Source organism: Cibotium barometz, chromosome 51 (assembly GCF_041138505.1).
Source record: "Cibotium barometz isolate CiBa-2024 chromosome 51, ASM4113850v1, whole genome shotgun sequence".
Classification (NCBI taxonomy): domain Eukaryota; kingdom Viridiplantae; phylum Streptophyta; class Polypodiopsida; order Cyatheales; family Cibotiaceae; genus Cibotium; species Cibotium barometz.
Window position 1 is genome coordinate 9,012,488 of NC_141096.1, and position 72,089 is coordinate 9,084,576.

General features: G+C 43.0%; 1 protein-coding gene and 3 pseudogenes across 2 annotated transcripts; 1 reads left to right on the top strand and 3 right to left on the bottom strand.

The window, feature by feature from the left end:
• The first annotated feature begins 1,785 nt into the window (after window positions 1-1,785).
• LOC147609297 (histone deacetylase complex subunit SAP18-like) lies at window positions 1,786-39,763 on the top strand. The gene is made up of 6 exons (XM_086787865.1): window positions 1,786-1,947; window positions 3,154-3,186; window positions 38,937-39,047; window positions 39,222-39,317; window positions 39,416-39,490; window positions 39,588-39,763. Exons 1-6 carry the CDS (start codon window positions 1,819-1,821, stop codon window positions 39,618-39,620), a joined length of 477 nt encoding a protein of 158 aa, XP_086643991.1. The 5' UTR covers window positions 1,786-1,818; the 3' UTR covers window positions 39,621-39,763.
• Window positions 34,591-35,651, bottom strand: LOC147609298 (uncharacterized; annotated as a pseudogene).
• Window positions 35,843-37,598, bottom strand: LOC147609299 (uncharacterized; annotated as a pseudogene).
• Window positions 39,764-57,064: 17,301 nt separating the features above from the next.
• Window positions 57,065-59,452, bottom strand: LOC147609300 (aldehyde oxidase GLOX pseudogene; annotated as a pseudogene). Its single transcript, XR_015264245.1, has one exon. The product of XR_015264245.1 is annotated as an aldehyde oxidase GLOX pseudogene (transcript).
• Window positions 59,453-72,089: the final 12,637 nt, after the last annotated feature.

Sequence of the window (72,089 nt, forward strand, 5' to 3'; positions counted from 1 at the left end):
GATTGGGTGAGTTGGATAGATTGAGTGATGTAAGGGATGAAGTCAAATGTGTGATGCAAGCAATGATGTCAAGCATTCACCATGTGGCTTGATGGAGAATGGGTAGACACGTTCGCCACGTTGGAAAAACACATAGCTCGAGTTCCACTAATTGTAGTATATACCTAGCATGGCCACTGAAACACTTCAAACTTTCAATTCATATGTGGACAACAGAGGCAGCTCCACACATATGGCTCGATGCCTCACATATATATATATATATATATATATATATATATATATATATATATATATATAGAGAGAGAGAGAGAGAGAGAGAGAGAGAGAGAGAGAGAGAGAGAGAGAGAGAGAACTGAGATAGAGTGGGCAGAGAGGTGAGGTGATAGTGAGAAAGAGAAGGAGAGAGATGAACTGAAGCTTGAGAGAGAGAGAGAGAGAGAGAGAGAGAGAGAGAGAGAGAGAGAGAGAGAGAGAGAGAGAGAGAGAGAGAGCTATGATAGATGTAAGCAGAGAGCCTTATTGGAATCCACATGAACACATAACTTCCATTTCAAAATGATGTGAATTTATATTCATGGGATATTCTAGAGTAGAAGATGGACATACCTCCCCGCCGCAGTAAGCTCTAGCGAAGTCCCCTTTAGCTGACCTACAAGGGTAAGGAAGTAACCCTTGTCGTTTAAACATGCACCAAAAATGAAACGTGAAACCTTAGAAATAATTATACAATACATGCATTTTAAGGACCTCCTAGGATGTTGTACCATTACAAGCTAGGCATGCTAAGGACTTCGCTTTCACACAAAACAAATGCTGGCAAAACTCACTATGATTGCTCATGAAGACCTTTGAAGCAACCCCCTCAACGGCTTGGGGATTGACCTTGCCTGTTCTATGTGCATCAATGCTTTACACACATGGAGGATGCTAGTCCTCACCACCAGTCGACTACTAGGACGCCAACATATGCCCATCATAGAGGTGTCAATTGGATGGCCTTATTTCATCTACGTCCATGGTCCTTTATATTATATTATACTATATATAAAGGTGAGAGAGAGAGAGAGAGAGAGAGAGAGAGAGAGGTTGTATGTGTGGGTGTGTTTGGGTCCAGAGAGAGAAAGGTAGAGGGAGGGAGGGAGGGAGAGAGAGAGAGATGCACCTGAGAGAGAAAGTTGAATGTCTCTTTATTGGAGAGAGAGAATTGTGTGGGCCGAGGCAGAGGGTGCATCTAGAGAGAGAGAGAGAGAGAGAGAGAGAGAGAGATGGGTAGCAAAAATGTAATTTTTGTTTATGTATGCAAAGTGTGCTACAACACCTTACATGTCAAATTCATTCAACGATTTTTTTGGAAACATAATTATAATTATGTTTATAAACTGTGTAGAAACATATACAGTAGTCTACAGATTTGATCCCATCTTTCCTCCTCCCGAACAAAAGATGAATGCTCCCAAGAAATGTGATACCTAGCTGCAAGCCAGCCACCAGAAGAGACTCAATAGTATACTCTATAGGAGTTTGTTCCTTCATGAACTCTTTCTTGGTCGAGATCTTTACATCAGGTCTCATTCCAACAATATTCTCTATCAAAGCCGTAAAGGTATGAACCGGTTCCTTCTCCTTGAGATACCATCTTTGTGTCTTAACCAATTTCAATATATGTCATTGGTGATGCTAGCTGTCTTTTTTTTTTTAATGGTGCGCTTAGGAGAGGAGTTGACATTAACAAGCCATAAGTCAACTAAAACTTCAACACGCCAAAGTACGTACGTCGATAAACTAGTGCCTCATTTTACAGGTGTTGCGTCAGCGATGTCTCATGCGGCGGCGGCAACAGCAGCAGCGGCCGATGTGCAGAACAGGACCCCAAGGGTGCCCATTCCTCTGCCGCGAGGCCCTCCGCCCCCGCCGCGTCCGTCCATAACCGTAGACAGAGAAAAGGTATAGATCTTTTGATCCTATTTGGTTTAAGTGTGTGTGCGCGCGCGCGCGCGCGCGTGTAGAGAGAGAGAGAGCCCTTGGCACTTCCTGTGCATGGAAGTGATGCTGCTTGCTAGTGTTTGGCTGTTTTGGTATGGGCCTAGACTAGTGGTGTCCATTACATGAATGATACCATCGGTCCTTACTTGAGTAGGTAACCATGGACTTGTATCAGATCTCTAGTAAGCACACACATAAGAGTGCTTGCTAAGTTTTGGATGTTCAGTTGCCTAAGAACGAGTTCTCCTGCTGTATTGTTCTACTACTTTCATACACTATGATGAAATTGACTAGTCCTGTCCTAGCCTTTCACATTATCAGTCATAAGCGTGTTGGAAGCAGACTAATTCTGATCATTCAGCCTGGGGGCCTCAATGGCCATCCAGACACTCCCAAATCTGGGATTTGCGTCTCATTTACCGATTTTCCTTTTCGCGCTTCCGAGTCATGGTCTCCATCACACCACTTCTGGCACTGTCCTGCATTTCCATAGGCTGTTTTTAGGCAACATGTGTCTTTTGACTCGTAGATTGGCTCCTGGCTAATGCTTCAAAGAGTACAATGCCTTTTATAGGCTTTTGGAGCCTTATCTTTTAACACACCCACACACGGGCTTGTGCCTTCGGGAGTTGCTAGACCCCTCATACGTGTGCACTGGAGCTTCAAGGAAAGCTGGGTATGCCTGGTCTATGTGAAGTTGGGTCAAATCGAGGCACATAATGCGGTTGATCTTCTGTTGTGAAAGATCAAAGAGGGGGGAATCTAGGCTATACTTGAAGGAAGGGAGGCGATCCATGTGAAAGCCATGTTTCGTAGTAAGCTCGTGGCCACACCCATGTGCGGCTTGTGTGCAGCCTGCAAGATCGAGGCGGATAAGGCGGTTGATTCCTTGTCGGGAGAGATCAAGAAATGGTGAATCAAGGGTGCACTTGAAGGGGAGAGGATGTCCATGTGAAGGTCATGTCTGTCGAACTCTATGGTGAGCATGTGAATACATGGAGAGAGAGAGAGAGAGATCATAGTTTGACATGTAAAGTAGTTTTGAGCTAATATTATAATTGGTTGATTAATGAACTAGAGTTACATTGAAAGCTCTTACATAAGATAATGTTTTTTTAAGGGCGTTTATTATAGTGGTTTTATTCATACGTTGTGTTTGTTTTGCAGACATGTACCTTATTGTTGCGTGTATTTACCAAGGTAAAACATCCATTTGAGGGTTTTTGACTTTGTCTTGAATCTTGTGATGTGCCATTAGGTGTGGTTTTGTATGCATGATAAAATTATTGCAAAGATGTATAAATAACAATCATTACTTTTAAATTAGGAGTTGAGGAATGCTTTTGCAACAAGCATAGCTTTAATTCTCATCTAATCATTTTGTATCAATGGCAGGATAATTTTTAAATTCCATAAGATAGTGCCTTAGGCTTTTCCAATAGTCTCCACTCATGATGAAATACAATCTAGTGAGGTTGTAGTACCTTCTCAAGCTCATCCACTTTTGGTGGATCTTCAAGAACAAGTTCCTTGGGTTTCGGCTTGTACCTGGACACTAATCCATGGATTAGGATCTAATCCAGCGGGGTTAGGGGGCCGGAGGATTAGGGATTAGCAGGCAGATTCTTGGCTAGGGTTCTTGGATTGATAAAGCAAGCTTATATAGCAAGTTAGCTATTTATGGTGTAGTTATCACTATATAAGACATAGTTGTGTAGATGCACCATTGAAGGGGTGGCTTGGACTAGGAAAGCAGACAGGCTCATACCATGCACATGGTGAGTATGTAGCGGAAAACATCTTAAATACACGACTGCGTGCCATTTCAGCCTGCAAATAACTAATGTTTGACACAGAATGCAAATATCGGGCATGTCGACGGCCTACGGTATGCACATGTGACGGATCATGTGCAACATGAGCAGGCCAAAGCATGTGTGCCATTGGAATACCCTTTGGAATTGGCATTTCCTCATCCCTTGCTCATTTGTCTATAGTGTGAAGTGTAAAATTTACAGAATGTTGAAGTCCACAAGATCGTTTCCTCACTAAGGAGAGGGAAACAACCGTGCTTTGATACAAATGTTGTAACTATTTGGCCCTCCTAGCTCTATTTCACATGATGGAACCCATGCCTGGACATTAGACAAGTGGAAGAAGACATGGGAACACGGATCATATAGTTTGCTCAAGAAAAAGCATCAGTTTTGGTCAAAAAGCAGGAAAAAACAAAAAGTTAAACTCGGTTGACCATGAGCCAGGGCACCACTGACAAGAAGAGTCTGAGCCGGATGAAAAAGCTAAAAGCCGCTTTTTCCAAAAGCAGCTCCAGGGCCAAAAAGGCAAGGCCGTAAAGTTTGAAAAGCAAAGCATAAAAGAACTTGGAAAAGCTGGTCAAAAGTTGAGCAATATTTTATTATTAAAAGAATAAAGAAGAAAGCATAGTGAAAAAGTAAAAGCAAAGCATGGTAGCTTTTTGGCAAAAAAGCAGGACCCCCTCCTTGGTTATAAAACTAGCATGAACCCCTCCCTTTTTGGATCATGGTCGTGGCCATCTTTATTGAAAGTGTGGAGTAGATCATCATCATCGTCAACTTCATCATCGTTGGGACCTAAGATTTCATCGCCACCTTACTAACTTCCATCTGCAAGCGCTGCTCCTTCCCTGGTTATTGCCTCTTGTGCGTTACCACATTCCGACCTTGCTGTGTTAGCTCGAAGACCATGAAGACTTGTGGATTACTAACTTCCACCTGATCCAACCGTCCATTGAAAAACACTGCAAACCTTTGATTATCCTCCGGGGATGAGCAAAACTCCGTTATCCAAACTCCAATTATTCTTCCCTACTTGCATTGCAGCTGTCCTCAGTTGCACGATGTTCATATAAAGTGCCCTTGTATAAAAGGAAAAGATCCAAGCAAAGCTCATCCAAGATACCCAAGATTTTGAACATTGTGAAACCACTGTGTGTCCACTGCAAAGGCTCACATTCCGACCTTGCTGTGTTAGCACGAAGACCATGAAGACTTGTGGATTACCAACTTCCACCTGATCGAGCACTCTCAGTCTGGCCAACCGTCCATGAAAAAACACTGCAAACCTTTGAGTATCCTCCGGGAGCGAGCAAAACTCCGTTATCCAAACTCCAACCATTAATGCATCAGCTAAGAACGGAGCACAAGAATTGCTTGCACCATCTCCAACGTACTTTTGCATAAGCATCCTGCAAATCACGTACATATTCATCTGTGGTTGCAAAGATTTCATCTTTTGTACGCAAAATGGGAGGCTAGACTACTCTGCCATACATAACCTCAAATGGAGCTTTGCCCGTAGAAGAGTGTATGGTATTGTTGTAGGCGAATTCTACCAATGGTAAAAACATCTCCCACATGCTCTTTTGCTCGGCGCAACATAGCATTTAAGAAAATCAAGTCTGGCTGAATTTGTGGCTTCACTTTATCCATCCGTCTCGGGGTGGAAAGTTGGCGAGAAGTTAAGTTTTGTGCCCATATTGTCGAAAAGAGTCCTCCAAAATAGGCTAGTAGTCTTGGGATCTCTGTCAGCCACAATAGACTTAGGCATTCCATGAAGCTTAAAGATCTGTGTGAGAAAAAGTTTAACCAGTGGTCTGGCTTAGTGGTCTTCTTCATTGGGATGAATTGAGCCTATTTGCTGAATCTGTCCACAATAGTCCATATGGCATCATTGCCATATTGTGAATGAGGCAAATCCATGATGAAATCCATGGCTATGCTTTCCCAAGGTTCATTTGGGACAGGTAAGTGCTGAAGTAACCCTGGGGTTTTTTGCTTGGTGAACGTTACTTTTTGGCAAGTTATACATTGACGTACACATGCCTCAATATCTTTGCACATAGTGGGCCAAAAGAAATACCTCAATATAAACTGAGTGGTGGGCAAAATTCCTCTATGCTCTACATAAGGTGGTGCTTGAGACTCATGCATAACTTTTTGCGTGAAGTTTTGGTAACACATTATCTGTTAGCATACATGAGGTATCCATCTTTACATATGTCACGATTGTGACTAACTCTCTTAATCTCTCCCTAATTACTCCTTAATCCCTCATTAACTGTAAAGACACCTGTGAAGGGTCACACCCTTGTCAGAATATGCAGCGGAAATGATATCCAAACTTGGGTAGACAAGAGCAAGTAGACTGCAGAAAATAATCAGCACAAGAAACACAGAGAGATGTGTGTAAACTCTTCTCTATACACAAGATCCCGGAGATAACTGAATGAGAAAGTGGAGGAGGATGGGGGGCAATATATACAAGCCCATGAGGGCAGTCGGCCAGCTCTAAAAGAGGCCCACGACTGGACAAAACCCACGACTGCTGAAAAATAGCAGTCGGCTAGCATCTGATGTCCCATGCCTGCACAGAACAAGTCGGCCAGCACTCAGACAGCCCACGACTGCTACAGATGCAGTCGGCCAGCTTCAGAGTGGTCCTGGCATCACCTGGCAGCCCTCCAGCCACTCGGAAAAAATGGGAAAAATAGGGAAAAAATATGGGGAGTGTGGAAAAATGATATACGGGCGGGCACACCCACAACAGAGGCCCTGGTGTATAAAACTGGACAGGAGATGACTTCTAACACCCCCTCTCAGCTCCTGGCTGTGTAACCAACCACTGGGAGCTGGGGTGCCGCCTGAGCAAATCCTGAGAGCAACTTCGTGAAGAGATCCACCGTACTGTCCTCCGTCGAACAGAACTCCAGCAAGATGTCATCAGCAACAATCTGTTCACGAACAAAGTGCCTCTGGATGACCATGGGTTCCTCCAGTGGAAGCCCAAACCTGCAATGTAACCTCCTCCTGCTCCGTAAAAGTGCTCCTGGGCCATAAGTAGATCCCCTCGTGTCCGAATCTCCTCCCCAAACCGAGTCACTCCATCCGTGGAGTCGGACTCCATCCAACAATCCCCCTCCTGCCTTTAGTTTCTCGCGGTCAGCGTCGGACATCTTCTCAGAAGACTTCTCCAATGAAGCCTTCCCCTTGCCCGAGTTACGGCCTTTCGACCGTTGGCCAGTAAAGGCCTCCGAACCTCCACCCTGAGGAGGGTTCGTGAAATGTTCCTCCTGGTCCAAGACCATTGGCACAAGCTCCTCCCAAGTAATGGTGCTGAGCCTGCCACTCGTGATCAACGAGGAATAGAAAGCGGAATACTGACCAGGCAAGTGGGAAAGTAACGTGATGGCCATATCTTCGGACGATATCTCTTTCCCAGCTTGAAGGACTTCCTGCTGAAGGGCCTGCAGCTTGTTAATGTGTTCCCGCATTGTCGAAGACTTTGCAGGATTCATAACCCGCATCTGCACTTCCAAGGATATCCGCTTCATGGGTGACACCCTGTTGTACAAAGAAGCCAAGTGCTCCCATATGCCTCTCGCCAGCGTCATGTGCTTCACATGGTTGATCACCTGTGGTGTGCAATTGAGGAATATAAACGACCGGACCCTGGCGTTGACACGGTCCCACATTTGTGCCTGTGCCTCTCGGTCCTTCCTCGTCGATAATAACTCCCCTTCCTCAGCTTCCGGCCTTGGCACCCCTTTGATAATAAAATCAACAAGATCATATGACTCCAGAACTGACTCCATCATGACCTTCCAGATGCCATAATTGGACCCGTCCAACTGCCGATCCACTGGGAACGTGGGGAGAGTCGGAATCTTCACGTGCTTCTCAGCCATCTCGATTAAATCTGCCATCTCGGAGAGTAACCTGAAAGGGTGGGTGGGTGGGAAAAATCTGAAAATCAGAATATATGCAAGTGGCTGTCCAGCCCCTCTGCCCGCCTTCCTCTTGCACCTTCACTTCCCGTTCAGCCCGAAACAGTCCACCGATCAGCAACCTGTTGCTCCCCCTCTTGCTCAGAAAAACGCCCAAGATCTGCTAGAGCCTAGGCTCTGATACCATGTCAGAATATGCAGCGGAAATGATATCCAAACTTGGGTAGACAAGAGCAAGTAGACTGCAGAAAATAATCAGCACAAGAAACACAGAGAGATGTGTGTAAACTCTTCTCTATACACAAGATCCCGGAGATAACTGAATGAGAAAGTGGAGGAGGATGGGGGGCAATATATACAAGCCCATGAGGGCAGTCGGCCAGCTCTAAAAAAGGCCCACGACTGGACAAAACCCACGACTGCTGAAAAATAGCAGTCGGCCAGCATCTGATGCCCCATGCCTGCACAGAACAAGTCGGCCAGCACTCAGACAGCCCACGACTGCTACAGATGCAGTCGGCCAGCTTCAGAGTGGTCCTGGCATCACCTGGCAGCCCTCCAGCCACTAGGAAAAAATGGGAAAAATAGGGAAAAAATATGGGGAGTGTGGAAAAATGATATACGGGCGGGCACACCCACAACAGAGGCCCTGGTGTATAAAATTGGACAGGAGATGACTTCTAACAACCCTTGCACACGGGTCACTATCAAAGGACATGCCTATTCATTAAAGACCCCCCTTCACAGGGATGTGCCTCTTCAATTGTACCTTTTCAGCCTCTATTTAAGAAAGGCCCCTGTCTCAATGCAATCATTCAGTCTTCTCTTGTAGCGTTTGACTTATGTTCATTAATCAAGTCTTTAATCATGTTAATTAAGCTATAAAAGCTTTACAGCGGTATCAGAGCAAACTTTTTTCCGCCTCGTGAAATGCCCAAACCCTAACCCTAACCCTAAATCAGCCAGCCAAAACCCTAAAATTGGGTGTAGCAGGTATTGAATGGAAGAGCAGGAGAGAATGCCCCATCAAATTCAGCCCCAAACTCCCAATTTTTGGTAATTAATGCCGGGCCAGCCATATGCAGAAAATTTTTGAACAGAGGCAAGACAACATGCAACCTGCAAATAAGGGAGCTTACCTCTTCATCCGGTACCCCTTCGTGGAAAGGCACCCCTCCTACCCCTCCATCGAGCAAAGACACCCATTTGTGGGTTCACTCCAGTCGGCTGCCCGTTCGAGAGTAAAACGGCGAGTATATGTTTTTTAATTTAAAAAAAAACATAACACAAACAAAAAAAACACACTCTAAGGGCTTAAGATGTAAACTGCCACGCATACAAATAATAAAAAACCCATATGTGAGCCACAACACAAACGGGCGCCACCTATTCATGCCTCCCTCTGCGTGCGCCAGCCTGCAGCCGCCTCCTCCTCGACGGCTCTAGCCCGCCTTAGCCCTTCACCTCGAGTGTGCATCTTGCTGTCTACACTCTCTGCTTGGACTAGCCGCTCCCCTTTGAAGACTCGCATGTTGGACAACAGCCTTCTCCTTGGTGCTTCTCCTATAGCAACATCATCATTTATGGCAACATTTTCCAAGTGTGATTTTTGTATCTTCTTGGGCATTAAAATCTCACATAATGTGGTGCATTAGAATATCGGAAACCCGTCATTTCATCCTTTTGCGTGCTCTCCACTCATTAGGGGCCAATATCACTTTTTACGGGTTTAAGAGCACCTCCCAGATCATGTGGACTCACATTACCCTCTTCTCCGACAGCTTATGGCAGAGAAAACCTATGAATCCAGTTATTTACAGGATACACCCTCACAGTCCATAGTGTCCTCTCCTACCCGTGTTTCTCCACCTGTCTCTGTCCCTGTTCCAGTGAGTGTGTCCCCCTCTTTACGGCCGACACATTACCGTGTTCAGATAGCCACACCGACTTCTCACCTCTGAGAGTTCGATGTGTGGGTGATCCGTGTTCGTACTTTTCCACAAGATCTGGATCATTACTGTTTTATACTCGGGCGTCATATGAAAGAATGGTTGTAAATCAGAAAAAACAGCAAATAGATCTTACAAAGAAACACACGTGCAAAAGAACTGAAGTAGAAAACTTGTTATCTGCTGAAGTAGAGCACGAGGGCTGCTCGTAGGTGCATACAACCAACAGCAATAGCTGAATAATGATGTGCTAATGATGCAAACCCAAGCCACCTATTTATAGGTTGGACAAGAGTTGGTCAGCCAGTATAAAAACAGTGGGTTGGCCGACTATGCAAAAAATACTAGAATAATGTCTAAAAAATAGACAAAAATAGCAGAAAAATATCTAAAATAAGATGAATGCATGGCCTCATAAATCTAGCCAGATATAGCATGAAATATACACATATATGCCCAATCTGGAGATGATAATGTCAACACCTTCTCTTCAGCGCCAAATGGGCGGACCAACTCCAGCACGCTGACGAAAGACCTCCAAAGAAGCTCGAGGGAGCGGTTTGGTGAAGAGGTCAGCAAGATTGTCCTGAGTGGAACAATACTCAAGTCGAAGAAGACCAAGCTCAATCCAATCCCGAACAAAATGATAGTGAACCTCAATGTGTTTGGAGCGGCCACGTATCACAGGATTCTGAGCTAAAGCAATGGCACTCTGAGAATCCGAGAAGATGACAACAGGGGAATCATCCGCACAACATAAATGCTCCAAAATTTGATGTATCCATAACGCCTCGGCTGTGGAGAGAAGATAGGATTTGTACTCAACCTCGGTAGAAGCCGCAGCAACAGTCCTCTGCATCTGAGATTTCCAAGAGACCAATCCTGTACCAAGCATGAAACAATATCCCGTAGTAGATCTCCGAGTATCAATGCAACCAGCCCAATCAGCATCCGTAAAGCCCACCAAAGAAGAACCACCAGAATAAGTGACGCCATAATCTAATGTGCCACGAAGATACCGAAGCACTCTCAAAGCTGCCTGCCAATGAGATCTCCGAGCTGCTGAAGAGAACTGGCTGAGTACGCTCATAGCATAAGAGAGATCCGGTCGGGTGTTGACAAGATAAAGCAAGGAGCCAACTAACTGCCGGTATTCTATGGAATCCACCAAAGGTGTATCATCCTCCTTAGACAATTTCGCACTGGGGTCCATAGGACGAGAGAGGAGAGCAATCTATCAAGCCATAAGTTGCAAGCAACTTCTTCACATACTTCTCCTGGGAAATGAAGATGCAATCATTTCTATGCCAAACCTCCAAAATAATGAAGTAAGCCAAGGTCCATCATCTCAAACGTGAGGGAAAGTTGAGACTGAACCTGAGTGACCAACTCAATCTGTGAACCTGCAAGAATGAGGTCATCAACATAAAGCACAATGATGCATATATCCCCATCAGAAAGAAGCACATAGAGGTTTGGATCTGCATATGACCTCTCAAAACCAAGAGATAACAAGAAAGCATCAATCTTTTGATACCAAGCACGAGGTGCTTGTTTGAGACCATAAAGAGCTTTCTTCAACAAGTAAACATGGTCCTCATGTCCTTGAATCACAAAACCAGGAGGCTGCTCCACATAAACTTCCTCCTCTAAATCACCGTTCAGAAAGGCAGATTTAACATCCATCTGGAACATAGGCCATCTGAAACGAGCAGCCAGAGCCAAAACAATACGAATGGAAGTAAACCTGGCTGTAGGAGCAAATGTCTCATCAAAGTCCTCGCCGGCCTTTTGAGCATATCCACGAGCAACAAGACGGGCCTTGTACTTATCCAAAGTACCATCTGCATGAAACTTGACTTTGAAGATCCATTTGACACTGATGACTCGTCGATGTAAAGGCCGTGGTACTAAATCCCATGTATGATTCCTCTCAATAGAGGACATCTCGGCTTCCATAGCCTGTCGCCATTGTGGTTGGGCAAGGGCCTCCTCCAGAGATTCGGGTTCATCAATCGTCTGCAAAGTACTCATAAGAGCATAATTCACTGTGGGAGTGGGAACCCGAGAAGATCTCCTCAGACCGGATGAAGAAGTAGAGACCCGATCATGCAACTGACTGTCATAAAGGCCAGAATCTCGAAGTAATTGCTAGACCCAACGGGGTGGACCAGACCTCCTCACAAATGTGGAAGAGGAAGTATCCGCAGCTGTAATGGACGCACCCGGGCAGCCGGGGATGAAGAAGGGATGTCCAAGCGTGTGGGAGATGATGTAGAGGTTGTCCGGATGACTGGCTGAGAAGTTCCGGAAGACGGTCCAGCACTCTGTATGGGGCTGGAAATAGCAGAAACAGGGGCTGAAACAGTAGCAACAGTGGGCTGAATCTTAAGTCTCCGGAGGCACAAGGGGTGATGAAGTGCCTGATGGGAGCAAAGAAAATTCACCGATATCGGGCGGAAATGGATCAGTATCCTCAGAAAACTGCATGGGTGAAGAGGAATCAAATCCAAAGAGGGTCTCATCAAAGCGAGCATCACGAGATATGATGATGTCCTCCAACGCAGGATCCCAAAAGTGGTATCCTTTCGACTTCGAACTATATCCCGTAAAGATCATCCTCTTCGACTTCGGGAAAGTGTAGTCCTCTTTTGACCTGGCACATGTACAACGCAACACAACCGAAAACTCGTAAGTGTGAGACGGAGGGCTTATGTCCAGAAAACGCCTCCTCTGGTGTCTTCCCATCGACCGCCTTTGTGAGAGAGCGATTGATGAGATAAATTGAGGTAGCCACAGTTTCACCCCAGAAAGAGGGAGGAAGACTTGTTAGATTGGTGCATGCGGAAGCCACACTCATACACACGTAGAGAGAGAAGTTGGCGCAGAGAGAGAGAGAAAAGTTGACGAACAGCTAACTTTAGCAATGAATAGTTGAATAATACAATGGGTGGGCATGGGTATATATACCCTCAAGTGAAATGGCCGACTCACTTAGATACGACTGAATCCACATGAGATACTATATTTTAACACCCTCTCTGTAGCTCATAGTGGGCATAGATGAAAAAACCAAGTCGATGCAGATGCAACCATGGACACCTCAGTACTGGCCGGATACCAAGTACACCTCGGAAAATGCACCAAACAACCTGTCTCCTCAAAGAATGCTATCTTGAGCTTCAGCTGCCACATAGAATAATGAATTGCAGGCGATTCCACATTCATGATCCCCCATTCGTTGAACTGAGAACACACACGTCCAAAAGATCTCTTGAACATTGAACTATCGACACATGACGCCCAAAATTCTCTGACAATGAACTAGGAACTCATCCCATCCATAGTCTGCTACCAATGAACTACGAATACATCACGTCCATAGATTTGTCAAGCTGTTCCATGCCAGATGCATGTGCCTTGAACTCCGACACACGGGTCCAAATCACCAGAACGGGAGCACAGACTGCCCCTCTCTGCCACTCACATGCCTCTCTCTGGCTGAAGCACGTGGTAGCATCCATCCACCAAGCTAGAATGCTGGAGTATGTGCCAGTGAAGTCCTCGCCACACCGGCAGACGCCGTAGCATCCCTCTTAGAATCACTGTCACTGTCATCCTCGTCAGCTTTGCCTTTGCCTTTGTCATTTGTCGAGCCTTGAGCTTTAGCTTTGGATTTGCAATCCCGAGCCAAATGCCCTCGCTTTCCGCACTTATAACAACGGCTCCTAGACTTCTTATTGGATTCCGATGCAGCATGTGCCGATTCTACATCCTTCGGAACCCGAATCTTGCCTTGGGAAATGAGCACTGCTTCCTCCTCAATGAGAAAAGAGCTGAGATCATCAAATTCCAGCTTTTCCTTCGTGACTTGTAAGCGTAATGTCCTCGAGACCATCTCGTACTCCTCAGGCAACTTTGTAAGAACCAAGGCAGCTAATTGGGTACTAGTTAATGCACTATTCATAGCCGATAACTGATCATGGATAACCTTTGCCTTCATTAGAAGTGACTGCATAGAGGTCCCGGTTTCAAACTTGATGGAAAACAACTGGCCGAGAAGGGTTACTGCTCGCATTGTTGAGTCTCGATCAAACATTCCTGCAAGCTTTGACCACATTTCCTTGGCAGTCTTTAAAGTCTGAATGGCAGGGGAAATTTCCTTGGTGAGAGATTCTGCAATCGCCGACATCGCCTTCGCATTGTGAGCATCCCAATCCACAAGAGATTTGAGAAACTCCTCCTCCTGAAGACGTGTGAACCGATTGCTATCCCTTCGGGGACGTTCCTCCGAGCCATCAACAATGTCCCATAAGCCTTTTCTGCTAAACCATAGCCTCATGATCAAATTCCAATGCGCATAGTTGTCGCCATTCAGTTTGTCGTCCTTGCTTGAACACGGGAGACCCATCTCATAAACTCCGTCGAAGATCTCAGTCGAACCAAACCTCCTCTCCGTAGCCGACACACTTCTCGTTCCTCCTCTTGTAACAGTCAAAATTTTTAACGCTGCACTTGATCGCTTGCTCCTACAAATTCCCTTTGTGCCTTGTTAAATAGAAGTGTGCCAGGCTGCAAGGCCGCATTGGACCAGCAGAGGCATGACAATGATCAACTGCACTTGTAGTGGGGGATTAGTGAGACACGTAGTGCTCCTCGCCCCTCGCCACATATGCTCGCACGGACGCTTTGCTCCTCACACTCATCCGGACCAGCGAGTGCCCACCATAAGCACCCACGTGTCACCCGAAGCCAGCTTCAAGCCTCCACCACCAGACGCCGTCGACCACGCCGCCGGCCAATGTGTTCACAGTGCTGCCCCACCCCTCCTCGCCTTGTCTGCAGCAAAGCCGAAGCACAGCACACACGAGCGGCTGTCTGCAAACAGCGAAGGAGAAGCACAGCCAGCAGCACACACCACCTTTCACGATCGCCGCCAATACAGCATGCAAGCCAACGCTGCTCTTGTTCTCAACTGCTCCTACCTGCGCTTGAGGATCATTGAGCCAGAAGCTCTGATACCATGTCAGATTGGTGCATGCGGAAGCCACACTCATACACACGTAGAGAGAGAAGTTGGCGCAGAGAGAGAGAGAAAAGTTGACGAACAGCTAACTTTAGCAATGAATAGTTGAATAATACAATGGGTGGGCATGGGTATATATACCCTCAAGTGAAATGGCCGACTCACTTAGATACGACTGAATCCACATGAGATACTATATTTTAACAGACTCGCATGATGCAAGAGGGATCGAGCCATCTCCTTCACTGTTCGGTTCTTCCGCTCCACTACTCCATTTTACTGAGAAGTATAAGGAACAGTCGTTTGCCACTGGATGCCTTTAGAAGTAAGAAACTCATCAAAAGGTACAAACTCACCACCATTGTCAGTTTGTAAGAATGAAACTTTGCTTTGAGATTGGTTCTCAACCATTGGAAGCCAAGACCTGAAATTGGCAAATGCATCAGATTTGCGTGCCAAGAAACACAACCCTACCTTCCGTGTGAAGTCATCCACCAAGAGCATATAATAACGGGCCCCGCCAAGGGACTCAACCTCCATAGGGCCAGCCAAGTGTGCATGGAGCAACTCAAGTCTCCGAGTAGCTATATGTGTAGCCTCTTTTGGAAAGGACTCCCTGTGATGTTTCCCCATCATGCAAGAGGAACAAATGTGTGGGAGAGCTCTCAACTCTGGAAGTCCACTAACAAGTTGCTTGGAATGAAGCTTTTGCAGAGCGGCAATAGGCACATGACCAAAACGTGAATGCCACAAAGAAGTATCTACAATAGAAACGAAGGCATGGGAGGGAGAGAAAAGCTGATGAAGATGAGATTCCAAGGAAGAAATCTGAGAAGAGAAGTCGGTGATCTTGTAGAGGCCTTCATCATGAACACCATTAGCCACAACCGTAAGAGTCTCCGATCAATCACCTCATCATCTAAATAAATGCCAAGTCCCTTCTGAGCAGCCATGTTCACTGAAAACAAATTCTTCGAAATACGTGGCACATGTAAAACATCATGTAAAGTTGCAGAGGAACCAAAAGAAATGTTACTAACTCCATGGACAGGTAAGGAGGAGTCATCCAATGCGTACAGAAGAAGAAAGTGGCTTGTAGTCCTCCATAATGTGGGAATGTTTGGTCATATGTGCCGAAGCGCCGCTATCACCAATCCACTCAATTTCTTCATGTGTGGCACTCACCTCTGCATCAGAAGTGATCTCTGTGACCACAAGGAAGGAATCCTATGAAGAAACGGGAGAATCTGTAACTACCATGTATGCCACTTTGGCATTGCCCTCCTATGGAACCTTGTCCTTGCCTTTGTCCTTGGAATCTTTGTCAGCATCTTTGGAGGTGTCCTTGGCTTTGTACTTGGCTTTGGCAGCTTTGGAATCATTACGCTTTGCAAAACACCGAGCCTCTGTATGGCCAGGCCTGCCACAATAGGCACACTCCTCCTCTTTGGAACCTTTGGATTCCTTAGAATCCTTACTTTTGCCCTTCTCGCTTTTGTTGTTGCTGCCTCCTTTGCCTCCTTTGAACTTGCCCTTACTTTGGGCAACAAAAGCAGAATTTGTCTTCCCTTTGCCTCTCAATAAACATTTGTCATGTAAGTAAGTCACAACTTCCTCAAAAGAGGGTAGAGGCTCACCGAAGTAGATGTGATCTTTGAAAGAGTCAAAGGATGATGGCAGCTTACCAAGCAGTTTATGGATCGGGTTGTTGATCGAGCTCCCATACTCCTCAAGCTGCCTCTTGATCCTTGTGAATTCCCCAATCTTATCAATGATATTGATGGTAATCTTCTCAAGATCCGCCTCCAACTTAGCAATCTTCACGGAAGATTCTCTCTCGAACCTCCTCTGAATCTCATTCGACATCTGACTGGCATCACTCCGGGAAGATATGAATTGTGCCTGGATAGATGGTGTCGTACAATGGATGATGATGAGACGGGCCCGTGCATCCATAACTCCACAAAACGCGGGATCCACCAAGTGAGGAGTGGTGACAGAGGGCCACACACTTGCTCCTTCAAGAAGCAATTGCGTATAAAACGACCAAGTATGGTAGTTGGTAGCAATCAGTTTCATGGAATCACTCACTTGAGGGGGTGAATAGGATGGCACATGGGAAGGGGTTGGGATGAGGGTTTGTGGGAGGGGGAGAAACAAGAGAAGTGGTGGTGGTGGGGAATATGGAAGGAAAAGAAGCAGGAATTTGGGAATAAGGTAGAGAGACAGGAAGCTGGGAAGAAGAAGCCTGTGAAGTTGGGGCTTGGAATCGGGGAGAAGAAAAGAGAATCCCCGAGAGAGAAGAATGACTATGACCAGAAGCCATATCCTTCGATAACGCAGCAGAATCCTCCTCTTCAACAAAGCTGATCAGAAAATCATCAAACTCCTCCTCGAAAGCTGAGTGCAGCCAAGAGAAAGGAAGGAGAAGAAGGGATGGGAGGGTGGGAAACCAAAAGGAGAGGTAAGAAATAACTCCCCTGGGTTAAAACCCTGTTGTAGCACCAAAATACAGGGCTGAGATCTGAAAATGCAGATCTCCAGCTGAAAACGCAGCACCTCTGTGGAAAACGCAGATCTCGGGCTGAAAACGCAGCACCTCTATGGAAAACGCAGCTCCTCAATGGAAAACGCAAGTCCACAGCAGAAAACGCAGCTCCTTTGTAGATGTAGATGCGGTGCATCTTTGCCTACAGCAGTAGATGTAGAAAACGCAGGTCCCTTTGCAACACTGGGCTCAGATACCATGAAAGAATGGCTGTAAATCAGAAAAAACAGCAAATAGATCTTGCAAAGAAACACACGTGCAAAAGAACTGCAGTAGAAAACTTGTTATCTGCTGAAGTAGAGCACGAGGGCTGCCGTAGGTGCATACAACCAACAGCAATAGCTGAATAATGATATGCTAATGATGCAAACCCAAGCCACCTATTTATAGGTTGGACAAGAGTTGGTTGGCCAGTATAAAAACAGTGGGCTGGCCGACTATGTAAAAAATACTAGAATAATGTCTAAAAAATAGACAAAAATAGCAAAAAAATATCTAAAATAAGATGAATGCATGGCCTCATAAATTTGACTAGATATAGCATGAAATATGCACATATATGCCCAATCTGGAGATGATAATGCCAAAATCATCCTTATCTGGGTGCTATCCTTCCTGAGTGCAGCATCATTTTTCATGAATATTGCACCTATTCTGAGAACATTTATCCATCTTCGTTCACAGTGCGTCCTTCTACACTAGATTATACACCTTTGACACCAGCAGCTGCCCCTACCCCTATACTTTCTTCTCCAGGAGCAGACTCTCGTGCGAGTCCAGTCCCAGAGGATTGTCCTCATTATATTGGATGGTCCATAGCCGCTTCACCAGCATGTAGTCTCTCCTCACTAGATTTAGAGATGCCGCACCCTCCAGCCAATGGTTCTTACTAGAGCCCAGCGGCATCATCAGCAGCAAAAACCCCTAGAGCCTTGTCACCCTGCAGTCTCTACATCAGCATCTTCTCTCATGGCGGAACCTGTCGACACACTAGCTCCTCCAAAATGGTAGCAAGCTTTGCAGCAACTTCAGCAGCAGTTCCAACAGCAACTCCAAGAGTCCATGGCATCCTTGGCTTCACAGATCCAGCAGCTCCACACGGACCACCACTCCCACACGAGTTTGTCAAAATATGCAGCGGAAATGATAACCAAACTTGGGTCCACAAGATCAAGTAGAGTGCAGAAGATAGATAGCACAAGAAACACTAAGAGATAGGCGTGTAAACTCTTCTCTATACATAAGATCCCGTACAAAACTGAAATAATAAAATGGTGAGGAGCATGGGGTCTATTTATATGTCCCATGAATGCAGTCGGCCAGTGCTTGAGGGCTCTTCATGACTGCATAAAGCAAGTCGGCTAGCAGAATATCTCCACGACTGTACAAAACAGGTCGGCCAGCATAAAAACCTCCACGACTACAGCATAGGCAGTCGGCCAGCCACCAGGAGCACATGAGGTGCAGTCGGCGAGCACCAGGGGCTCCTGCCAACATGTGGCATCCATCCACACCATGAAAAAATGGGAAAAAAATACGGGGAGTGAGGAAAAATGATAAAACACCTATACAAGGCGGGCACACCCACAACAGAGGCCTTGGTGTCTGATTAAGACAGGAGATGACTTCTAACACCCCCTCTCAGCTCCTGGCTGTGAAACCAACCACAGGGAGCTGGGGTGCCGCCTGAGCAAATCCTGAGATAGCGACTTCGTGAAGAGGTCCACCGTACTGTCCTCTGTTGAACAGAACTCTAGCAAGATGCCATTAGCAACGATCTGTTCACGAACAAAGTGCCTCTGGATGACCATGGGTTCCTCCAGTGGAAGCCCAAACCTGCAATGCAACCTCTGCATCCTCACCACCTCACAAGCAGCATCACAAGCAGCCCGGTACTCTGCCTGTGTCCTCGACAAGGCAAAAGATGACTCTCTCTTACTGCTCCGTAAAACTGCTCCTGGGCCTGAAGTAGATCTCCTCGTGTCCGAATTTCCTCCCCAAACTGAGTCACTCCAACCGTGGAGTCGGACTCCATCCAACAATCCCCCTCTTGTGTAAAAGAGTCCATGATCCTTCGCATGTCGTAGAAACAACAGGAATCGCAAACCATGAGCTCAACTGCCTCATCAGGAAGATCCCGTCCAATCTAGTGTCCATCAACCAGATCAATGAACCATTCTGCTTCTGAGTCAAAGAGGCATCACACTGCTCACAAGGATCAACACCTGTTACGGTGCAAAACCAAGTCTTGGAAACCTACTGAAGACCACGCAAGGCCTTCTGAAACCTGACAACCACCCCCTCTGAATCCGGAACCACAAAGCCTGGAGAAACCACCTCCTTTTGCAAGTAATCAACTGCCACCTGCTTGGCTTTCCGAAAGGTCCCCGTGGAAAGAATATCCTCATCTACAGGAGTTTCTTTGTCCCGAATACTACGAGACATCAGAGCATAAGTTACCTATTCAGTTTCCTCTGACTGACGAACACAAGAACTACCAACATCAGTACTGGAGAGTTCCTGCCAACTGCTGCCTTCTACTGGCAAGCTATCCACCATTTGGTTGCAGCGTATCCACACTTAAGTGGCCATTACCAGACTGCCACTCCTCACAAACCTAAGGACCTGGGAGAGAGAGTGCTGAAAGCTTGTAAACTCCATTCTCCACTTCGCCTTCCCAAACTACCTGGCCTATTGCTTTGTCCCAGAGAGCAACAAAGTGCTCATCAAACTCCACCCGTACGCCAGTCTTGCAAACCTAATGCACTGACAACAGATGAAAACCAAGTGACGGAACATACAACACCTGGGAGGAATGCTTCCCCCCTCTGCCATCGGGAACTATCTCCATCCTACCCTCACTGTGAACTGGGATAGTGGATGTATCCCCAGTAAAAATGTGATGAGAAAACCTGCAAAGATCCTGTAAACCGAAACGGGAAGGAGTCATGTGCCTGGAAGCACCACTATCTAGAATCCACTCCCGAGTATCCGTTGCGGAGAGTCTTCCAATCTCCTCCCTGCCTGAAGAAAATGAAACATCGGTGTCCACCACCTCCAGGTGCACAAAAGCCGGAGTCTTCATGATTGCTGCTGAGGAATCTTCACCCTTCTCGGTCTTCCGCTTGGGACGCTGCCTCCAATAGTGGCCTTTCTGGCCACAATCATTACAGGTCCTCTCTGCCTTTTGTTTCTCGCGGTTAGTAACGGACTTCTTCTCAGAAGACTTCTCCGACGAAGCCTTCCCTTTGCCCGTGTTACGGCCTTTCGACCGTTGGCCAGTTAAGGTCTCCAAACCTCCACCCTGAGGAGGGTTCGTGAATCGATCCTCCTGGTCCAGGACCATGGGCACGAGCTCCTCCCACGTGATAGTGCTGAGCATGCCACTGGTAATCAAAGACGAGTAAAATGCTGAGTACTGAGAGGGCAAGTGTGACAACAACGTTATGGCCATGTCCTTTGATGATATCTCCTTCCCAGCCTGAAGAACTTCCTGCTGAAGAGCCTGGAGCTTGTTAATATGCTCCCGCATCGTCGACGACTTCGCAGGGCTCATAACCCGCATTACTTCCAAGGAAATCCTCTTCATGGGCGATACCTTGTTGTAAAGAGAGGCTAAATGCTGCCATATACCTCTAGCTAGCGTCATATGCTTTACATGATTGATTACCTGCGGTGTGCAGTTGAGAAAGATAAACGAACGGACCCTGGTGTTGACACGATCCCACATCTGTGCCTGTGCCTCCCCGTCCTTCTTCATCGACAGTACCTCCCCTTCCTCTGCTTCCGGCCGTGGAACTCCGATGACGATGAAATCAGCAAGGTCATATGACTCCAATACAGACTCCATCAGAACCTTCCAGATGCCGTAATTGTTCCCGTCTAACTGACGGTCCATAGGGAACGTGGGGAGAGTCGGGATCTTCACGTGCTTCTCAGCTATTTCTAACAAATCTGCCATCGCGGGGATTAAATTGAAAAAGGGTGGGTGGGGAGATAGGCGTGTAAACTCTTCTCTATACACAAGATCCGGTACAAAACTGAAATAATAAAATGGTGAGGAGCATGGGGCCTATTTAAATGCCCCATGGATGCAGTCGGCTAGCGCTTGAGGGCTCTGCACGACTGCGTAAAGCAAGTCGGCTTAGCAGAATATCTCCACAACTGTACAAAACAGGTCGGCCAGCATAAAAACCTCCACGACTGCAGCATAGGCGGTCGGCCAGCCACCAAGAGCACATGAGGTGCAGTTGGCCAGCACCAGGGGCTCCTACCAACATGTGGCATCCATCCACACCATGAAAAAATGGGGAAAAAATACGGGGAGTGAGGAAAAATGATAAAACACCTATATAGGGTGGGCACACCCACAACAGAGGCCCTGGTGTCTGATTAAGACAGGAGATGACTTCTAACAGAGTTCAATACCAGCAGCAGATGCTTTAGCAACAGTACCAGCAGACGAAGATGTCACTCCTTCCGAGGTAGAAGGCGACGATCTTAAAACTCTGTATCGTCTTTTACAAGCCAGTAAAACAAAGAAATTGGAAATTAAACCCCCTGAATCTTATGGCGGTAAGCGCAATAAGTGCATCTTAGACCAATGGCTTTACAAACTGTGGTTATACTTTGAAACCCTGACTTTTTCTGATTCCAAAAAGGCGACTTTTGAGGTATCCCTCCTTAGAGACACTGCTTTATTGTGGTGGGAACGACGACAGCACGTTGGAAAATCAGTTACAACGTGGGAAAAATTCGAGTGGGTCCTCTGTAAGTAGTTCATACTTGCCAATACGGATTTCCAAGTCGGTACTCCCTTACGCCATTTGGACCAAAATGGTTCCTTGGCCTCTTATATCTCCCAATTCAGCAACTTGATACTGGAGATTGACTCCTTGTCCCCAACAACGGACGAACTCCATGCCTTCGTTGAAGGTCTTAACCCCACACTGTGTGCCGATGTTCAGAAATATAATCCTGTCGATCTTGCCGATGCCATACGTTACACCGAGCGCGTTGTAGACATTAATTCTCGAAATTCGGTCTCTCTCGGTTGAGCTAATGCCTTTCAGAAAGCCAATGGGTCTCGTATGAACCGAGATAGTGGAAGAGAATCTTCTGGCACTTCTACCTCCTGGCCTAATCCCCAATGGAATAATTCTCAACAACCTTGCCAACCAGAAGGATCGTCCTCTTTTTAGTCACGATGTCCTCAGTCCTTCCAACCACGCAATTCGGATCGTGGACGGGACCAAGGAGGTGACTAATCTTGCAATCCTCGTCCTTCCACTGTCCCTTGTGTACGGGATGAACAAAAGACATGATTGTGCGCAATTTGCAACAGACCTCATCGTTGGTTTGAGTGCCCCAAAAGACCAACCCATCAACAGAATTCTAATGCTGAACCCTCCACTTCCGAGGAGAAACCCCCATTTGCTGACAAAGGAAAGCGTGCGGTTAATCACCATGCTATTGCACATGCTTTGGTGATCACCTCTACCGCCACAACTCAATCTGCCTCTTCACCGTTACCCTAGCAGTCTACTCAGGTTTTGGTTCTTCAAGGTTCTATTTCCAATCACCCCATTCATGTGCTCATAGACAGTGGGTGTTCTCATAATTTTGTGGGCCACCTTAACCCAGAGATTGAAGATTTGGACTCCTCAAAGTGTTGTTATTTATGAAGTAGAGCTTGTCGATCGTTCCACATCCTTATGTAACACCGTTGCGAGACACCTCTCCTCTCGAATTCGGCACTATCGTGACAAATTGGATTTCTAAGTCATGTCTTTGGCACATTATGATATGATTCTTGGTCAAGAATGGTTGTACCAATATGATCCCCTCATCAGTTTTCCAGAACCATTCCATACAATTTGCTCAAAATGATAAGCTTGTGGCACTCGAAGGCATCAGAGACCAACCCTCTACACCGACCCTTTCAGCTCTTCAAGCAAAATGGTGGGTCCGCAAGAGTGGTTGTTCCTCAGCACTTTTAATGGTCTATTCGGCCAAAGATCCTCCCGAACTCTCTTGATCTCTCCCCAATTACTCCCCAATCTCTCTTAATCTCTCCCCAATTACTCCTTAATCTCTCATTAACCGTAAAGACACGTGTGAAGGGTCACACCCTTGCACATGGGTTACTATCAAAGGACATGGCTATTCATTAAAGACACCCCTTCACAGGGATGTGCCTCTTCAATTGTACCTTTTCGGCCTCTATTTAAGAAAGGCCCCTATCTCAATGCAATCATTCAGTCTTTTCTTGCAGCGTTTGTCTTATGTTCATTAATCAAGTCTTTAATCATGTTAATTAAGCTATAAAAGCTTTACAACATACATATGGCTGTCCTGGACTGCCAATCAGTCCATAAAGATGTAAAATCATCATCCGTAGCATAAGCATTACACATCATAGTCAAGTGTCACAAAATTCCTTGCAGCTTGTATTTTTCTACTGTTCATGTGTGGCATGTGGAGCCTGACATGACATACATGTATGGCGTGTGGAGCCTGACATGGTGTGTCTGTGTGGCATATGGAGCCTAACATGACAGTACATGTATGGCTGGTGTAGCTTGACATGATAGTACATGTATGGCTTGTGGGACCTGACATGGTGTACATGTATGGCTCATGGAGCCTGACATGATGTAATTCCTTGGGACCAGCTATCTTGGAGATCTTCTGTATTTATGTTCTGGGAAGGTTTCGGAAGGATCATGAGCCCTGGACATTTTATCGGATACAACTGAGGAGATGGGGGTTTCTTCCAGTTTAGTTGCACTCATGTGTATGCATGACCTTGATTTTATCTTTGGATGACTTGTATTGTTTGCTTGGACAATGCTTGAGATTTCTGCTTGCGTTGTCCATGGGGCTGGGGATGCCTGGGCACCCTGTGGACATGTATGTGCACACCTGTTTGGGACTGACAGGTGGTCTACATGTGTTTTGTAGGGTTCCCAAAAACCCAATTTACAGCTTTATAGTTTCACATACTAATAATTATGGGTGTAGGTTCACACACATTTATAAGTGGTCGGACAACTTATAAGATATTCACACTGGGCAGGACTATTTTAAAACATGTGGTAGCCGTAAGGTGGGCACCGGACTTGATTTGAACCAACTGATAGTAGGTACCCCCTTCTGGACCAGAAAAGCACACGATTAAGCTATTTTTAGCTGGGAGGCTCTATTACTGGGGAGAACTCCAGATTTATGGTAGGCGCCTGCTTTTCTAGGTGTGTGGGAGCTGGTCGAGCAATTTTGCAGCTGGTGGCAGCCTTTTCCCACCTTCCATTGCGACGGAAATCATCCAGGTGTATGGGAGAAGTTGGTCGACTACTCTTGGGAGCTTTTCTTGCTGCTGGCCGGCTGTTTACAGCTCTTAAAAGCTGCTGGTCAGGGCACTAAACAGGAGATAAAGTTGGTCGATTGGTGGGAGAGTGATCCTTTGCTGATCGGAGACCTTCTGGTATGTGTGCTGCTGCCAGTCGACTGTTGCTAACAGCCCTACAAGGCTGGTGGATTAGTTCTATGAGCCAGACAGAAGGAAGATGAAGATGCAGAGCTGTCCTGGGCAGATGTGGGAGTGCTATGGGCTGTCCATGGTTGTCCTACATATGCTCTATGTTGGGAATGCTCTCTTGTGCTAAGGATCATCAACAAATTCTGCATGTGTTTCAGTTTTGCTTTCATATTGTAGTGGAAGAGACAGGTGCTAGCCAATGGAGAATCCTTGGGCACCCATGAAGTTGTATTTTGGAAGCCAACTCCTTTTTGGTAATCTAACCATAAAGGGGGGAGGTCAGCCCATCTTCTGACCCCTAGTGTGGTGTACTATGCAGATTTGTCATCTTGTTTTATCTGGCATGCTTATATGTATTTTCAAATTTCATGATTGATAAGATTTTCCGTGTACAGTTGCCCTTCCATTTAAGTCAAGTCCTCATGTGACGTGATTGAAATAGCAATTACATGTGGCTTTCGGGAGAGCTCATTGGCAACTACATTCTTCTTTCTAGGGGTATGAATAATGTGGAAATCAAACATGGAAAGAAAGTTGGCCATCCGCATATGCTTTTCAGAAAGCTTTGTTTGAGTAAGAAAGAATCTCAAACTTTGATGATATGTCACATTAAAGACACTAAGTACAGATAGCTTTACAAGTTACAACCACACTCACCCACACTCAACTTAATGAGTATAAAAGATTTGGAGAACTTGACAACACAATGGGTCCAAAACACCATCCGGCGGCGCCCCCTCCCCCCCTCCTTATAAATAAAACTTTATTACAGGGAGTATTTACAGATACATGTAGACGGTGCTCTTGCACCGGATTTCCAAGTACCAAAAATGAAAACAAAATAAAACAAATCCTCCGCCCAAGCCCAAGGCAAAGGGTGCTTCCAGCTTTACACCAAGCTAGTGTGGATCTCGCAAGAGGAGCCCAGTCTCACATAGTCAACTATGTGGATCTCACAAGCTCTCCTAGTACACTAGACTGGATGCATTTAGAGAGTCTTGGTCACTTGGTCTTCAATCCCAAATAGAAACATTTGTTGCAACATCACTTTCAAGTTTCAATGCGCATACCTTTGATACTCCTTCAAGGCACTTGTATCAAGGAAAGAATTCAAGGAAGAGCTTCAGGAGGTCCCACACCTATGTTACAGAGGGGTTCACGAATCACTTGTGTGTAAGAAGATGTTGAAAAATGGCCGCTCTTCCCTGTATGCATACCCTATGTGTGAGAAAGGAATTGAAAACGTTGGCGTGCTGTATCACCCCGTATGCAGCCTTGGTGTAATGGTAGGGTGGATGAAGATAGTAATCTACTATACCATAATGTATGCAGCCTTGTGTCAGAATGCCCTATATGCTGTAAACTGCCCAATGGGGAAGAAAGAAGATTTTGACAAGCTGTCCCTGTTAGCATATTCATCCCCAGATTTTGCCCATGTATGGTGTCCCCTTTTGATCCCTTTTATGGCCCTTGGTTGTGGGCTGGCCACCCCTATTTTTCCCCATTTTTCCTGGTATTTTTCCTAGGTCAAGTGATGTACTTCCAGTTGGCTAGCTCCTGTTTGTCCAGTTGGCCACCTCTTTTGTTCTAGTCGGCTAGCCCTCATAACCTATATATAGGTGGGCTAGCCTCTTCACTTTTCATAGTCTTGGTCATCTTTTGTATCCCTCACTTATAAGACCTTTTATGTCTCTTGCTCGGGATTTCTTTCATTGCAGTATATTCAGCTTTGTTGCTACATATCTCTCTCTCTCTTGCACATCTCAGATTAGCACTCTAGTGCTTATCTTGCTTCCGCTCTGTGCACTCTTTCATGGGATCATCGCTCTAGGTTCAGAGTCTACTGTGCTGCCCCAGTTTCTGCCCTGTTTTCAGCACCTTCTTTTCTGCATTTTTTTTCAGTTCTGCCGCTGGTCGGTCTGCCTCTTCCAGGCACTTCACCATTGCAGTTTGTGGTCAATATTCATTGTTTTTTGACCCCTGGGACTCCTATGCAATTGTTGGCTTGCTCTGTTTTCAGAGCAGCAGTACTGTATGTGCTGCGTTTCCTCTTCTACAGGTGTTTTGCAGAAGTTGGTTTGCTGATTTGTGGCTTTGTGGCATCTGGTACCTTTGGAGGACACTTCGTCTTCTGAGATTGTGCGTTTTTTTCTTCTGAGATTGAGCCCGAGCGTTAGTGATGGCTGCCCCGACTACTCTTCATATGTTCTTTGAGTCTGCTAAGTTGGATGGCTCCAACTATACTTTATGGAAGGTGAAGGTGAAATCGGCCTTATGTGTAGTGGATCTGTGGGACTGGCTTGTTACAGCTGCCAATGCCACCCCTCCCACCCTTTCTACCGTTGGTGTGACTCAGGCACAGATTGATGTTTGGCAAGCAAATGATCGTCGTGTTTTCTCCTTTCTGATGTTGAATTGTCAAGATTTTGTTCTCTCTCATGTGTGTACAACATATGCTGCACATGACCTTTCAGTCCCCCCTCCTCTATGTGCACAATCTTGGAAGGCATAGAGAGGGAGCGATTGCTGGTACAGTCTGGAGAGAAGGAAAGAAACATTACCCTGATTCAGTCTTGTGAAAGAGAAAGAGAGAGACTACCCCTCGTTCAGTCCTGTTAGAGAAAGAGAGACGAAGCTCTTCATCAGTCCTGCATGATAGAGAGAGAGAGACCAAGGTCTTCATGAATCCCATGAGAGAGAAAATTCTGTTTTCAGCCCTGTGGAAAGAGAGGGAGTCACCTTCGCTTCAGTCCACCGGGGTGAGAGAAGAGGGTGGTTCTTCTCGCTTCAATCTTCTTGTGTGAGAGAGAGCATCGAACACTTCAATCTACTTGCGTGCGGGGGGGAGAGAGAGAGAGAGAGAGAGAGAGAGAGAGAGAGAGAGAGAGAGCATCGAATGCTTCTGGCCGCTTCAGCTTGTCGGTGAGCATGAGGAAGTCCAGCAGAGAGCAAGCCCGATTCCAACGCCAGCCAGCTATCCTCCTTTCCCCCACGTCGACCACCTTGCGAAATCCAAGTGAAGGCTCTAATAATCACCTACATGGCCATTGTTTTAATGTGTCCAAAATTCCCATGTAAATGATGTTGGGTTTTCTAATAATTGAAATACTCCCTTAGATAGAACTAATGGGTTTGGGTGCCCATTGGGGTGTCCTGGTGTTCACACCCATTTTTTATGTGGGTGTGAACACTCCACCTTATAAAATATAACTAAGCCTTAGATATGGTTTTTGAGCCCTTCGATGGCTAGTTTTGGTGCCTGTAAAAAGCCAATCGCAAGTCAACAAGCAAAGGCATCCACATAGTCTCGTAGCCAGTAGTTCTGGGCGTCCCCAGAGCATGAGACCGGACATAAGCAAGCATGCAGGACACGAAAATAAGTCATGCATCTAATAAATCTTTATCTTCGCACATACACAAAATGAAGTGCGTATGCAAATATACATTGGAAGTCCCCCGTTCTCAAGTCATCTATCTCACTCAGGGGTCTAGTCATACTAGATAATCCCGAGCACCAGTGTTCCTAGTCATACTGGTCACACCTCCCGGCCTACTAGTCACACTAGCACTGCCAGACGTGCTACTGATCATATCAACAAAGCTCTCATCCCTCTGGAAATATCAGTCCATGTCATAGGATTAGTGATCATATCATCAAAGCCCAAATACTGGACATCCCGAGGGTGATTCACCAATCAAATTGGTGTCCAAATGCATAGAAAGATCTAGTCAGAATCTATCCTTTGTATTTATTTAAGGATACCTTGTTGTTCAGGGAGCCAAATGGTAACACACCGAGGCTCCCCCACTTGCCTTGTCCTTATCATCCTTGGCCTTGGAGTGGCTACCATTGTCTTTGCCTTTTTGGTGCCCTTGTTGTTGAGTCCCATACTGGGAACTCTTTCGCATCTCGAGGGTTGTAGCAAGACAAACCACATTTGAAAGATCACAGGGCCGATGTGCATGATTGTCTATCTGCAAAGAGGGTTTCAAACCATTCCCAAATCGCTCAACTTGCTCCAACCGTCGGATGGTCCTTGGGAGCACAAGCAAAAGCTTCCAAAAATGAGTGAGTCGGTTATCGATTCGCCATGTTTTTGCATAAAATGCTCCCACTGTTTCACGCTGGTAATCTACGGAAATAAATTGCTTCAAGACCACCTTGCGGCAGTCAACCCAGCAAGTCACGGAGTGGTGCCTAAGGTGGCCTTCCCACCACAAGAGAGCGGCACCTATCAAAAGCCATTCGCACCGAATGGAGCTTAAAAATATCTTAACCACCTGTTGCTGCCAACGTGGGGTAGCCATCTTGCGGGTCCAATTGGTGACAACTTCTCCGTCCATCTTCCCGTTAAACTTGGGAGGCTTCAGGAGCTTCAATAATTGAGCTCGCTCATGAAGGAAGAACTTGGCAAAGTGGTATTCTTTCGACATCGAGCCAGTGAAGGCGAGCGGGAACTATCCAGAGAATCTGATGGAGAGGGACTCTGCGAAGGAGACTGTCGATGATGCGAATGCGGTCTTTGCTGCTAGCTACGCGAAGGTGTAGAATGATGATTGCCGGATTGGGAGCGAAGCTCATCCAGCACATCCTTTCATGCATCCTCTAGATAGTTTTGCCACTTCGTTCTCAGAATTGTCCAGCACTCGCTCCGAAGCACGTGCCCTTGTAGATTCCAGATATGGAACACTAGGTGCTCGAGGTGCTGACTCCATCCTATCAAGACGGGCATATATAGCCTCCATTTTAGCCGCCCATGCGTCCATGGATGCCTTCATACTGGAAAGCAAATCAGTGAGTTGTGAATCCATGACAAATACCAAGTGATCAAGGATAGGGTGAGGGATTTCAGCCTTGCATGATGAGGTAAGGGTTTGTTTGGGCAAGGAACCACAATATACCCCAATTCAACATGGGTGCCAGAAAAGAAAAGAAATTTGCAGGTTCCCTAGGCTCTGATACTAATTGTAGAACACTTGTGCCTGTGTGCTAGGGTTTCCCAAAGATAGAAAGTGTGCGGTGGAATCACACATACAACATAGAGAACAGTCTTGAACTACTACTCTGCATTATGTAGAAGAAAGAAGTAATACAACTAAAATTCAAGTACAAGATGTGGCTGAGAATGAAGATGTCAAATTACAGCCCTGTGACCTACTCGACACTCTTGGCTAGCACTTCGCCTATAGAGAAATGCTTTGTGAAGTCCAAAACTGGAAAAAAAGCAGATGAATATGATGATTTGGCTACCCACATATATATGCTCCAATGCTCCTACTCGGCTAGTAGTATTGCTATCGGCTAGTTGTACCCATCTGCCACATCATCAATGCCATGTCACCATTGCTACACCATCGCTGCCATGTGGGAGTGCCACGTGTCGTCTGCGTTGTCTGACCCTACCGGTCGGCTGCGATCTAATGTCTGGATCTGCCCTGCATACTTGTACGTGTGTCACAGGAAAGCTGGTTTCTGTAGAGAACTGGCACCGGAGATGTAACATGCGGAATCTTACAGACATGATTATACTTTGATAATGAATATTCAGCACCTTGGTTCCTGACGATTGCACAATGTAGCGGCGGAGATACGAGAGAGAGAAAGACAGAAAGAAAGAAAGCTGTATTAACGTCTACTAGAGGCCGATTGGGTCCAAAATACCCTCTGAAGTGCCCCCACCAAGAATGGTGTATTTGCTTTATTGAATGATGCGAAAAAGAGTGACTTCTCGGAGATCTTCCTTGGCTGTAAACCTGCAGCGTGAAGACGACCTGGTTCTGACCTTCAAGTTCACCTTTGCTTGGGAATTCCCTTGGCTGTCCTGGCCCTTGAATCCCTTCAGCACTTTGTGAATATTGAGATGATTGAATGACTAACTAGCCCATGATTTTATACTTTTCCTAGGTGGACTACAGCAGGGGTCAGCCTGTTTTTAATCACTCTGCGACCTGTTTTTCATGCCATAAATTGGGCGCCTTTTATATGGTGTTGGCCACCGCCTTGAATCTACTGTCCAGGCTGTTGTGTGCTGGCCGTCTGCTGAACTAGCTCTCCATGGCCTGCCTGCCTAGCTTTGAAGCCTCAAGGGCTGGTTGACTGGCTGCTTGACTGCCTGACTGCCTAGGGGCTGACTGCCTAGGGGCTGGCCGACTGGCTGTGCAGACCCTTCTAAGGGCTGGCCCACCAGGCTAAAGCCCCTTGGCTGGGTGCCATGCTGCCCAAGCTTGGTAGGGCTGGCTGACAGGCTGCCCATGCCCCGTAAGGGCAGGTAGCCCAAGTGTGGGTACCACCCTACACTCTATGCAGCAACTACATGCTCCTTCAGGTGCCTTGGATCTGGCTACAAGCTTAACCATGCTTGGAACACCTGTTATCATTCTAGAGGGTGACTCACAATCAGGATTGGCACTGCTTCATGTGCGGGGCTTCTACACCTGACCAAGACCATGTACGGGACTTGTACACTTGAGACCTTGGATGCTTCGAGTGCTGACTCATCCCGGACTGAGGCCCACAAGGGACAAGTTTCCACTTCAGGTCCTGTATAGATATGTCCAGGTGGCATCCAAGTGTGGGATGCACGTGACATCCCCTTCTACTTAACTTGACGGAAGTTGCAAAGCCTCCAAATAGTTTGTCAATAATGCCTGATAATCTTCGAAGAAGTTGTTGTCAAGCCACATTGCTTTCATGTGTCCCTCAATCTTGAAACTTTGTGAGGAACTCTCTTTCTTTTCGGTTGGAGCCGTGCTTGAAATGATATAAGAGGATCTATTCTGGAACCATAACCTCAGCTTCGACCACTATGTCTGGTTCTTGTTCATTGTGGACATCGGAGAGAGGAGGTCCAAGATAAGGCTTCAGCCAACTGACATGGAACACATCATGCATGGTCCGACTGGGAGGTAGCTTCAGCGTCATAGACACCTCATTGATCTTCTTTAAAATGGGAAAGGGTTTGAAGCTCTGAAACAATAACTTTGGGCATCGCTTGTCCACCTGTTTCAACCTTTGCTTCATTATTTGTAGATATACCTAATCTTCTTCCGAGAAGATCACATCTCTTCTGTCCTTGTTGGCATGTCGAGTGTAGGCCTCTTGCGCTTTAGCCAACTTGTCTTTTACAGACTCCAAAATCTCCTGGTAAGACTCCGTCAACTTGTTAGCTTTTGGCATTGAGGACGACGTCTTGGTCAAAAAAGACAAGAACTATCTTCCAAATGCTGCCTCATATGGAGTCCTGCCAATAGTTGAAGAAAAAGAGTCATTCAACACAACTAGAACCAAAGGCAAAAATTGTTCCCACTTATCTTGTTGGTCGTGAACATAACACTTCAGTACGTCAAATGCCAATTGATTGTAAATCTCCGTCTGGCCGTCCATTTGTGGGTGGAATGTACAGTTGACGAATTGGTCCCACTGGTAGGTAGCAACTCCATAATTGGAATTGACGTGGGCCAAATGAGTCCACCATGAGATGGCTTCCCCTTCGATGTAGCAACTAGCTAACACCACCTTCTCTATGTCAGACTTCCTACCAGCAACAAAGTATGCTTCAAACTGCTGAATCCAAGAATACAGAGTTGTGGGATCGAGTTTACGGTTTTACTTATTACTAAAATTCACCATCTCATGAAGGTGAGTCGAAAAAGTTGCGGGCACTGTCCTTGCGTCGAGAGCTGCAATCTCCCGTACTTGCAAATCATGTAAGCTGTGTTAACTCTACAAGGAAGATAGCCAAAGCATGGATTTGTGTTGATGATTGGCGGAGGAGGGGGGGGGGGTGTCGACGTTTCTTGAAGAGATATCCTTTTCTCCAAGGCTTGTACAGAAGCCGTACATGCCCGCATCTATTCCCCTTGTTGCGCTGTGATGCGCATAAATTCTTGGAGCATGGTGCTGGTGTCCCCACTAAGGATTTTACTTCCGGAAGCAGTTGTTGTTGAAGAAATGGTTTGGTGTTCTCTCTTATCGTCAGAATTCGCCATATTGGGAGTGATCAAGTTTTTCCTGGAGTGCAACAATGCCATCCACTGTGTGTGGGAGACGTTTCCGATCGCTTCTGGAGGTTAGAGACCAACCGCTCTTCAAGGGACAGCTGTCACACCGGAATGGGAGTGCAATGGTGTCTAAAAGCCAACCACAAGCAATTTTTTTTAATTTTCTTTTTTTTCTTGGCTGAATCTCTTTACCAAAAGGTAAAGCTGTGATACCGCTGTAACATGCAGAAGCTTACAGATAGGATTATACTTATTCAGCACCTTGGCTCCTGACGATTGCACAATATAGTTGAGATAAGAGTGCAAGAGAGAGGAAGAAGCAGAAGAAGGTTAACGTCTTGCAAAAGACTCAATGGGTCTATGGATAAGCTCTGATACCGTTGTAACATGCAGAAGCTTACAGATAGGATTATACTTATTCAGCACCTTGGCTCCTGACGATTGCACAATATAGTTGAGATAAGAGTGCAAGAGAGAGGAAGAAGCAGAAGAAGGTTAACGTCTTGCAAAAGACTCAATGGGTCTATGAGACAAAAGGTGAACAATGTGTCCATGGAACTTGAGAGAGAGAAGAGAGACAATAAAGACAAGTTACACCCGATTGGGTCTCAAATACCCTTTGAAGGGCCCCCACCAAGGATGGTGTATTTGCTCACCTTTGCTTGGGAATTCCCTTGGCTGTCCTAGCCCTTGAATCCCTTCAGCACTTTGTGAATATTGAGATGACTGAATGACTAACTAGCCCTTGTGTGCTGGCCGCCTACTGGACTAGCCCTCCATGGTCTGGCCGCCTAACTGTGAAGCCACAAGGGCTGGCTGACTGGCTGCCTAGGGCCCGGGCACTCTTTTAAATTGGACCCCTTGGTGTTTAATGAAATGAGAGCCCATAAAATTAACCTTACATTAAAATAACGGTAAGGTTTAGCCAATACTTGTCACATGTTCACATGCCACAAACTATGTGAGAAGATAGGGCACTAGCGCGGCCTCTGCCCGTGAATTGGACATGCATAGTAGGCAGTTACACGAAAACAGTTTCAAGCATGCAAAGATGTCTGCATGTGCAAGTCACTCAACTACCTCGGAGTATATACTGTGGCGAGGATAATGATGGTGATGGTGTTGATGAGGAGGAGGATAGTCTAGGCAGCCTAACCTGCTCCCTCCCTCTCTCTCCCTCTCCTTATGTAACTGCATATATATATATATATATATATATATATATATATATATATATATATATATATATATATAGAGAGAGAGAGAGAGAGAGAGAGAGAGAGAGAGAGATTGTATTAACGTCTCTCTCAGGCCAAAGAGAACTGGCCTATGAGACAAAACCATGTACAATGTATGTGGTATCTCTGAGTATCAGATGGTGCTCAGTGCACAATACAACAACTGGAAGAAAACTGAAAGAAAACGGCTATTGTGAGGTTGGGATGTATGTACATATATAAGGATGGAGCACTATATGCCAGGGTGATACAACGATGCTCAATGCATGCATGCTCCTAGTCAGCTCCATCCTGTGGTGAGGGGGGGCGTAATATGTCATACATGTCAGCGCCAGTTGTAATGATATGCAAGATGGCCGCCAGATCAATGAGTCCCGGCTGTCCTCTCTCTTGTAGTCGCCGCTGGTCTCGTGCCCGAATGTCCCTGATCATATGTCGATGTCTGTGGGAAGGTCGGTATTTGGGCTCTCGTGGACGCCGCAATGCTCGAATCTCCTCTGCTCTCCTCAAAGTGACCCCGCGGCCCATCACTGTGGGATCTGGCATGGTTGTCCGCTGGAAGAAATCGGTCAGTTGAGTCTGTCGGATCTGGGCTCTCCTCTCTCTTGACTGTAGTAACTGCTCTTTGTGTCGGTATATCTCTAGTAAGAAGCGCCCAAGTACTCGTTGGTCTGATATCTGCAGGATGGATTAAGATGTGTCTGCTCCTCTGAAGAGAGTAGGGTAGGTGGCTCTGATCCCATCATAATATGGACATCTGCATACAAAGTGTGACTCGCTCTCCACATCCTCTCTACATAATCTGCATAATCTCTCCTCCTGCGGGATGCGGGCTGCTCGTCCAGCCTCAATCTCCAGGGGGTGTGATGAAACTCGGAGCTGTCCAATCACTACTCTCAGAGCATGTGGAAGATATAGATCCATGTAGTGCGGTCTCTGAATGAAACCATCATAAGTCAGCATCAAGAAATGATCTCTGTAGTATGCCATCTTCGTACGGAGAGGCTGTGATGGTGTCACCCATGTGCGCATGATATGTCTCTGAATCAGTTCCTGCCTGATGACTCTATTCCTCTCAGTGTGTGAGAGGGAGAGGTGTGGGGCATGTAGATCATACTGGGTAGGTGGTAATCGGTCTATATCATACCCAAAACTCCGGAGCCACTGGACTACCTGTGTATACCATGAGCGACTGTCCCCTGACTCTGCAAGCTGCTTGGATGCCTCATAAGCAATGCGCGGGAGTCGGTCCACCGGCATGTCACTGAGGCTGTGCAAGAAACATACTGTTTGAAAGAGTGCCTCCACTAGCATCGGTGGTGCAGCAAACTCTGCTCTCACAATGTCATGGGGAATGGATGGCTTGCTACGAACCATCCGGGATAGCAGTATGACCTGTGGGCGCTCTATCTGGCTCCATGTGGAGTCTGCCAAGCCTGGTGTCCAAACTGGGGCTGTGTACATCAGGGATGGGGTGACTAAAGTGTCAAAAAGCCACCCTTTTGTACGGGGCTCCTGGAAATGTGCCTGATGGCTCTGTCTCTCTAGCATAGCCAAGGTTGCATAGGCTCGGGTGAGTCGATCATGGGCTGCCTACGTCATAGAGAATCGCCCGGCTCTGCTGGTGAATGTAATCCCCAAATATACATAAGATGTAGAGACCTCTACTTGGCTGCCCTCAAACATAAAAACAGATCTCCTCCTTATTGCTGGCGATGTATGGAAGATCATAACCTTGGTTTTCCCAAGGTTCATTGTGAGGCCTCTATCACTACAGAAAAGCTCTAGAACCCCTAGATGTTGCTGTAGTCCCTCTTGTGTCTCTGAAATCAGGATAATGTCATCAGCATATAGCATAATATGTACCTGTGTGTCCGAGATCTGCCCGCCGACTCCACCTCCTCGCTGAATATAGTCTGCTACCTCGTCGATGTATAGCCCGAAGAGGGTGGGAGATAGTGGGCATCCTTGCTTCACACCAATGGTGCTAGCAAAGTCTGTAGACATACCTCCTGGGCATCTGACCCTGGCTGCCACACGCTCATAAAGAGCATAAATTCCCCACATCATCTCTGTAGGTACTCCCAGTGTCATGAGTCTCTGAAAGAGCCGCTCTCGAGGAACTGTATCGAACGCTTTGCGGAAATCGACAAAGCAGCAATGTAGGCGCCTGCCCCAGCTCCTGGCCTGCTCAATCAGTATCCTGAGAGTGAAGACATGGTCAATGGTGGAGAAGCCTCGCCGAAAACTTGCCTGTCCAGGGGCTCGGAGACTGTGGACCTCTGCATAGTGACTAAGCTCTACCTCCAATATTGCCCCATATAATTTGGCCAATGTATGACCAACCATGATAGTCCTGCAGTTGGCTGGATCCATATGGTCCCCACCCTTATGTAAAGGCACTACAGTATGCATAGTCCATGTCTCAGGCAAACCCTCTACGAGAGCTCTATTAAAGAGCCAGGCAATGAAAGGTGACCGAGTCTCTGCTGCATATATAAGGTGCTCTCCCTGGAGGCCTATGTGATCCGCAGCTCTCCCATGCTGTAATCTCCATATAGCTCTAGTGACCATCTCGCTGGTGAAGAAAGTAGGGGCTGTGGGGCGCTGCTCTGATGGCTGAGGGATAGGTGGCTGGGATGGCATCTGGTATAGTCTCTCCGCGTAAGCATGCCATGTAGCAGGGTCCTCTATCGGTGTGGGTGGGGAAGGCTCCTTGAGCTGGTGCCAGTCCACATCTGCATCCCGGCTCATCAGCAAGTGGTGGATGTCCCAATATTGTGCCTCCTCATATGCCCGTCTCTTACGTCTAGTAAGGGCGGACATCTGTCGTCCAGCCTGGCATAGTGTAATCTGGCCCAACTCTCTCTGTACTCTCAGCTGTCTGCGTAACTGGCGGCACTCATCATTATACCAGCGGTTCTGGGGCATAGTCCTAGAATGGGTGCTCTCCATGCCATGTGTAGTGTGGGGGAAGCTCTCCATGGCTGCTGAACGCAGTACTGACGTAAGTCCATCCGTGAGTGCCGATAGAGGTGCTGATGGATCTAGATGTAGTATACCCTCATAGACATGGTTTGTGTATATATCCTCCAACTCTTTAGTGAAATGGATGATGGTGCGAGGTGGTCATGAGGGTGGTTCTAATGGTGTGTGGCTGGTCGCTAGTGATAGCACAAGATGTGAGTGGTCTGCTCCAATAGGGCATGGGGGGATAGCAAAGTCCTGAACAAGATCCATGCCTCCTATGGACTCCATGACGTAATCGACTGTGCTGCCTCCACCTGCTCCTCCCTTCCGGAAGCATTAAGCCCTCCAGAGTCCGACCAGCGCGTCATACCATTATAGATAAGGAGCTGGTGTGCTGCACCCTAGGCCAGTAGGTGTGAGCCATAACTTGTGTTGTCAGCACCTCGGTCAGATGATACTCTCCCCAACCCGACTGCATCCATATCAAGAGCATCTAGTAGTATTGGATCTGCAAAGTCAAAAATCTCACACTGCCGGCGGGCATTGAAGTCCCCCATAAGGAAGACTTCACCCTGCTGTGAGAAATGAATGATGTCCTCAGATAAGATCGAATAGGGTGACTGCTCCGTCAAGGAACTCTCCTCCAGCATCATCTGTGTCCTCCTCAGCCTCTCTGAGTCCTCCTCTGTCTGGCAGGTGCGTATGTGGACCCCTTGGGTGGAAAATAGCATAATGTGAAGAAAGCCGCCCTCGTATTTGAGAGCTGTATCCGTATCCACATGTATCTACCCTCCTCATCCACCTGCTCCACCTTCACCAAGTGCTGTAAGCCACTCCTCACAAGTACTGCTACTCCTCCAGACCCCCTGGAAGTACCCTGTCGTCTAGTCCTACTGTATAGTCCTACTGTATGCAGACTCCCATTCATAGCCCTGTACTTGTCCCTTGGAGAGAGAGAGAGAGAGAGAGAGAGAGAGAGAGAGAGAAAAAGCGTCTACTAAAGACCCAATGGACCTATGAGACCAAAGTGATACAATAATGTCCATGGTATATCTCATCATGGAATGGAAAATAAAACAGAAACAAAACATAAACATAGCTATCTTCGGGTGATACAAAACTGTCCATGGAAACTCATCATGGAATACTAGGAACATAGAAACATGAGAGAGAGAGAGAGAGAGAGAGAGAGAGAAATATTAAGTGTACCCAATGGGCCGATGAGACCAAAGTGATACAATAATGTCCATGGCATATCTCATCATGGAATGGAAAATAAAATAGAAACAAAAACATATCTCTCTCACTGGGGTGATACAAAACTGTTCATGGAAACTCATCATGGAATTCTAGGAACATAGAAACATGAGAGGAGCATCAGCCCCCACTAGATGGTATACCACTCTCCAAAATATCAAGCATGGGGCTAATGACTATGGCCGAGAGGTCTTCCTCAGCTATGTCACGTGGAAAGGTAGCTCGATGGTGGTGGAGCATGTCTTGGATCTAGAGCTGATGAGGGGATTGTGGCCGGCGTTTGGGGGGCGGGGGCGTTGGGCATGCTGAAATGCGGCGGCCTGGTCCAAGGTAACTCCTCTCGGGGCGAGGTGGGTCCGGAGCAGCCCAAGGTGGGTCCACAAGATCCATTGTATGCGTGTCCACCTCCTCGTGGGTCCGGAAGAAACTGGTGATGGTTGGCTGGTGAGGGAGGGGTTGGGGTGGCTGGGGCCGAAGCTCTCTCAAGAAAGTGTCCCTATGTTCGCGGAGCTCAAGCAAGAAGAGCTCTAGGCAACACTGGTCCAATTGAGAGAGAGAGAGAGAGAGAGAGAGAGAGAGAGAGAGAGGATTTGTGTAGAAGCAATTGATTGTATGCCTGTTTTTTCAATGTTCTTAGTTGGTGTAATCAAATATTGGCAGACTGGTGGACACCATACTGTTGATGATTTTGCTGTTAGGGGAAAGGAACCCAAAGATGAAGTGCAAATCTATACCTGGCGGGATGCAACCCTGAGAGAGTTAACTGATTTGGTAAGGTGTTCTAATAGAACTTAGCTCAGTTGTTTGGAATGATATAGGAAGTTACGAAGGGAGAAAGTGCCCCTTTGTGGTTATTTAAGGGACTTTGTTTGGTCATGAGAGCACTGCTTGGAGATATCTTACTCTACTGTTTTTTCTTGTTGTTTTGTCCCCCTTTTTGTCCAGGTGAAAGAGTTTGCTCCAGCAGCACGAAGGAAGGAAGCAAGGCTATCTTTTGCATTTGTTTACCCCGATCGCCGTGGCCATAGTGTTATTCGTAATGTAAATTAGTGCCCCCGAGTCCATGTATTTTGGTCTAAAGATTCAGCTTTTTTAAGGCAGCAAGCAGATTGTATTCTCATTGAAGGTTGTCATTCCAGGTGGGGATGACACATGCTAGTGGTGGAAGGCGAGGTGGTGATGAAAGCCGAACTCTTGTGGAGCTTAGCTTTCAGGTAAGTTGGGGTGTTTTTTTTGGGGGCTAAAGGAAGGGATGGTGACTCTGTGTAAAAGTAGCAGAATTACTTACTGTGTAATGCTTGATCGGTGCAGACAGGAGACTTTCTAGACGTGGCTATTTATTAGCCAGCAATACGACTAACTTGATGTTTGCCTTCTGCTAGACAATGCATTTGAGCATTATGATACCACATACATAGTTGCAAGATGGCTAGCTTTTGGAGGTGGAAATGCTGTGCTTCCAGCTTCTCTTACGTTATGCAGGATTAGGGACTTGACCGATCTATGACCTGTATTTGCTGTCAAATATCTGGCATGGGCTGACAACCTTTATTTTCCTGCCACCGGGCGCGCGGGGGGGGGGGGGGGGGGGGGGGGGGGGGGGTGCGGTGGGGTTTGGTTGGTGTTGGTGTTGGTGTTGGGGTTGGGGTTGTGGTGCTGCTGTTCATGGACAGGCAAATTGAGCCTGTCAGTCGAAGGCTCGCCCCGGGTCTGAGGACTATTTGTTCAGAGGCCCTTATTTACTGCATGCAAAATGGGTTAACAGTTACAGAAATACAGGAGTGTACTTATGTACAAGCAAAGTATTTATTTATGGTAACAAACTTCTGCAGCAAGGTAGAGATTTAGTTGTGTTAATCTGTGAATGCAGCAGGTAGGTTCATTTTGGTGTGTGGCTGTTTGAGAATTAAATTATGGGAGAGTGGTCTTTGCATTTGGAGGTGTCATTAAAATGTTTTGTCTAGATTATGCTACAGTTGGCAATTGAGCCTGTCAGTTGATGGCCCGACCGCCCGTGGTCTGAGGACTATTTGTTCATAGGCCCTTATTAACTTCATGCAGAATGGGTTAACAAACTTTTGCAGAAAGGTAGAGATTTAGTTGTTTAATGTATGAATGCAGCAGGTAGGATCATTATGGTGTGTGGCTGTTTGAGAGAAATGAATTTTGGGAGTGGTTTTTGCATTTTGAGGTGTCATTTTAAAAGTTGTCTAGATTATGCTACGGTTGGCATGGCTTTGTGATTGGAGTGCGAAGTATATTAATGTCTGAAGAAAGGCAAAATGACCTATGAGACTAAATACATAACATGAGGATGATGCTAAATTTGTCGTTACAAAAGATAATATCCTACTAATCACTTGTAGATCTTCAATGCTAAGCATTATATGGGTTTGGCTTGTTGACTATCCAACAAGTTACCATAATGGATTGCCAATTTCAAAAATCTAAAAGATATAATTCTTGGTTATCTTTTCCTTAATAGCTTTGAAAGCTTTTGACATTATAACACAAAATATAATGCAAAATGACTTCTTCTTTGGTGTAATCAAGACAACCAAATCAGCTTAGTTGCTTTATTCCAAATTCATGACTTTGCTAGTTGGGATGCTTCCCCAAATTCTCAACGGAATAGCTCTAGAAATGGCTCTCGAGAAAGGGGAAAAACAATGTTTGCACCATTTTGTAAAACCATAGGCTTCCTTCCAACAAAGTATTTTCATATCTAGACCCAACTCAATTGAACTACAAAATGCATGGAATAAAATGAGACATCACATAAGCCCCTCCAAAATGCTTCCTACTCATAACAAAAGGATGAAAAGAAAATTTATCCCACAACTCCCATGTAGTATCTTGTCTGGAATACAAATCCCATTTGACTAAGACTTCTCTATTGATTCTATATTCAAGTTGTCTTGATTTTCTATTCAAAATCACCTCTAGCTTCACTTGCACGATTCCATCCTTGTGTAACCTAACATGCATATGTAGAATGTGGTCAATGTTAGCAACATATCTTTAAAAAGCTTCCATAAAACACATGGCGAACTTTAATATTTTTAGGTAGTTTAAGAAAGCAAGCTAATCTTCCATATCCAATGGGCCAGCATATTAGAAAGAAAGTCTTTTATCTCTCCCTAATCTTAAATTGCTACTTTTGTGCTTGACAATCTTTTATCTCTCCCTAATCTAAAATTGCTACGGTAAGGTATCTCATATCACCTTCTTGAGATTCTTTAATTGTGTTGTCTGTGATAGCTCTTTTGTATGTCCTATGCTTTCAATCAAAAAACTTTACGAGGCACACAATAGTCTTGCCCATAAACTGTTGTGAAAGGAGACATCTTGACAGAAGCGAGCCAAGAACTATTGTAAGAAAACTTGACTATGTAGACATGGAAGATCACATCCGACTTAAGTGCTTTGAGAATTGGAGCTAATGCAAGTGCTCTTTTGAGTTTATCATTCATAACATTAAACGTGTAAAGGTTAAAGCACCGATGGTCATATAATAGAGCTAAAATTATTCTAAAAGGATTAGGAGTTAGTAATAGAGGATGTGCAATATCAATGTATATGAAAATGAATCTTTGATAGCAACCCTCGGTTGAATAAATTCGAGGCATGGAAGTTCTAGTAGGTCTATGTGTTTTGGTTTGTGCCCATGTGGGTAGGTGCCTTTTATGTATATGCATGCATGTGTGTGTGGAGGGTGTGCATGTACAAGTGTGTGTGTTTGTTGTATATGTAATTATTGGGTGTGCATGTGCATGCATGTGTCTATGTTTAGAGCATGTGCATGTGTGGTGGTGTGTATGTGTAAGCATATGGATGGCATGTATGTGCGAGTGTGTGTTTGTTGTGTGTAGTTAATAGGTGTGTGCATGTGCATCGAGAGAGCATGTAGATGTGTGGGTTTTTATGTTTAGAGCATGAACTAGTGTGGTTGTTTATGTTTAGAGTAGATGTGCGGGTTTTTATGTTTAGAGCATGAACTAGTGTGGTTGTTTGTGTTTTGAGTGCATGTGTAGGTGTGTGGAGGGTGTGCATGTGTGGGTGTGTGTGTTTGTGTGTGAGAGTTCTGCAGCAAGAGTAAGCATTTTATTTTGGTTTTTGTGCACATGCACATGTGTGTGAGTTTTGGTTTGTTTTCCCATGTGGGTAGGTGTGTTTTATGTGTGTGGCTTTTATGATATTTTGGTTTATTTTCCCATGTGGGTAGGTGTGTTTTATGTGTGTGGCTTTTATGATATTTTGGTTTATCTGCCCATGTGGGTACATGTGTTTTATGTGTGCACGTGTGGGTATTTTGGTTTTTCTTTTTACATGAGGTAGGAGGAGTGTTGTGAGTGTTAGGGATTACCTAAGGTGATGCTATGTAATTTAAACACAAGACCTAGAAGGTTGATCAGTAAACCATCACATGGGAAAGCTTGAGTGTCATAGTTCTTCTTTAGCAACTTACTACATAATCAATGTCACTAGTTTGTCTTTTCCAACTAACTACATAATTAGTGGCCATACTCCATCCCCTTCTGAGGATGATGCACTCTTTCATTATATCTATGGTGGGTCACATAAAACTTGCAAGACATTCGTTTAATTCTAATGAAAAACTCTGCCGCCACAAAACAATAAACGGTTATAGATTTGGGGTTGTGAATTACAATGAGTGTAGTTATAAATGGGGGGCAGGTGGCATAATGAGATCCATATATTCCAAGATAGAATGTTGTGACTAGCCCTCGTGTCAACCAAGGCTGGCTTTTTTTCTCAAGATGAGTAGGTTCCACTCTTGGTTCTATTTTAAACGCCTCTAGCTTAAACATGGATGTTATTTCCTACCATCCATGGTCTTTAGAAGAGTGGAACCTTATCCTGTGCTTCTCTAGAAGAGTATTCATGGTCGCCATAATGTGAATCTAATCCTTGGAGTCATTAGGCTATTGAGAGGGTTTCATATTCCAAGTCCTTACCTTCACCATCCAACATCTTGTTATAAGCTCTATATACATCAATTAAAATGGTGTGAGCTTCTATGTTACATGCTCTATATAACTATTCCCACTTGAGTGCCCAAAAGTCCTAAGTTAATCTATTCCCACTTGAGTGCCCAAAAGTCCTAAGTTAACTATTTCACACTTGGGTGCCCAAAACTACTAAGTTAACTATTTCAGCTTAGGTGTGGCGGCCAGTCTTCTAATAAACAGTACAACTTTTATATTGTCTTTTCATGACACTTATTCCTTACTCTTATGATGGTAGAGAGTGTCCACTTAAATCGAAAATGGATAATAATCCATAAATATGTATGTATGTTCATCATTGAGTTCATTATGTTCAAGAACTCTTGTAAGACATCCTCCATCCAGAGTCTATCTAGATCGCCATCAAATCTCCTTACTAGGAGCACATGGGTAAGTGGACGCCATCGGTTTGTAATCAAGTTTGCACAAGCAGTAATATTGTCTACTCTCCACTTCTTTCTGTAATTCAGTGCTATATAATGTGTTGATAATGCTTTTTCTATTGTGTATTCTTCCATGGTATATCAAAGCATAGGCTCTTAAGAAAAGCTTGTTTTGGTAGTTTGTTATTTGAAGGTAGATCTAGTGAAGACATGGCCCAACCTACAACTAACGCAGTCGCTCATGCCTGCTCTTCACCTTCCTGCTGATGGGAATTCGAAATGGGACACATTACACTCTCTAGAAGTTCAAGATTAGTTCTATTCTTGAATCATATGAGTTGTGGGAAAAAAATTTAACATGAGTTATAAAGCTGAGTCATCCTACTCCGAATCCAATAGATCCACTACATACGCTCTCCAAATTTAATGGTGCGGGCACGATGAGAGTATAAAGACACTTGGATCAAAGAAATTGAGGATATATCGTTTATTTTCAAAGGTAGTATACTTATTTTCAAAGGTAGGATACTTATTTTCAAAGGTAGTATACTTATTTTCAAAGGTAGGATACTTATTTTCAAAGGTAGTACATTTATTTTCAATTTTCATTTATTTTAAAAGCCCCAAAGTTGGATATCTTACCCTCATGAATAAGTTAAAAAGTTCCAAGAGGATATATCATTTATTTTCAAAGGTAGTACACTTATGTATTTCTTGGATGTTTTTCAAAAACTTTGAAAAATGATTCATGCTCAACACAAAAGGCAGGATAAAAAGTGCTTCATGAATGTAAACAAAGGATCAAATTGAAAACACAATGCTAATTTTGGAGAGTGTGGAGATCGACCCAAGGTGGTATGCAATAGCAAATAAGGAATCAAAGTAGTGGTTTCCAATGAAGAAACCAGGCAGCAAATTTGTCTCCACATAACCATAATCCAAATGCAAAGGTTTCTAAACTTACCTCATTCTAGAAATCCAAACAGAAGCCAAAAATTAAAGCTAAAGCCTTTATTCTAGAAAACCCAACCATAGAGGAGTATGACAAAGAAGAAGGTATACCTAGCCCTTCTATGTGTGTTTTTGCTGCAATTCAATTTGGGAAGGCACATACTTAAGCCAGTATAATTAGGATTGAAGGAATTATTTAGGGTCAAACTTTTACATTTTCATAAATTTCTAGTAGTAATTACTACTTTATACCTCCTAAAGTTTTTGAAACCTTAAATGTTGGTAAAGATCTAGATATCCTATAGCTCGATGTCCGGTGGTAAGAAGAATTTCACACTAAGGGTGTAGTTAAGTCCCTAGATTCCAAATTTGGTGATGTCCAATCCATAGCAACTTCCAAGGTTTTAACAAGTATGTCACCATTCCTCTAGGAATGGATTGCATGTCTAAAAGAGAGTTGTGATAGGCCATGAGGCTAGGAGTGTAGCTCTCCAAGAAGAGAAATGTAAGGAAAAATATGTTGAGCTAATGTTAAGCGTTTCTTTGCCAGAGACCAAATTACATGTTTGGCATGAGTAATATCCAATGATAGAATCCACATGGATCTTAAACACCCCAAATAACCTATTTGAGATAAGTGATATCGAGTGATAGAATCCACATGGATCCCAAAAAGGTAAGGGAAATCTTGAGTGGCCAACCCCCCAAATTGTAGAAAAAGGTATGAGAGGCTTTTTTAGATTGGCTCAGTATGAGAGAAGACACATTAATACTTCTTGAAAATAGCAAGCCCTTTGACCAGTTTGTTTGATGGAGTCCAAATTTACTTTGAATGAGAAATGTCAAAAGCTTTCAAAGCTATTAAGGAAAAGATAGCCAAGAATTGTATCTTAAAGATTTTTTAAATTGGTAATCCATTATGGTAACTTGTAGTGCCATTGGCAATCAAATTTGATGTGTATTATTTAACGATGGGAGGGTTATAGGCTAAAACTTTCAAGAATCTTGTTTTGAAGTACCTAAATCATGCTTTAGAGCTAGCTAGGGTAGTTCATGCTCTAACACACAGCAGCATGCACTTCCTACTCGAGGAACAAGATTTTTGAGATAACAACCAACCACCCATTTAGCCAAGATCATTGTTCACTCATTTAGATTGGAGATGAGGGATGAGATCAAGAATACTCTGAGATTTCATCCTTTTTTTTATGATTGTTATTAAACATTTGGTTGAGAATAAAGATGACCTACTTGCTAAACAATATAAGATTATCGATGATAATTATACTCTCAACATAGACTTTTGTGCCATATGCTTCAAAGTTCAAGGACTCTCAAATATTGTCATGATGTTCCATATTCATGTCATGTACATTTTAACAAAATCTACAAAACATGGTTTGAAGAGGGATGCCATCAAGCATGTAAGTAAATGCTAGCATTCTAGAGGGTAATAGCCCAGTAGGGTGGGATTCATGGGGGAATTGGAACCAATACACATACCTTATAGGAAGTGGGAGTCAATATCTATGGACTTTCTTATGGAGACACCCACTTTGAAAGGAGACTATGACACCATCTTTGTGCTGGTTGATCGGCTAGGCTCACTTCATTCTAATGAAGAAAATGAATGGAGCCCTTAATGTTGATAAAGTTTTTGTTGACAAAATATGTAGGCTTCAAACTTAAGATCAGTATGGCCTTTTACCCACAAACAGATGGTGAGATTAAAAGGATGAATAGAGTGCCTCTAGACATGACAAAATGTAGTTGAATGAGAAGCAAACCAATTGGACTGAATTTTTGTATCAATTTTGCTAGTAGACAACTCAATGATGTTGAGTAGAACTATACCACCATAGAAAGGGAAGGGCTAGGAACGGTTTATGTGGTGAAACGAAGCTTTGTTTGGCAAAAAAACCTATGTTCTTTGTTTATCACACCAAACTCTTATTTATCTACTCACAACAACAACAATAAAGCTTACACCACTGGGCATATCACTTTTTGTTGGTAAATAAATTTGTGTTCTTTGTTAATCACTAAGCTCTTCTTTATCTACTCAGTAAACTTTACACCATTAGGCATATCATGAGGTGACTCCTTATCCTTATGAAAATTAATTTTACTATTACAATAACAAAAGGGACTACTCATGTGCATGTATATCACTTGTTAAGGGACTACTCATGTGCATGTATATCACTTGTTAAGGGTTACTAATGGAGAACCTCCATTGATGATAAGCTTCCAGATGCTCCTCTTTTCTAAGTTGACTTAGTTTGAGAATAATAGATCCTCGACATAGTGGAATATTTGACAAATGATATACCCAAATATTCTATAAAACCTAAGGATAATTTTTAAAACTTATTTGGCTAGCTACTCTGTTTTAACTAATCTGAGGACAACTTTATAAGTAAGGAAATGGTGGTCCTTTGCAGATGTCTTGGAGTCGAAATACATGATCAAAGTACATGGTAGTGCTTGAAGAAACACATAATGACATTGCATAAGGGAATTTTAAAGAAAAACAACTACATCCAAAACATTTCTTCAAGGGTTGTGGCCTACTTTATTTGGTGACAGCTAAATATGTTAAAATATGTGATAATGCCATTGATACCATCAGTTCAATCTCACTCATGGCTTAATTACATGCCTCTTACTAGCATTGTGTCGCTGGGCTTTATAATTTGTTGGTCTAATTAGTCCAGAAGTAAGGTGTACTCATGCAAGGTATAGGATAGTAGTAAGAACTTGCTATTGTATGAAAAGGGAAAAAGAAAAAGCCAATGTCAAAGTTGATGCATGAAACATAGCCAAATTTGCACATGAATATATTATCATTTTGCTGATAATTTACTAGAAAAATGAACATATCTAGTAAAAGTTTGGATCTAGGAAAAGTGGAACACTTCCTAGTTCTAAATTCTAGGAAAACACTTGCTATATATAGTAAATAAACTAGCACAATAGATAACTATATTTAGTAAACTATCTAGTAAAAAAGTTACTATATAGAAAATTTCATAAAAGAATTCATTATATAGTAATTGATATAGGAAAAATTTCCTATACAGTGATATAGTAAAACTTTCTTATATAGTAATCTATGTAGTAAAACATTGCAATAGGGTAACTAATGATCAACAAATTACTATAGAGTAATATATATAGTAAAATATGCTACATAGCATATCAGTATGTAAAAATTCACAACACAATAATGGTTTTATTTTTGTGTGTTTCATTTTAAATAATATAATTGGACCAAATTACATGATGGATTCTAGCTGTGTGCATGATAATAGGATAAACAAACACAAATGAAAAACAGTATCAAAATGAAAGACAAGTTAGAATAAAGGTGACTCCAAGAAACCACAAAAGTATAAGCAAAGGATCACCCATACTTGGAGAAGCTGCTCCTCAGATAAGTTAAGCATTACTGTAAGAAGCTTTGAAAGACAAAAACCTTGGCAAAGACACATAGCCCAATGTTGTTTCCAACCATGCCAAGCCACTTTGGGAACATGAGTTAGAATCTCCTCTTGTACTACTTAGGTGCTTGTGATACCCAAGCTATTTGTTACCCTTCAAGTTTACGTATTTGATCATTGTCTTGAAAGGAGTACGATAATGTGGAAATGGTTCAATAAAAGAAAAAAGTGCAAAGGTACATACAATGATGAAGACTATAAACAAAGAATAGGGAGAGAGAGAAAAAAATGTATATATGTATTTATAAAAAAAATATTCACAGTTGTATCTTATATTTGAGCTGCAATACTCCTTGTGCCATCGATAATACCATTCATACTTTTAGTTACCTATTGTGTGCCATGTCACACCTCATAAATTCCCTATAATACTTTAGATAGCCTCAACTGCACTTGCCTGTATCACATCATACATGTCATACAATACTTTAAATATCTTCATCTGTACCTACTGTATACTCTACAACACCCTCATCTATACTTTAAACATAGTATAGTGTGTGTGTATCATGTGCATATAAAAAAAACTAGTACTCAACCTGCACGTTGCTGTAGTATGTAAAAGACATCAAGAAGCAAAACGCAGGAATGGAAGCCGGAATATAAAGGGTCAAATTAGGAATGGAAGCCAAAATACAAAGGGTCAAATCAAAGGGATTTTTTCCTCTTATTTTTTAGAAATCTAAGATTTCTTTTTTCTCTCCTCTCCTTGTGCCTTGGTTGTCCATGGTTAATGTGTAATAGATGTAGGCATGCTAGATGTTTTCATTTTATAAAACAATATGTGTACATAATAGAATTGTGTACATTTGCATTTATAAAAAAGATGTATTTCAAGCTTTGAAATAAAGGAAAAAGACTAACCTATGTAGGGCACATAGTCCATAGAGGAAGCAACATAGCAAGACAACATACAACATTGAGAGAAAACAATATATCAACTTAGCACAAAATTGAGAGAAAAATTTAGAAAATTGAGACCATAAGGGGCTAGAGTCACCTAGATGACAGTTATTGAAATTCATGTTCTCTTTTTTCTTCCTAAACTTATACATTCAGATAGCTTATCAAGTAGGCTATCAAGCTCCCAAGCAATCCATAAAATATGTTGAAGATCACTCCAGAAATCATGCCCAGCCTGCAAGTCATATATTTTTACTAAACAAAAGGAAAAAATATATACAAAGCTGCATACCCTCCTGTAAACTTTACATTAAGCCATGCAAGGATTACGTATATCATCCAAAAGACTTTACAAACCTAAAAGAGCTCATACTACATATTATCACATATGCTTATGACTAGTTGTACATTCAACATCATCATATTTTAAACTATGTAAAGATTCAATATGTATGTAGGGCCATAACTAGATGCTCGAATGCTAATAAACAACATGAAATATGTATCACAAATAATTTATACCATAACAACCTAGCTACATGCACTATTGTTTTTGCTACATGAGGTTATCAAGGTAACAAGAGAGCGGCAATTTATTAAGTATAAGGTAGTTTTGAGGGTTGATTCTTAGATAACCCATACTCACTAGTTGAAGTCAGCAAAGTAGCATGCGTACATATTGCAGAGAAGTCTTATGCCCCTTAAAAAGGTAAAAAATAATGAGTTGCCAACCCTAGCAAGTAGCATGCATACATATTGCAGGGAAGTTCTATGCCCCTCAAAAGGTAAAAAAATGAGTTGCCCTAGATTTTGCTGTGTGGCACTTGTATATTATGATTAATTTTAACAAAAGAGGAAGTATTGTCATTATAAGTGCAAATAAACAACTCATATAACTTGTAGTGTAATAGGGTTAGTGCATGAATACTAGATGGATAGAAACAAATGGGAGAGATGAAGTAAAATATATGAGATTACAAAAGTACACGTGTTGAGGATGAGGCCATTGGGTGGACCTTGTTGTTGTAGAGCTTGAGGCACACTACAAAGAGGTAATGTCACCAAGCACATACAAGTGATTAACATGATTCTTGATGTTGGATGCAATACTAAACTCATCGCCTAGCATCTTCATTGTGACACATGCCTAGTAGGCCACAAGTGCCATACCATCAAAAGGACTACACCTCCTCCTACAAAGTCTATCTACACCATACCCTCCATAGTTGGAGTCTATATCTAAGGCCACCTCATGGATATGTAGGAAATATTTGCATTTAATTCTTGGCCAAGTTTATGGCTCCTATGCTACCACAAGCTTTCAACCTGCAAATAGAAGTGATGAAATTTGGGAAGACACTTGTTCACCAAAATGAACATTCACATTGCATGAGAGGGAAGGAGAGAAGAGAAGATGCAAGGGTCGGCGGTCCGGGAGCATGCACTTAGTCAACCCTATGACATTGAGCATTAGTTCCTCAATGTGAAGCCGCTAGGGGCTCACTCCACCATCACTTGTGCCACCCAAGTGGGGATTCCATGTGCTAGGTAGAGAGAAAGGAGGGAAGGAGCTATAGAAAGCTCAACTTCTACTTCAATGCCTTCATGTGTGCAAGGAGGGTGAGAAAGCGATAGAGAAGAAGGGAATGGAGATGAGATAAAGAGCATCACCTACAAGCACACACACACAATCAAGCAAGTAAGCATGCATAAATACACAAGCTCACCACCATCACCACACAAGAGAGCAAGAGAGAAGAAGAAGAAGACTCAATTGTGATAATGTGACTGTATCCTTTCATATTTCTTCAAGTCACTTGTATACAAGAGCTCATTTTTTACAATGGCCAGCCACCCATTTGATAATTGGGGGCCCAAAACTAGTTATCTAGCTCTATGTACACCTAGGCTTTCTAACTCATGGCCAACATTACACATGTCATTTAAGCTCATGCATCCCATATCTTTTTACATGAATCGCTTAGCATGGTTTTCCATAAAAATGTGTTACATGAAGTGCAACTGTGCTTTTGATAAAAAATAGTAGGAGTAATGTTAACCATTGTGGTTAACATATCCCCCTCCCTAATTTAGATTTCGTTCTCAGAATTGACAATGTAGCTCAATGGCAGTAGTAGACGGAGTAGGTGTGGACAAAATCGTACCACGATTTTGGGTATTGGGAGGAGCGGTGGAGAGCTTTGTAGCCGCGTTGAACACTGTCTCCATCATGTCTTTGAAGGTTTGGAGTCACCTGGTTGGCATCCACTGCATGTACTCATAATACGCAAAGAATTACTTGAGGGTGGGGTTCTTGTTGATGTTGAAGCAAGGCCTTGGTTGCCTTCATCGTATAGTGATGCCATGTTCCAAATTTTTTAAAAATTTTGGATTATGGTCCAATTAAGGTTTCTATGGACCAATAAGATTAATCCAAATGTAGGGAGGAGATAAATTGAAGAATAAAAGAAAAACCCCCAAAAATGAGTAAATGCTCACATAAGATGAAGAGTTGACTGAGTACAAGGTTTATTAGTTAAAAATTAAGAGATATTTAGAGAAAATGATGCATTTTTGACACCTTAGTGTGGGGATCTCCCCTCATGAAGGAGGCACCTATTTCACATGTGTGGATGAGTTTTAAACTCAAAAATAATGAGATATTTTCATCTCTCCTCTCTCATGTTTTAACTAGATCCAAAAAGTAAGCTAAACTGACCCAAAAATGGTCAAAAATTGACCAAACTGATCTGGAAAATTCTAGAATCAGTTTGCTTGGTTAGAGGCTCACTTTTTCCTATAAATAGAAGCCTCCCCCTTTGTAAAAGATTAATAGTGTTTATGCACTGTTCCTACCCAGAGCCATTTACATTGAATTTTCTTGATAATTCAATTATTTTTGGCTTAATCCTCTCCAAAGTAATTGGTGGCCACTCTTGCTTCAAACAAGAGTAGAATCCTCAATCCCTCAAGTCAAAGGAAAGCTTACAACTCCATGTAAGCTAAATTTTCTTACTTTTTAATTTTAAATCTATGGTTTTCTTGATTTTCTTATTTTATAGTTGATTAAAGTAAATTCTAATACTATGCCTTTATGAAAAGACCACCCCCTTCTCTTCTTTACATTCCAGCCCTTCTTTATCCTAGAATGATTAACAAAAAGATTAATTAAACTTTTCTTATTGTTTACTCTCTTGGAAATTAAAAATTGAGTAGATTAGAGTCCTATACATCTAGATTGGGTTAATTTAAGTTGAAATTAGAATGATAAAAATGAGAAATGGTCAGCCATACAAAGGAGGTTATGGCAAAATTTTCCAAAATTTTGTGGAAAAGAAAGTTTGTTTTTATGTTATTCCAAAAGAGTAATTCCCACCGTTTGTGCATTCTAAAAGAAATATTCAAATTACTCCATGTACATATTCACCTATGAATATGCATGGATATCACTGATATTAATTATTAAAATTGATTTCTATGCATAGAAAGATGTATAATGAAAAAAAAATTATTTCAAAAGTGTTATTTTCATTAAATTTGATTTTATGCATAGAAAGATGCATAAAGGATTTATTTTTATTTCAAAAGTGTTATTCTCATTAAAATTGATTTCTATGCATAGAAAGATGTATAATGGAAATTTTTTTTATTTCAAAAGTGTTATTTTCATTAAAGTTGATTTTATGCATAGAAAGATGCATAAAGGATTTATTTTTATTTCACGTGTTATTCTCATTAAAATTGATTTTATGCATAGGATTTATTTTTACTTCAAAAGTGTTATTCTCATTAAATTTGATTTTATGCATAGAAAGATGTATAAGGGATTTATTTTTACTTCAAAAGTGTTATTCTCATTAAAATTGATTTTATGCATAGAAAGATGCATAAAGGATTTATTTTTATTTCAAAAGTGTTATTCTCATTAAATTTGATTTATGCATAGAAAGATGCAAAGGATTTCTTTTTATTTCAAAAGTGTTATTCTCATTAGTTGATTTTTATGCATAAAAGGATTTTTACAAAAGTGTTATTCCCACTGAAGTTGATTTTTATGCATAAATAGATGCGTAAAGAATCTTTATATCAAAATTAGAATTCTCTTAAATTCGATATTTAAATTCTATGGAATAGATGTGATGTGAATCAGATAGATGTGAATAAATGGATGGATGGATGTGATGTGATAGAGGTGATGAGATGTGAGGTGAATAGAGGTGATGAGATGTGATGTGAATCAGATAGATTTGAATGAATGGATGGATGGATGTGATGTGAATAGAGGTGATGAGATGTGAGGTGAATAGAGGTGGTGTGAATCAGATTAGATGTGAATGAATGGATGGATGGATGTGATGTGAATAGAGGTGATGAGATGTGAGGTGAATAGAGGTGATGAGATGTGATGTGAATCAGATTAGATGTGAATGAATGGATGGATGGATGTGATGTGATGTGAATCAGATTAGATGTGAATGGATGGATGGATGGATGTGATGTGAATAGAGGTGATGAGATGTGAGGTGAATAGAGGTGATGAGATGTGATGTGAATCAGATTAGATGTGAATGGATGGATGGATGGATGTGATGTGAATAGAGGTGATAAGATGTGAGATGTAAATCAGATAGATTTGAATGGATGGATGTGATGTGAATAGAGGTGATGAGATGTGAGGTGAATAGATGTGATGAGATGTGATGTGAATCAGATTAGATGTGAATGAATGGATGGATGGATGTGATGTGAATAGAGGTGATGAGATGTGAGGTGAATAGAGGTGATGAGATGTGTGATGTGAATCAGATTAGATGTGAATGAATGGATGGATGGATGTGATGTGAATAGAGGTGATGAGATGTGAGGTGAATAGAGGTGATGAGATGTGATGTGAATGAATGGATGGATGGATGTGATGTGAATAGAGATGATGAGATGTGAGATGAATAGAGGTGATGAGATGTGATCTGAATCAGATAGATTTGAATGAATGGATGGATGGATGTGATGTGAATAGAGGTGATGAGATGTGAGGTGAATATATGTGATGTGAATTAGATTAGATGTGAATGAATGGATGGATGGATGTGATGTGAATAGAGGTGATGAGATGTGAGGTGAATAGAGGTGGTGTGAATCAGATTAGATGTGAATGAATGGATGGATGGATGTGATGTGAATAGAGGTGATGAGATGTAATGTGAATCAGATTAGATGTGAATGAATGGATGGATGGATGTGATGTGAATAGAGGTGATGAGATATGAGGTGAATAGATGTGATGAGATATGATGTGAATCAAGATGTAAATGAATGATATGGGATGTGAGTGGATGTATGTGAAAGAATGGATGTGAATGGATGGGTCGTCGAAGATACCCACACGTGTGTCGTGGAAGATATTGGAACAAGGATTCTTGAGTGGTTTTCTAGACTATGAAGGTCTTGATCCAAACACCAAAAGGAAAAAGTAAAATTCACATAAACTAGCTAGTAGAGGTATGTTGCCAATCAATAACTTTCATCTGAACTAAAGGATATATGATTTTATTCTTGGTTTTTGGGTTTGTTTTATGTTTGGTTTTGTAAAAATCCTCAATGAGGGCTTTATCGTCATGAGAGATTGTCCATTTGCCTTCATTGTGATCTTGGCTAATTCTAAATTCATCTTAGTGTTAAATTCCTTAAAAATCCAAGTCTATGTGTCTTTAAGTTTGCTTGACTTCTTCACGACCTATATCTCATTAGACTTGATGCAATGAGTTACTATTGCATGATTACCTTATCATGAAACATAGGCTTGTAAATCCCATTCAATCATTGGCATGGCTTCATGTATCTACTCAACTAAGTATCTCTCTTTTTCTCCATCTTTATACCAATCTTTAGGTAACCCACCCACATAGATCTAAAGAGCCTTTGACACTACCAAAGTTTATTTTAATCAATTTCAACTATGATTTGCACTTGACTTTCTCTTGTAAATTATCCTTGACCATTGCACACCTTGATGCTGCTAACCATTGAGAGAGAGAGAGAGAGAGAGAGAGAGAGTTTAACTTCTCTTAAGGTCACATATGACATATGGGTCTCAATTTTGTCATAAATAAAAAATGATAATAAAAGTAAGAGTTTAGAGGCTTGTTGATGCCAAATCCACAGTGGTCGGATTAGGAACTGTCCATTGGCTCTTCAGATTCTTGAAATATGTGATAAGGGTTGGCTTGCATCCAAGCAATGCCCCTTTTTCTACCATTCTTGCTAATTTGACATTCTTGAGCTATGCCTCACTTTATTTAAGACATGTTTGAGTTGTGTTAATGTGAGCTCTTATGAAAGCAAAAGGGAGGTTGCCTTTAGATTTTTAGATTTTTCTCTCATGTGTGTGTGTGTGTGTGTGTGTGTGTGTGTGTGTGTGTGAGAGAGAGAGAGAGAGAGAGAGAGAGAGAGAGAGAGAGAGACGGGAGTGACAAGCGATTCAAGGTGGCAGTGGATGTAGATGGTGCTTCCTTGTTGTTGTTGCTATAATATTGGAGTTGAACTAGAGAATTTTAGAGACCCCTTAGAAGTAACAAATTAAGGGATTTTAAAAGGCACAATTTCACATAGGTATAAGCACACATTAATTATTCAAGTAATGATCATGATAGTTTAAAAATATTTTAAAAGGCCCAATTCCACATGGTTAGAAGCACATATAAATTATTCAGCTAATGATCATGATAGTGTAAAAATATTTTATCCCTACTAATATAAACATTAAGAAAAAGACTTTATTTTTAAAAAAAGGAAATGGAATCTTTAGTAGAAAACCCATCTTTGCTTGTGTGTGTGTGTGTGTGTGTGTGTGTGTGTGTGTGTGTGTGTGTGTGTGTGAGAGAGAGAGAGAGAGAGAGAGAGAGAGAGAGAGACAAGCGATTCAAGGTGGCAGTGGATGTAGATGGTGCTTCCTTGTTGTTGTTCTATAATATTGGAGTTGAACTAGAGAATTTTAGAGACCCCTTAGAAGCAACAAATTAAGGGATTTTAAAAGGCACAATGTCACATAGTTATAAGCACATATAAATTATTCAAGTAATGATCATGATAGTTTAAAAATATTTTAAAAGGCCCAATTCCACATGGTTAGAAGCACATATAAATTATTCAGCTAATGATCATGATAGTGTAAAAATATTTTATCCCTACTAATATAAACATTAAGAAAAAGACTTTATTAAAAAAAAGGAAATGGAATCTTTAGTAGAAAACCCATCTTTGCTTGTGTGTGTGTGTGTGTGTGTGCACATGAGTGTGCGTGTGTGTGCATGTGTGCATGAGTGAAGGATAATAACATGCTTCAATAAAGTCCTACTTTTGAAATATCTCAAATATTGCTCTTTAAGTAAGGTGTTACCTTACTTCTACAACTAGGTTACATACTTACCACACAAATAGTATGCCACAAATAATGAACATCCATATAGTCTTGAAGGACCTCATAAAACGTCCATTGGGGTAAAAATAGCCTATTACTTCTTCCTTGTGTATACAAGCTTTGATGATATTGTCTTGGTTTACATGACAAACGCATCCACTATATAATGAAAAAAAATGGAATGGTATAGACACTAATGCCACATCAACAAGCAAAATCTCCATTGCGGTTTCTCAGGTGAAAAAGAACTGGCTGGCTTAGAATCTGGCCGACCAGCGACCATGATGGGCAGGGAATCTGTTGGGGTGGAGATGAATTCCCACACTTGTTATGGGAGGGACATATGTAAGCAACCTGACTCTAGAAGTCGATGCTCATCAGCGAGCATTTTAGCATGTGCCAAGTTCGAGTCTTCATGGGTTGTTTTAGTAGTAGCACTCCTACTCGCGGGGTGAGATGCTTTTAGTGATGCTACAAAGGAAAGCCAATATGTTGAAGTGTATGAAAAGGTGACATTTGCAAAAAAGGGAGGGGAAAATACAAACTTGCAATGTAGGGCGCTCATTAGAAGGGGGGCCACGAGATGGTGGCCCATGTTATGTTTATTGAGGTAAAGACTTTTTTTTTTATAGTTTGAAAGAGAGAAAGCTACAAGGTAACCTCGAAAAATGAGGTGTGAAAACACTCCAAGAATAGAATAATGTGGAAGGGATGTGCGTGCGTGTGTGTGCGTGCGTGTGTGTTTTTTATTGAGGAGGAGCTCCCGCCACTTTTAACGAGAGGCTTCCAAAGCGGGAAACACACGTGCGGCAAAGGCGTGGGCTACTTAGTTGGCCACCTGCACCCACACTGCGCCGCCTGGGATGCCCTGGTTCACAGCAAACAGCATGTAGAAGGAAGGTGGGGCAAGCGTCGAGTAGGGCGGAGTGGTTGCGTAGATTGCATACTGGCCACTCCCCAGCGCCGTCGGCGTTGAAACCGCCAAGCTCAACATCCTCTGCCCTTGCGAGAACGAGTGTGTCGTGAACGGAGAGCTCATCAAGCTCAGCTCCACATAGCCTGTCGGCGCACTACTTATGGAGACTTCTATCGTTACACTCTCATTGTAGCCAATAGTTGATGGCGCAGACACTATCGTTGGCCTTAATCCATCATTAGAGGAGCTTAAGTAGTCGGGTGAGAAGGCCTCCACTCTCAATTCTGTTGGAAAATCACCCGTGAAGGTGTAGTATTGATGGGTGTTGCTGCCTGCAATGAGAATTCTGCCATCTTGGAGCAGGTTTGCAGTGGAATGGTAGACTCTAGCGATGGTGGAGGCTGTCTGGGTGACAAATAGTGCAGAGGAGGGTTGGTATAAGACTGGTGTAAGGATGGCATTCTTCTGGTTTCCCCATCCTTGGCACCCATTTTGGGCACCATTGATGATCAAAACATCACCTGTGGGTAGCATGACCATGTCCCCCATGGCCCTTGGGTAAGGCATGGTTTGCATGTCCCATGCAGGAGAGCTATCAGTCACTGTGATCCTCCCGCACGTCTCCGACGCCAGTTCGTATGCTGTAGGGTTCAAAAAGGCTCCATATTGTGCCCCCCCACATACCAACACCTCCACCTTAGAGTACCCATCACTTGCTAACAAAGGGAGCATCACTGATGAGCCTGCAGAAGGGTAGTTTCTAGGCTCTCCTGGTATGGTAGGGAATGTCTGAATGACTGTATTTGTTTGATAATTCAGGATTATGGAGTCTCTATTAGCAAAGATATAGAGGTTACCATCTGGTAGGAGGTGCACAAAGGGGTATAGATTATCAAACTCATCATCATATGTTTGTTGCAAGAAGGGCAGATTAACCTTTGTGACACCATTGGCTGGGATGAACTCATATGTAAAGACACTTCTGCCACCTACGACGATCTGGGTGCCATCTGGCAGCAGCTGATTGGTTGCATACCATCTACCATCTTGCAAGTATTGGGATGAAGATTCCACCCAATCACATGAGCCATCAGATGAGCATGGGCTGAAGGTTCTGACCTTAGTGAACCCATCAAAATCACCCCCTGTCTGCACTAGGGTTCCATCAGGGAAGAACTGGCCAGAAGAGCACCATGTGTCAGTTTGAATAAAGAGCGGCCGGACGGTGTTCGCCCCGGGTGTGAAGAGGACAGAATGGGCTGTGCAATCCACAGTCTGGTTGGTATCAGTGGGATCATTCCTGCATTCTCCGTTAGGCAAGCTGATTTGTGAGGGGCCTATATCAGTTCTATCAAGCATTACCACATTGCCATAGTGGGTGACTGCAGTGTGCATGGAAGCAATGCCTGCATTCTCAAGAAGCACTTCCCAACTCCCTTGAGCTACTGTCCCTTTAATGATTCCTGATCCAGCCAGAAAAAGCAAAAGCAAGAGCACCATAATTAGGCCTCTAATCATCCTCATTATACGGCAATTTCTCAGCTAAGCCTTGAGTTGGTGATAATTACTGCACAATCTTTGCGAATAATTAAGGGCTAATTATTATTTTAGGACTCTTCTTGGTGCAATCAAAGCATGCCACGCAGTTTAAAGCAAGCTTGAATACTTCTAAGCATGGATTAAGGATAGCAGAAAAGCCTTCATTAACATGCAAGTAAGCTATTGCCCAAATTGCTAATCAGTTGCAGAGAAAGTAATGAAAATCAGGATTCAAATCACAAATGGGCTGCTAAAGAAGGTTGAATTCAGGATTAGGGCTTGCAATTAGCACCACTGAGCTCTGCCAAGGAATGATTATGATCAGTTGCAGGCAGCTGTAGGCGAAAGGAGAGCTATAATGCATAAGTGGGGGCTGAAAGCCATGTGAGATGGAGGATTAGGGCTTCTGAAGGCAAGGTTAAAAATCGAGATTAGGAGTTGCAAGCTATTATTGCTGAGTAGAGCATATGGCGCAGATAAGGTATTTATGAGCGGAGACAAGCGCAGCAAGCTTGACTGTTCGCGCGTAGTCACATCCCACAGGTCACGAATTAATACAGTCTACAGCTGCGCATCAGGCCTGGCGATAATGAAATGGCGTTTCTATCAGAACTTGAAAAAAGCATGAATATATATGCTTCTTCGATTAATTTATCAATTGATGTTGAATTATTAAGCACAACGACGGGATCAGAACAAGGATTATACAAGACGCTACCTCAAAAAATTAAAAAATTAAAAAGATCGTGCTCCCTTTAGAATTTAAATAGTCATAAATTAATATTAGAACCGTAACTATATTGGCAGTTTGAGCTGCAAAATAGAAATTAAAGTAAGTTAAATTTAGGATTAAATAAACAGAGTTGTTTGGTCTGCATTTTGCTACTTATTGTATCATCAATCTTTGTTATCATTTTTATTGTTTGTATTAGTGAGTCAATGACATTGGATAAGAGCCTTAATTAATATGCGTGCACACTATATAATAATGAATGAAAAATTAAAATAAAAAATCATGGGTTGATTAGGCAATGTAAGCTACATGGAAAAAATTTTTGGATAAGAGGAGCTCCTTAATACAATATTAAAGAAGGAAAACTTTGAATGGAACCAATAAATTGTGGACTAACGGCTATGGATTTGATTAAATTTCAAAGGTGAAAGAATATTATATTCTAGCTGATAGTACAACGGAATGGATTTAATTTTATAAAAAAGCAAGGTAGAACCATAGGTGAAACCAAAAAGAGAGAGCAAATAAATGATGCAACCAACAAATAAATAATGCAACCAACCAACCTGTGGGCTTGTGATTAATTTGTGCCAAGTTGATGGTTTAGCTTTCTTTTTTGGGGGGGGGGGGGGTTTCTTTTCTTTTCTAGTACACAAGGGTGTAAATTATATACATATGTTGATATTGATGGAGGGTGACATTAGAAGGGTCGAAAGATAAGGAAGGCGAGCCACCTACGGAATTGAAAACTAGAGGAAGAAAAGGATAGAAAGGGGTCATTCATCACAAAAGCTAACAAAGAACAAAGGTACTAGGGGTGGCTTATTATAAATTTTATGTGTGTTTTCAACTCTATTGTTGCTAGCTCTAGCAAGTATGTATTGGTGTCCAGTAAGATAGTCCTAGCGTATAGGATTCCATAATCATGAAGAAGACAGTAATTATTTCTTAGTACGGTCCCACACATGATGCCCCCATCATAGGCCATACCAAATGAGCCCACACTTGTGCACCTAGACGTGCTCTTATAACCTCATCATATGTGTGCATCCCTTCTGAATTGTGATGTGTGTATGACTTAGCCTTGATTGCATTTAGCACCAATTTCTTCATATGCTTGAATGCGTGGTGGATATGTTTACACTAGGGCTAAGGGAAAAAGTCTCAATCAGTTCAAAACATGGCAGCCCTTTCATGTGGACCGAATTTTTCTACAAAGTTTTACCATTCAACTGGTCTCAAAGGTTGAATATCCAAATGTTTAATCCTTATGTTCAAAGGTTTGCCTGGATTTCAATAAACCTTTTTTGTATATAACCATGTTCAAAAAAGACATGAAAGCTACAATTTATTCAACATGAATTAACCCCTAAGAGCACTTTCCTATAGGAAAAGGTAGGCAAAGGGTAGTTCTTCTCCACCTCTTGCAAACAAGAAAATGGTATCGTGGCCTCATAAGCAAAAACTACTTTTCTTATCTAAAATAATCAAGTCTAAATGAAAGCCATGGTCTTTCTAGCAGGGCAGCCTAGTTAAAGAATCATGCAGAGGTGGTAGCCAAACATCCACAAGTGCTCTAACACATGGCCTCCAAAATTGTAAATGTGTCATTTCTACGGCACACGGAGATCCAAAAGGAAACCTAGGGACCTTGGGATGCCTCGTGGTGCACCCCATAAAAGCTTTCCTTCCTTTTCAAAATATGAGGAAGAAACTATTTTTTTTTCTAGGAATGGAGGAAAGGTGAAATATTTTGGTATGGTAGACCCTAAGCTTCTTTCTATGGGGACGACCTCTAAGGCATTATTATGTGTGGGAACAACGTGTAACAAAAGAGCATGGTAAAAAACCATCACATGAAAAAGCATTCAACTTGTACCAAAACCATTAGTAATATTATATTGCTCCTCCATCTCTATTCATTTGTAATTTGAGTTTAAGTTTGTGACGTGAAAGATCCTACCCTATACATTGTTTTGCATATACTATACATTGTATTTTCTCTTTTGTTTAATGTCCAAAGGAAACCTTCCCTAATTTTTGGTGTCACATTGGAATGCTTCATCATCATTGTAAATTAAGTCGTAATATTGTTCATCGCATTGAATCATTAAGGAATTCTTTTGATCATTGTTCAAAATGAGCAAAAATTACAGGGGCACTTAGGTAATGAACATTTTAAAAAGTGTAAAAATTAGGGGGTTTCTTTGTTGGATAAGTAAAAGCTTATGAGTCTCGTGAATTGTTCTTTATGCAAGAAACCTAAATACCTCACTTTCCTGTAGATTTCATACTCTCCATGACATGCCCCTACATATGTCTAGATTACTCAATGCAAATGCCAACTTATTGTTCCTTTGTAAAAATGTAGTATGGTAAAACATGTAGATAGAATTCTTTAAAGTAACCTTTGTAAAACTTTTCTAGGCATTAGATGTAGATAGATTTCTTTAAATTAAACTTTGTAAAACTTTTCTAGGTATTAGATGTAGATGGATGTCTTTACAACAAGTGGCTACCTTTTATTTTAAAATGAGAATAAAGATATCATCACCTTTAACAAAATTTATAGCACTTACACATGGCCGTTTAAATTTCATCTATCAAAATTGTTTTCTTTATAGACAAGTGGATTTTGATATCTTTGTCATCCATGGAATTTCTAGAAGCATATCCTCCTTTTTCAATCCCTTTTCATTTTAATAGTGACTCATGCACATGCAATTCTACAACCATGATTCTATTTATAACCTCACATGCAATTCTAGAACCATTATGTTTACAACCTCACATCATGATTGATAAGCCTTTGACTTTAGAAACTTGAAATACTTAAGGGGACATTATGTCCTAATGCTAGTACTTCAAGGTAGAAATAAGATCTCTATCAATGTCGTAAAAAACTATGCATAACTTCTTAGTGGAAAAGAAAGCACATTAACTTAAATGTATATCTTAGTGATCAATAAGAGCTCAAAAGGAGACTTATTAGCACAATTAATTATATTTAATGTGTAAAAATGGACCTAATCAAGGTGCCACCATTTGTTTTTACCATTAAATGGTATCTAGAATACTTAAAACTACCATGAGGACAAAATATAATTGCTTCTAAATGATTTCACATCGCATTAAAAAGTAGGTTTATGATAGGCACATGATTTTAGTGAAGTGATTTTTCCAAGCCAAAACTATGGTTAGGGCCACCTTCATGGTCCCCAAATCTCACATCACACCCAAAAAGTTCTTTAATACTTCTTCAAGTGTACCAACCTAAAAATCTATGGTTTATATGGCTCACCTGAACATCACACCTAAAATTTAGTTTGATTTTGATGTTCAAAAAAAACTAAATAGAGAGATTTAGGTCTGTAGAGATGTAAGGAAACAAGGAAAAATCAACATAGTTGTAGAGAAGGGGTTGCTCTTCTTCTTGTTCTTCTAAGGAAACAAGGGAAAATCAACATAGCTATAGAGAAGGGATCGCTCTTCTTCTTGTCCTTCTTCACTCCATACGTTTCTAGAAATGGACAATATAAAATATTGTCCATTTCTAGAAATATTATCCTAAATACTTGTCGATATTGAGTCAAAACCTGGCACTTACATGGTTCTGGACCACCTAGTCAGCTCCTAAAGAGCAAAGACTAATGCAGCTGTGCCCAGTGTGATAGCCAATGCTGGCACGTTGAGCTACTGATCTGCGTAATCTAGGGGAGTTAATCATGTCTACATGCAAGTTCGTTCCTAGGCCCGTCATGATTCCCGACAAGAGTTCACATCCAGACGAGAATGCACTTAACATGGAATGATACAGAATAGACAAAACTATACAAGGAAGAGCAGAGATAGTTAGAGACCAACCCCCATCAACATTCTTTAGTATTAGCTTCAACAATACAAAGAAGTACAATGTCAAAGGCTCAACTCAGCCACATTGTACTCAACTATCTCCTCAATTCCTTATCCTCTAATCCACACATACTCGAAAAAATCCCCCTTTTCTGCTTACATCCATTCAAGTACTATAATACCCTTTCTAAGAAACTGTTAGTTTGTTACAAAACAAGAAGGCTCAACCCATAATAGCTTGTTGCACAATGGGTTAGTCTGGGCGGCGGGTTGGTCAGCTGACAACACCTAGCGATCATGGTGGACATTGCACTAGCGAAGCCCATAGTTGTTGTTCTGAAAAAATTTTACATCCAGATTGCCCTGACTCTAGACCTTGCAGTCCAGACGCTTATAGCATGTTCCATCCGCCTTCTTCTGCTTCTAATTATGTTGTGATGTCCCCTGAAACGAACTTGATTGAGTGGTCCTAGGCATACCTTGGCTCATAGGCCCTTTTCCTGCTGCTCACCCATGCATGGCCCAACCCAGTTCTCTCGTCCGCTCACCGTCAGAATTGCAAACCTATGGAATGCACCTCCGGGTACTTTTCCTTGACTCTTTTGCCATGCCTGCTGCAATGCCTGCTGCAAAGGTGTGGGGCACTGTCTGCTATAGGATAATGGCGTCATCTTCAAAAACTATTTGTTTTAGCTCTCTTGGCCCTCTTTTCCTGCCCCAACTCCATTTCCACCCATAGGGTGGTATATGGTTATGACCTTGGCACTCCCCTTTCTTTATCTACTAGGTGACTCCATTGGCAAGGGGCACTAGCAGTATTGCTCTTTGAGTGAGCTATTGCCTCCTCACCTGGATCCATGAGTCATAAGAGCCCACTTCTTCCCTGCACGGATTTGGACCTAAGGGAGGGGTTTCTTCCTTGTCTAGCCTGCTTCCTGGGAGCTACTCTGGCCCCATCCTACCGCCTTAGGCACTTCCAACTAGTTCATGAATTTTGCAATGTCATCCCAGTTGGAAGGCCTCATGGCACCTGCCTACTGTGCCATTTGGACCAGATTCTACATACACTTAAGGGAAGTCTCCTTCTAGACACCTATGCTTTTATGGCCCATTTCTTATTGCACTTTTTTCTCTTTCAGCCCAACTTTGGAAGTCTTTAAGCATTTTATCTTTGGATTGCACTTCCTCTCCATGTGTCTTTTTCACAGCCTCCATTTGATTTGTTTTCTTTTTGAGGTCATCATTAGGTGTCGTCAAAGCGACGTTCACCTCGTTTATTTTCATCTTCCCACCTTTTCCTTTGATCACCCTTATTTTTAGCTTTTCTGGGTGGTGTCCCATTCTTGAAGAGAAAAGCATGACTGCATCTCCTTCTTCAAAGATCTTAAAATTTTTGTTTCTGTCCACCTAGAGCTTTCTCCTCTTCTGTACAATTTTGGTTGTCCATGAACTATGCAGTCTCCTTTTATCTAGCCAAAGGACTTGCTTAATTATGTGTACGTCTTACTCTTCTGGAAAGAGTCTTTCTACGATGGCTATCTCGAGGCTTTGTGTGAGAAACTCCATGGGCACTACTGCTTCCAGTCCACCATGCTAAAAGTTGTAAGTTCTGTTGCATTCTTGTAAGCTGTTCTAAATGCCCATAATGTTGAGTGCATCTTTGTGTCCCAGTCCGTCCTATTTCATTTCTGTCTTGACCAGAATTCCCTTCAAAATTTTGTTGGTGGATTTTGCCTAGCAGGTGGTAGATTGTTGACTTCTTATGTATGATTATATGTTGCTTTATCATCTTCTTAATCACTTCATAGTGAGGAAGTGTCTCCCTTGGTCATCGCTGACTAGCTCTATTAGGCACCTGAATCTTGTCTCATGATAGTTTCGTAAAGAAACTTTGCTACTAACAATGCCTTATAGCCTTTCAGAGCCTTGGCTTCTACCCATTTTATGCAATAATTTGTAGCCACCAAAATGTATCTTTTTCCTATTCTCTGAGCTGCTAGCTTGAATGGGCCTACAAAGTCCAAACCTCATTTCTGGAATGGCTCTAGTGGCAATATTGGGGAGTGAGGCATTTTGTCTGCATCACTTGGCGGGCCTAGCCTCTGGCACATGTTGCACTCCTCTGCAAACTTATGAACATCTTTCAATGCTATCGGGCACCATAATCTTGCCTGGAACACTTTTCGCCTCATGATGACTTCTCCGAAAAAGTTCCCTTCACTTATCCCTTGATGTGCTTTTGCCAGCTGGCACAGCTTGTTGTTCATGCTCGGGGATGCATCTTCTTAAGATCTAGTCAATTCCCATCTTGTAAAGTTGACCTGTCACCATCATAAACGACTTGCTTTGAGAGAGTCAACTTTTTCCTCTGATCTCTGGACATATACTCCAGAAAGGACAAATCGGAGAGGAACTAGAGTATCTCATCATACCAGTTGAGTTTTTCTCCATCTATGATGAAGCGCTAAGCATCTAGGAAGTCATCTTCCACTCCTTCTAGATTTTCTCTCGACTCCAGTCTAAACAAGAAATATGATACTACATGCTTGTTTCTTGGGGTGTGCTTGAGAGTGAACTCAAACTCTTGTAAGAGCAGCATTCATTTAGCTAATTTTCCTACTAGGTCTGGTTTGTTTACTAGGTGCAAGAGTGCTTTGTGGTCCACATGAAATTCAAACACATCACCTAACAGATAGTACCTGAATTTCTTGATCAAGAAGATCATCCCCAATGATTCCTTTTCTATGGTGTAGTTCTTTTTTGGCTTGTACAACCTTCTATTTTCATAGTAAACTAGTCAGAAATAGCCTTCTTTGTGACTCCTACATCAAAGCACTTCCAGTGGCAAAATCTGAAGCATGAACGATTACATGGAACACCATATCAAAATTCGATTGTTGAAGAATTAGTGCCGACAACAGTATCCGCTTGAAATTCTGGAATGCCTCTTGATAGAATCCTGACTGGACATATCCTGCATCTTTCTATAGTCAAGCTATATAGGGGTATTTCCACATTTGCTACTACGAACCTCATAAATTTGCTATGCCATTTGATCAATCCCAAGAATCTGGCAAGTTCTTTGGCATTATTTGGGTGGCTGTAGTTTTACAATAATCTTGACCTTGGTCGGATCTGCTACCAACCCTTCTGCAGATATTATGTGCCCCACTAGAGATCCACTCATACATCAAAGTCATACTTGGATGGATTGAGGCTCACTCTAGCTTTTCTACACCTCTCTAGGCACATTATGAGGTGCTTTATGTGGTCTTTTTTCTTTCCAAACACACTAAAATCATCCACAAAGACCCTTATGAAGGTGGTTAAATATTCGTAAAATATTTCTTGAACCATTCTTTGGAACATGGCTGGAGCATTCTTCAGTGCAAAAGTCATCACATTGGAGGCGAAATCCCCCATTCTATCACAAAGGTTGTTTTATCCTTGTCCTTCGGAGCCATCCATACCTGGTTATACCAACTGAAATCATCCAAAAAGGAGTATATTTCATGTCCGGCTACCGCATCTAGTAGAGAATCTATGAATGGTAGCGGGAATGGATCCAATATGGTGGAGGCGTTCAGTTTGCGGTAGTCTATCTAGACTCTGAGCTTCCCATTCTTCTTCAGGATAATGACTATGGGAGATAGCCATTCTGCTCTGTCAACTAGATACATGAACCCCACTCTTAACAGCTTATCAATCTCCTCTTTGACTTGTTTGGCATAGTTAGGGTTCATTCTATACCTACTTTTCTTGATAGGAATTGTGTTCTCCTTTAGGTTGATCTTGTTCTTGTGTAAAAGCTAGGATCAATTCCTTTCATGTCCAAGTGTTCCATGCGAACACATCCTTGTAGGATATCAGCAGCTCTAGGAGTCTTCCTCTGAATTCTTGATTCAGTTTTGTGCTGACTCTAATTATTTTGAGCTCTTGATCATCTCCCAGGTTTACTTCCTTGAGCTCATCTTCCTGAACACTGATGTTCCGCCTCCTCGTTTAATCTTCCTCCTGCTTGAGAGCAACCATGGCCTTCTCATTTGATCTTTCTCCTGCTTGAGAGCAACCATGGCCTTCTCCTGCTTGACGTGTATTTCTATTATACTATCCTGAGTGGCCTTCTCCTCTTCCTTTGTACTTTCTTCATTCATGAGCACCTCAGAAAGACCAAGACTTTTGGATTGTATCTACCCCTTCCAAGAAATTTAGGCCTTTTGCATGTAATGGTCAGCTGACTAGATTGAACTTGTCTTTTCCTAACGGACCGAGATGCATAACTTTTTTTTTCCCCTCCGGATCTTGATCCTATCCATATCCTAGTTGTGCTTGATTCTTTCACTTCTAAGCCACGGTCTTTCCAATAGCATGGGACATGCACCCTCTATCTTAGTCATCTTTAGGACGAAGTGAACATACATCCTGCCACTTCTATTTTTTCTCCCCTGATGATCCCAACTGGTTGGACTCTTTTTTGGTCAGCCATCCGGAACTGGAATGGAGTAGGCTGCATATCTATGATTCCTAGCTTTTTGGCCACACTATCTGATATAATATTCCATCCCAAATGACCCTTGACACTATCTCCCCTCTGATCTTTATGGTCACCTCTAGAATGGATGTATCATAGTCTTAGACTATTTCCACATTCCTGCACTTTGGATTTGGATTTTTCGTTTCTTGCACGGGCATCTATGCCAATATTTCATTTGGAACTATGGTATGGAGTAGGTTTTTCCTCCAAATTGGGAACCACATTCAGCATTTGGTCCAATGTGATGTTCAGATTCATCTTGCTGAGATCCTCCCACAGGTTGTATTCTTGCATGGGATTTTTGCTTTTCTCCTTGTCAATGGGCATACTCTGGCCTCTATACACTCTTCCTTCTCCCTTATTTTCTTCTCTTTCTTTTTCCTAACCTTCCCTTGTCAATTTTCCTATCCGAACTTCTTGTGGATTCCTTTCCGTTTCCTTTTTTGGGAAACTTTTGCTGCTCTGGGTTGTAATGGGCTCTAGTTGGCACTTCAGCATCCTTTCTTTAGTTGCTCTATCATTGCATAGCAACTTCTTGCCTACTGCAATTCCTTCCCTCTTCTTGACCAGGCTTGTCATGTCCGGATCCGCATCGACATGCTCTTCCAAGAGTGGGCTTTCCTACATTGTCTGCACCATCCCTTGTGCACTCGGCACCAACTTGGTGATTTGGTCACATACTCTCTCAATGCCCTGCCCACCGTTCTGTCTATTCTAGCTCGGAATTCTTTCCTGTCACCATCTTGAAAAGTCCTTGCAATCTTGTTAGAGCCATCACCATTGGTGGCTTTTCTTGTTTTTTTCCTACCGATTGATCCACTTTTACCATAGTCATTGATGCATCAGTTCTTGTTGGGTTTGCCTCCCTTTGCGACCTTGTCTCTTGCAGTTCCTACTAATGGCACTATAATATGGGGCAGTCATTTTTTCTATGCCTTGGGGAATTGTAGTAGAAGCATATCAGCCCAACTCCCCTCTACCCAAATCTTCCACCTCCTCTTCCATATGATATGTTATGATTACAATACCCTTATCACTCTTGCACACATACAAAGAGTGATCTGCATCTACCATATGAAAACCAATGGTGACAAGATACTCAACAATCTTGTCATGACATGCTCGTGGAGCTTTTTTCAACCTATACAAGGCCTTATGAAGCTTACATACATACTTTGTGTGACATGTATCCTTAAAACTAGGTGGCTAATCCATATACACTTCTTCTTGCAAGTCACCATGCAAGAACACATTTTTTACATCCATCTTATGTAAAAAGCAGCCTTTAGTTGCAGCCACCGTAATCACAGCTCTCACATTGGCCATCTTTTAAACCAGGAAAAATGTCTCCTCATAATCAATCCCATGTGTCTACACATATCCTTTGGCTACCAATCTAGCCTTGTACCTGCTTATGCTACCATCATTGTTATGTTTCACCTTATACACCCACTTACAGCCAACAGCTTTCTTGCCTTCAGGCAATGGCACCAAATCCAAGTCTTATTTCCATACAATGCATCCATCTCCTCATCCATAGCTTTCTCCCAACACACATTTCCAATAGCCTCATCAAAACATGTGGGTTCTACAGCCTACACAACATAGCCTACATAACGTTTTTCATATAAGCATAGTGATGTGCCACATAACCATCATAAGTCAACCTCTGCACATGGTTTTTGACTCTTCTAGATCTTTGTATCCTTGCATTCATGGATTCCATAGCCTTCTTCACACCAAGTGTCCTCATTTGCTAGAATCCCAAGCTCCTCATCAAGGATCATCTCCGAGCCACTAGAATCTCCATCAATAATAAGAGAATGCCCTACAGAAATATCAGGCATACCAAGCGGCTCAACCACTTTCTCTTTACCTTTATGTGATGTACCAACTACATTTTTAGGACTGGTATTATGACCCAGCTTGCCACTCCATGGTCTATCAATAGAACTATTGGATGAGGAATCTCCTGGTCCACTTGTTAACCTATGACGGACATTGAGACGTACTATGTTTTACATCATGTAATTAATTTAAGTATTCTGAGTCATGGGCCGGGCTTGTCGGCACCACATGTAAAGGATAAAGGGATTGGGTGATCGCCAATGAGAGGCGCACCTTGAATATCAGCAGGATAAGGGTTAAGATCGACCGACCATGTGTGGACGCCCATGTGTGAATGGCTAGGTTTCATATAAGAGTCAAATGTAACCCTAAAACTCTCATTCTCAATGTGTTGAATACAAAGTGTGCTCTTGCCTTATCTTCTCGGTCCCCTTCTCCTGCGTATGTGTGTGTGTGTGAGAGAGAGAGAGAGAGAGAGAGAGAAAGAGAGCGATCGAACACTGTGTGGCAGCACGGCGGCGGCGAGGCGATAGAGCAGCGACGACGGCTCCTTCTTCACTGCTGCAACGCGAGAATCCTTCACGACGGCGGTTTGAGCGGTGAGTGACACACCTTTGCTTTCTGTTTGAGCTTGCTAGTTTCTGGTTGTATGCTTGCAGCCATTCGTGGCTTGCATATGGTGTTCGGCAAGTCCCCAGCTCTAACTCGTGCGGTAAAAGCACACATTTTTGGCGCTGCTGCCGGGGAAATGCCCTGCACCAAGCTCCAGTTTGCAGCTCGGGCTTCTGCGTGAAGTGAAATTTAACACTGTAGGAAAGGAATAGAGAGGTGTGATGTGTGTACGGTGTTGACATGTCCGTTTTCTACAATTTGGTTTCTATAAATCTGGTTTGTAGTAATTTTTTTCTGTAGATTTGATCCACCCGGCTGTAGCTCTGTCCTGCGTTGTGTGCAGAGTGTGTGTGTTTTATTTCCTGTGCTGTGTGTGTGCGCGAAAACGAAGCACTATGTGCAAGCAGCAAGGCGCTGCGGCAGCCAACCCTAACCCTAATCCCCAAAAACACACCCCCCAAAAAATAAAAAAAAATAATAAAATAATAAAATTTAAAAAAAAGAAAAGAAAGGGAAATTGAAACCCGCATGGAGTGGGAAGAGAAATTTTTTATTTGGAAGAAAATTTTGACAAGAAAAAACCCCCAATTGACCCCGACCCCGGTCTCGATCTTTTGATATATATATATAGGAGAGTGAGCCTCCATAGCTTTCTTTCAAGTGAAAGCTTAAGGGAAGTGGAGCTCTATATGTAGCCCACCCCCCAAGGAGTGGAGTGAGCATGTGGGATAAAGGCTTCACCCTTCCCCCACAAGCAAATAGACTGTTCTGAGGACCACGGGAGCTCCGGATAGGCAAACACTGTGCTGTAAAGCACGCTAAAACTCCTCGAACGATACGCTTGTCTCGAGCTATCACACGCCCTAGTCCAAGTTCAACCATAAGTAAGGGGGTAAAAAACGGTTTGAAAACAATATAAAAACAAGTAAAAACGGGGTGCGAAATGCCTAAGAAACCACTTCGGTGGGCTTCAAGGGTAGTTACCAACGCCCGTAGGAGAGTACCCACGTCATGCATCTATGCTCTAGTTGGGTGCTAGAGTCTGAGCCACTAGAAAGCGTTTCAGTTTACGCAAGCTCACACCATCCCTCCACGTTAACATCTTGGCCTTCAGCTGGAACCCAAGGAAGTGCAACCCAAGATCCACGAATAGCGGATAGTGGCTCGTCCTTTGACTCAGAAGCCATGGAAGGACACCCTACCAAGAACCCTGAGGAGGCAAGCCAAAACATGCCAGTTTGGGCCCCACAACCCGGATCTAGCATGTTTAGTCGTCTAATAGAGGCCTTTAGTAGAGCTACACGCTCTGAACATGCGACAAGCGAAGTAAACGAAGGAGGGGTAGTAGATTCACCATTCACATCTCATGTAGACCCTACCCTCCCAAAGAGTGTCCATGTGGATATTCTACCCACTTCGTTTAATGAAGGCCCTACTGAGCTACCACCTTCTTACGTGCTTCCTAAAGTAGAGGTCCCTAGAAGTCAATCCATAAGAAGTGACATTGCGTCCACTTCAAGAGAACCGTTTGGCACTCCAAGTCTAGATGGGATATTTCTCAATGAAAATTGGGAATATGATCTACACACGGA

What these genes read in the sequence shown, in the direction of transcription:
- LOC147609297 (XM_086787865.1), top strand. Translation starts at nt 1,819, where the DNA reads ATGTCTCATGCGGCGGCGGCAACAGCAGCAGCGGCCGATGTGCAGAAC. An exon ending in TAACCGTAGACAGAGAAAAG is followed by an intron (nt 1,948 to 3,153) that starts GTATAGATCTTT and finishes TTTGTTTTGCAG; the next exon opens with ACATGTACCTTATTGTTGCG. An exon ending in GCCATAGTGTTATTCGTAAT is followed by an intron (nt 39,318 to 39,415) that starts GTAAATTAGTGC and finishes TTGTCATTCCAG; the next exon opens with GTGGGGATGACACATGCTAG.